The sequence below is a fragment of the Toxotes jaculatrix genome, chromosome 4 (assembly GCF_017976425.1).
Source record: "Toxotes jaculatrix isolate fToxJac2 chromosome 4, fToxJac2.pri, whole genome shotgun sequence".
In the NCBI taxonomy this organism is placed as follows: Eukaryota; Metazoa; Chordata; class Actinopteri; family Toxotidae; genus Toxotes; species Toxotes jaculatrix.
This window is the reverse complement of record NC_054397.1, coordinates 974,918-1,032,500: the sequence shown is the minus strand read 5'-3', so window position 1 is coordinate 1,032,500 and position 57,583 is coordinate 974,918. Positions and strand designations below refer to the sequence as shown.

The 57,583-nt window shown below is 46.6% G+C and overlaps 3 protein-coding genes across 3 annotated transcripts in view; 1 reads left to right on the top strand and 2 right to left on the bottom strand.

Moving 5' to 3' along the window:
* LOC121180199 (heterogeneous nuclear ribonucleoprotein L-like) overlaps positions 1–2,009 on the bottom strand; it is a 15,572-nt gene extending 13,563 nt beyond the window's left edge. The window contains exon 1 of the mRNA XM_041035408.1: positions 1,735–2,009. Within this exon, the coding sequence (XP_040891342.1) occupies positions 1,735–1,926 (192 nt within the window). The 5' untranslated portion in view covers positions 1,927–2,009. The remainder of the gene's footprint in view (positions 1–1,734) is intronic.
* Positions 2,010–7,246: 5,237 nt separating this feature from the next.
* Positions 7,247–12,199, top strand: slc22a7a (solute carrier family 22 member 7a). The gene is made up of 10 exons (XM_041037215.1): positions 7,247–7,603; positions 8,014–8,117; positions 9,474–9,628; positions 9,809–9,977; positions 10,079–10,202; positions 10,941–11,050; positions 11,161–11,375; positions 11,485–11,593; positions 11,677–11,883; positions 12,127–12,199. The coding sequence occupies exons 1-10, from the start codon at positions 7,247–7,249 to the stop codon at positions 12,197–12,199; spliced, it is 1,623 nt and encodes a 540-aa protein (XP_040893149.1).
* Positions 12,200–30,207: 18,008 nt separating this feature from the next.
* On the bottom strand, positions 30,208–52,234 carry LOC121180183 (protein jagged-1b-like). The gene is made up of 26 exons (XM_041035378.1): positions 51,931–52,234; positions 50,000–50,302; positions 44,057–44,114; positions 41,501–41,758; positions 41,213–41,273; positions 40,875–41,005; positions 40,632–40,751; positions 40,372–40,485; positions 40,162–40,275; positions 39,266–39,379; positions 38,891–38,937; positions 37,809–37,982; positions 36,987–37,137; positions 36,662–36,826; positions 36,348–36,461; positions 36,125–36,238; positions 35,415–35,528; positions 35,216–35,332; positions 34,693–34,720; positions 33,698–33,783; positions 33,271–33,384; positions 33,012–33,121; positions 32,658–32,888; positions 32,307–32,438; positions 32,069–32,219; positions 30,208–31,910 (listed from the first exon to the last, which is right to left on the bottom strand). Exons 1-26 carry the CDS (start codon positions 52,006–52,008, stop codon positions 31,378–31,380), a joined length of 3,732 nt encoding a protein of 1,243 aa, XP_040891312.1. The 5' UTR covers positions 52,009–52,234; the 3' UTR covers positions 30,208–31,377.
* Positions 52,235–57,583: the final 5,349 nt, after the last annotated feature.

The following is a 57,583-nucleotide window of genomic DNA, read 5'->3' as shown; positions in this document are numbered from 1 at the left end:
CTGTTTGATGTTTATCTGTCTTCTCGGACACTGATCAGACTGCAGGATTTGGTCTGAACTAACCTGGACACTAACAAGGTTACAGACTCACTCAGGCTCATGGTGTTCCTGCAGAGAGAATACCACAGGCACACTCATCAAGGTAAACAGATGGCCTCGCTTTCCGCTGAGAGCAGGCACTTCCTGTCACTGCCAGAACCTCACAGAGACGCCATATTGCCTCACAGAGCAGAGGATCAGAGCTGGAGACGTGGTAAATAAGCAGACACTCATTGTGTTTTCTGTCGTGGGTATGAAAGATAATAATCCTCCAACAATCTGCAGAAAAACACAAATATCTCCAAATATCTGTGAGCTACACAAGAGTCTGCAGAAAAACCCTGAAACCTCACAGAAACAGAGCCAACCTCGTAAAGGACCTTCCACACTGAGGAAGCCAGAACAAACTCGACCTGGACTCAGCGTACCTCACATAACCTCAACTCAGCCTCCGAAACATCGAATATCCTGAAGTCTCCTCCTTAAACGGATCGTCCTCCTGAGCCTCTGAGTATCAAACTCCACTTCCTGTGGACTCGAAAGGTGTAAAAGCTTATAACAACTGCGAAGAGTTCAGAGGTTCCATTGAAAAAAAAAACGCTTGAAGCACACAGATCACACAGGACAGTGGAGACATGGACAAGTGGACAAGCGTCCTCAGATATCTGATCATTTTGTTCTGCTGGTCGTCGTCCAGTGTCACCTGAGTGAATCAAGACCACGGACGAAACATGAATGACGATAAATGACTTCAGAAAAAAAGCGTTTTGACATAAGAACCTTTGTCACGTCTGAAGGTTTTTCATGTTATTTTTTTTTTTGGCTGTTTAACTTTGGCAAAGCTTTGGTTTGTTCCAGCAGCTGCTGCAGAGGATGGTGATGGAAAATCTACACAGGAAGTGACACGACTTTATTTCCACAGCACTGCCTCTAATCTTAGCTTTTTCTTTACGAATAACTAGACCGAGTTTTCATCTTCAGGCCTCTGAAGATGAAAAGTTTTGAAATAAAAGAAGGAAAACGTGTCCACCTGAAACAGGGTTCAGGAAACACGCCCTGATGCTCCTTTACAAGCTTTCTGCCTTTAACGAACCATGTGGCCATGAAATGTGCTCGAACACATCTGATGGATCACGATCTCCTCAACAAATCCAGGTCGCTGATGAAAACCTCTTCAGCTTCCCAAAGACCCAGTGAAGCTCTTAAAGAGCAGCTAAGGCCTCTTCAGCTTTCGGAGGCTCTAAAACCCCAATGAACGAGCAGGAGAACCTCCTCCATGACCCCAGCCTCCTCCTGCAGAGGCCACAGAGCCTCCTCACGAACCTCTAGAACCCGCAAAGTACCACCAGAGACTCCCTCCCTCCCTGTCAGATCGATCAGGTCCTACAAAAAGTTTTCAGCTGAGCAGAGAAGTTTGACTGTGTCTGATGAAATCCTCGGTTCCCTGATGTCTGAGCTCCATGAACCTGTTTCCTGATCCTAATGTCTCTTCGTTCAGAGACAGTCTGTCCCCGGGTTTGGTTTGTTCACCTGTCCCACAGTTATTTACCTAAACTCAATAACAAGGAAACAAACGGAGAAAAGCTTTTAGCTGGAATAAAATAAATCCGGATTAGTCTCTGCTGACTCAAACGTAACGTCGCTGTCGGTGTTTCAGCCACAGACCGAGCAGGTCTGCCCCACACCGTCACCCACCTTCCCTCCGCTCCTCCGGCTCCTGCTCTCGGTGCCCCCGCTCCCCGCTGCCTCCTCACCGGCGGAGTCCTGCTCCTCCTCCTCCCCGTCCTCCAGCTCCTCTGCGCCGGCCTCCTCCTCAGTTCGGAGCCGCTTGGCTGCCCGGTGGTAACCCCCTCCTCCTCCGCCTCCTCCGTCTGCTCTCGCTTCCATCACAGGTGAATTCACGGGTGAAGATTTTCAGTAAACGGAGGAAGAGACGAGACGCGCGGTGACACCTGCAGAGACTCAGCCTCTCTCTCTCTCTCTCTCTCTCTCTCTCTCTGCAGGCTGTGGTTGGTCGGCTTCAAAGATAGGAACAAACACCGACATCTCACTCTGTCATGAATTTGGTTTTACAGGTTTGGTTTTGACTTTTACAGATTACATACAGAGATTTGTCCATTTGACCTTCACATACACACAAATAAAAATATAAGTTTCTTTCATATATTAATACACATCAATAAACACCGAGAAGAAAAATAACAAATCATGATCTGATCCACGACCCCATCAAACCTCTGACCTCCCTCCTCTGCCTGTGGTTCTCAGCTCCGAGCCCAAAGTCACAAATATATAGTTCCATAAAGTTTTTATCAAACAAACAGGAAGAACAGTTCATTTGTTGGGGACTATTTTCAGCAGCGGATGAATCCACATTTAGTGTTGTAGTGAGTGCTTATAGCAGCAGGACACAGGACTGTGTGTGTGGATCTCTGATGTGTTTTCATGGAGCTCGGTGGCTCAGAGGGATCAGAGACATCAGAGACATCGGAGACATCAGGCTGTGCACTCAGACTAAGACCTGTTGGTTGGAGACGCTCAGAGTTAGTTCAGGCTGCGTATCGCTGCAGCGCTTCAGACTGTTTGTCACGTGTGTGACTGAAGCGTGATCTGAATGAGGACAGTTTCCTCCACAGGAGGTCAGGTTACCACAGCAACAGCACACCTGTCACACTGCATGTGCAGAAGCTGAAGTTGTTGTAGATCGGGGCCCCTCACAGAGCCAGGATCCACACAGGCCACAGTCTGAAACAGCTGCTGTGCAGAGGCTTTCTCTCCTGTTTCAGGACAAGATACAGTTTTAGTGTTTTAATAACCCGTGTGTGCTGCACAGAGCCTTCAACGGTACGTAAAATCAAAGTAAGCTCGAACTGCAGCTGTTAAATACACATAAAGCAGTAAAAAGTACAATATTTCATCTGAGGTGTGGAAGCAGTACACAGCACCAGGAACTGGAAACACTCCAGCAAAGTACCTGTAAATACAGGAAGTACATCGGTGCAGTGTCTGAGTAAATGTTCTTCTTTATTTTCCACCAGTGTTCACCTCAGTGAAAATCAGCTGTTATCAGTCACCTTCACTGATCATCCTGTGGTCAACGCTTCCTTGGTGGTGAGTTCAAGGACACTCTGACATCTGAAACTTCACAGAGAATCACTCTCTCTGTGGGTGCTGTCGTTAGAGATGTGTTCCGTTCATTATTCTGATGAGATGATTGTTGTAGACGCCTCTCACCTGTCAGCAGCGACGTCAGCTCCGAGGTTTGGAACATCCTGTTATTTCATTCCTCATGATAATCATGAGAACACCAGACTTCAGCTCCACCCAGTGGTTCGTTTCATTTACTGCCATTTACTGGTTTTTGTCTGTTTTTGCACAGTGATGATGTTTTTGTTGTTGTTGTTGTCACATCACCTGTGATGTTTGTGCTTCTCTAACTGAAGCTTCAGTGAAAATTAATGAAGATTAAATAAAATTGTTCAAAATAGAAACAATGAAAAAAGAAGGATGGAGAGAGTGCATCTGCAGCGAGAGGCCACCAGGAGGCAGCGCTGTCAACATGTTGCAACAACAACAACACACACACACACACACACACAGGTCACTGAAGTTTACCCTTGTCACAGAATCATTGCTGATGACAACAGACCAGTGTGTGTTTGTATGTGTGTGTGTGTGTGTGTGTGTGTGTGTGTGTGTGTGTGTGCATTGATTTCATCCCAAAACACTTCACACACACCTCAGGATCAGCTCTGGGACACACTGACCTAAAACCAGAAGCAGCTTCAGCAGTGGACATCAGCGCCTCCCTCTGTCTCTGTGGTTGGACACTTCCTGGTCATGGTCAGAGAAAGATGGCGGCCCTGACGGTGTGTTCGAGCAGTCATCCAAACCGTCCTGTCTGAGGGTTCATGTCAGTCACGTGTCTGCTGGAATTCACTGTAACGGTTTCATTTCCGTATTTGATTTAATGCTTGAACGTGACCGTGGACGCAGCTCTGTCACCAGATGGTTTGAACTGTGGTCCAGTGCCCCTCAGCGTCTCGTTATCAGAGCCCAGAGCCATGAATTATAACAAGAAAATGACATATTTCATACATTTTAGTGAAGAAGTCAAGAAATATCACTTCATCAGGCGTAGAAATCTCCCATGACCCCTTCTGTTTATCAGCTGAGCTCTGTGAGGGGTCATGAGATGTGACTTACACTGCTGTTATCTCATCTTTCATCTTCCTCTCCAACTCATTTCTCTTCCTGTTTCGCCTTTTAAGCAGGTGACAGTCATTCCTGAATGTACACAAACGCCGTCATTCAGCTGCTTCCTCAGCCTCTTGGTTAAAACCCTCAGGCATCAGTTCAGTTTACTGCCCTCGAGTCATGTCCACGTCATGTCCACATCATGTCCACGTCATGTCCACGTCATGTCCACTTCTACAACTTCTTCAACAGATTAATATTTTTTCTGCATAAATCTCTTAAACACCTTCAGCCCTGCTCAAAGCGACCAAACATTCAACCATTTGGAGGATTTTAAGCCTTTAAATGGCAGTTTGATTACTCGATGTCACTGATGTTTTTTATGAAAAAAAAAAACACTAAAAATAGTTATTTTCCATATAACAAATGTTGGGTGGCTGGGGTATTATTTTTAAACCAGGCTTGGGTATGTCTTTGATGCATTATTAGTAATTGTGTGGCATCAGATTTTAAATTTACTGCCCTCTTACCGTCTTAAGTCATCAGCAGACAAAAATGTCCCATTGACTCCAATTAAAACCACATTTTAATACAAAATACAGTCGTGCATTCTGTGATTAGCGTCATTTAGCGTTCATTAGCTTTTGTGCTTGTGTTATTGAGCTTAGTGGGCTATTTTAAACTGTTATTTAAAAGGTTAAAATCCTGATAATTATTCAATATTTGATAGTTTTGGTATAAGGACTGATGTTGATCAAAAGATTCAACCCAAAAAAGTTGAAAAAATTATAATCTATACTATTTTTATAGCAGTTTTTTTTAAGTAGACATTTTTGTCTGTACCGTCCCAGGAGGGTAGTAAATTAGTTTCACAGTGTTTTACTGCTCTGTGACAAAATTTTGATTTTGATTAATACAAACTTCTGTTTTTAATGATCACATCACAACACTGGCTGATTTTCCTCCGGTAACCAGAGGAGGACAAGGAGGAGGAGGACGCTCCAGGAGTCCAAAGATCCTGATCCAGTCACAGTCACAGTCACAGCTGGGAATCAGGAACTCTGAGACATCAGCTTCACAAAGAGAAACTCAAACAGCAGAGACGAGGAACCGGAAGTTCTCTAATGTCATACACGAACAGTGGGTTCAGAGTGAATGAATCTGTGAGAAACGGAGCTGTGATGGAGCTCTGCTCACATGACACACACACACGCACGCACACACGCACACGCACACACACACGCACACAGACACACACACACACGCACGCACAGCATCTGCTCGCACATGACCGCGCAGCGTAATGACGCCGACATGGAGCGAAATCAGTTTCAGATCTCATTTGATCTTTATCTGTTTAATTCTGTAATTCATGTGTGTCCGAGCAGAACAACGTTCATCACACAGCAGAGAACGAAAAACCATCTTCACCACCAGGAGGCGAAAAATGGAAAGTCTGTCCTTCAGGTCGCCGCAGGGAACCTGATCATCTCAGTACGAGCACAGTGCACAGTGATCATCCTGTTACGTGATGGACGATCAATAATTCAGCCTCTAACTGTACGAACGTTTTGTCAAAGTGAGAGTGAATCAGTGCAGAGCTGATTCAGAATCAGCCGGATTACTCACCATATCCCAAACATGTCTGTGATGTACTACAGACCCACTGAGCTCTTTATTAGGAACAGCAGCCAGCACTGGTCCAGGGTCAGTGTGGTGACTGGGCCTCAGGTGAGCAGGTGAGCAGGTGGGTGTGACAGAGTCTGCAGCCAGAGGAGAGTTACAGAGGTGTAGGACCCGAGGCGTCAGGTGACTGACACACACACACCTTCAGTCCACGTCTGGAACAAACAGGAAAACAAGGTCAACAACAACAGCACAGACACCAGAACAGAGCAATACGAGCACCTCACCTGGTACACACCTGTCTGTTACACACCTGTCACACACCAACAACACAACTAAAGATGTCTGATCAAATCCAGGAGACAAACATTACACAGACCTGGACAGTGTGAGAAGAAGGACGAGAACGTGGTTGTTTCCTGTTGTTCAGCAGCTCAGTGAGATAAAAATTTATCGATCCCACTCAGGAACATTCACAGCAACAGATTCACACAAACTTAAAAAAACACTGAATACTTTCACATGAGGAACACGTTCTCTGTACAAACAAAGAGTGAACAATAAAGCAGAAGCTGCTGCACAAAATAAATAATAAACAATAAAAATCATTAGTAAGTAATAATAATAATAAAAAATAAATAAATACATGATAAACAGATGAAAACAAACAGTAACAATAAAGTGACAAAAATAGTCACAAAAAGTAAAAAAAAAAAAACTAGTTGCAGAAAATGAAAACACAAAAGGCTTTTTTTACCCAGTCTGTGTTATTTACAAACAAACAAACAAACAAACCCTGTGTGGTTTGTGGACAGTGGAAGTTTCAGTCCAGCAGCTTCCTGGAAAACAGCACATTGTTGATCCTGAGTTCTCGGGAAAACACTCGGCAGGAACCAAAAGTCACACAAAAGCTTCTTTGACTCATCAACGTTCACGAGTCGGACGCTCGCTCGGCTTCTGAGGAGAATCCGGTTTGTTCTGCTGCAGATCAGGTGGAAACGACGGCGCTCAGACACTGTCAGTCACATTTCTCCATCAGCCACATGTGACACACGCCTAGCTGATTCAATACGCCGAGAAATCGTCTGTTCACACACACACACACACACACACACACACACACACACACACACACACACACACACACACATACACACATACACACATACACACACACACACACACACACATACACACACACACACACACACACACACACACACACACACACACACACACACTCACTCTGCAGAGCCCCTCCCTGTCTCGGTGTGAGGGGCTGATTCTTGTTGTCAAACAGAGGCCGAGCAGAGACACGAGCTCAGTCCTCTGTTGGACGCAGGATCTCAGCAGACGAAGGTCGCAGCTCCTCCATCTCGTCACCATGAGGTTTGAGGAGATCCTGGATGAAGTCGGCAGTTTTTCCAGGTTCCAGTTCCTGCTCCTGTTCATCCTGTGCCTCCCCCGTGCCATCCTCGCCCTCCACTTCCTCCTGCACAACTTCATCTCTGCCACCCCTCCTCACCGCTGCGCCCTCAGCGCCCTGGAGGACTGGGGCTCCGACCCCGAGGCGCTGGCCCTCAGGATCCCCCGGCAGGACGACAGCTCCTTCAGCTCCTGCAGAATCTATGACCCCCCGCTGACCTTTGACCCCCTCGGCCAAGAAGAAAACAGGACGGCACCTTGTCCTCATGGCTGGATCTACAACCAATCACAGTTTAGCTCCACGACGGCCACCGAGGTAAGGAGAGGCAAACCGAAAGCTCCGCCAGAATCCCTGATCGCTGTTCGAACTCAGCCGTAGACAAACATCTGTCTCAGTCTGTGGTTTCAGGACAAACAGCTGTCTCAGTCTGTCTCAGTCTGTGGTTTCAGGACAAACAGCTGTCTCAGTCTGTCTCAGTCTGTGGTTTCAGGACAAACAGCTGTCTCAGTCTGTCTCAGTCTGTGGTTTCAGGACAAACAGCTGTTTTCTCTCACCGTGAATTTCTCCGTGAAATTATTACAAAACTGTTTTTCCAGCTGCGCAGTGCTGACACACAGAATCTGTGTGTGTGAACATCAAGGTTCAGAGAGACAGGTGTGTTTCATACACCTGTGCACAGACAGGTGTCACGCAGACTGTGCTAACCCACCTGCCTCTCTCCGCAGTGGGATCTGGTGTGTGACGACAAACGGCTCAATCAGGCCCTCGCCACGTACTTCTTCCTGGGCGTCACGCTCGGAGCCGTTCTGTTCGGGCAGCTTTCTGACAGGTGAGTTCTTCAGGATTCACGATGTCATGATGTCGTCTCGTCCTGTGACAGAGAAACATGCTGCAGATGCGGCTCCTCTCAGACTGTTACAGCAAAACACAAAGACAAACACACAAAGTAATGCAACAATATAACGTGTGGATGGAAGTGGAGCAAACATGGCTAATCAGTGAGTTTTAATGAGGAACCTAGTTCTTATTATTTAACGACTGTCACACCTGAGACCAGGTGCACGTCCACAGTCCCTCCTGTGGTTTGGTTTGTTTCAACATAAATGAACAGGTTGAACTTTTCTCTGTATTAACCCAGACCAGGATCAGGTGCTGTGAGAGTCTGAACAGAACCAGGACCAGTTTCCTGAACTGTCTCTGCAGGTGGATGATGAAAACAAACAGGTTGTCTGTGAACGTTACTGATGCGTTCAGGGTTTCCTCAGTCAAAACGTATCTGCTGCTGATGCAGATAAACGGAATCGAGTTTCCTCTGTTTCCTCTTTAATCACACAACAAGCAAAAGATTTCATGACTTTGTGTTTTTACCTCGAGCTGTGGGAGTTTTTAACAGTCACATTAAAACACACTTCATCTCACATGTGCTTCAGAGCAGCAACCGCACTGAACAACCGGCCTGTTCTCCGCCGATTCGCTCGTTATTCACCGTTTGTTCAGACAAAGTCAGCTGCTGCTCTGCTGATAGAAACATCTGTGTGTGTGCGTGTGTGTGTGCGTGTGTGTGTGTGCGTGCGTGCGTGTGTGTGTGTGTGTCTGTGTGCGTGTGTGTGTGTCTGTGTGCGTGGGAACTACTGCAGACTCTCCACGTGACTCTATATTGAATAAGGCTAAAATGTCAGTTACCTAATGAGCCCATGTCATTGATTACAAACACAGAATACTGTCTCCATACACACACACACACACACACACGCACGCACGCACGCACGCACACACACACACACACACACACACACACACACACACACACACACACACACACCTTAAACCACAGAGCTCAGTCTGACCTGTGTGGGAGGTTCAGGTAAATCAGCTGACGGTGACAGTTTATCAGGTAACGACCTGTGACCTCATGTTTACATCCAAACTGGCATCTTTGTTTGTTTGTTTGTTTAAAATGCTAATGTCATGTTAACATGTACGGGTGATTTTGATCATATCACGTGATCTTCAGCTGCAGATGGAGTTTGCCCAGGTGTCAGATTTCAGGAGCTGTGAGTCGAGTCCGTTCAGAAACTGCTCTGCAGAATGAGAATGGATGAGAATTCATGGAAATCCATGACAACTGAGCAAACTCCATGTGCAGAAGAACGACAGCCACTAAAGTGACGTGTTTGTGTGGCAGGTTTGGTCGTAAGTCCATGCTCCTGGTGGCTTTAATCGCCACCACCATGTTGGGATTCACCTCGGCCTTCTCCACCTCCTACGTCATGTTCGCCGTCTCCAGGGCCCTCTGCGGCGCGGCCCTCAGCGGGCTGTCGATCATCGGCGGGGTCCTCGGTAAGAACGCACGACTTCGGCATAAATCAGGAACCTTTTAAACAGGATTTCAATCAAAACAGGAAATACAGAACATACTCGAGAAACCGAGACAAGAGTCCTAAAATAGGCCATAAATATATAACAACAACTCAAAAAGAACTCCAGGCTGAACAGGCGTTTCACTGTCTTCCTGCTCAGGTATCGAGTGGACAGGTGTAAAGCACCGCACCTTCACTGGTACCATCATGAGTTTGTCTTGGAGTGTGGGGAACATGCTCCTGGCCCTGTTGGCCTACTACATACAAGACTGGAGACACCTGACGCTGGCGGTGACGGCTCCCTGCATCGCCGCCATCATCTCCTGGTGGTAAGGTGGACATGAGGGGGACGTTTCCAGCCTCAGCACTGACAGTAAACTTCTCTGTGTCTCCGTCTTTTTAAAAGTCTGTTTCCTCCGTGTGTGTTTAGGTGGCTGCCTGAGTCGGCCCGCTGGCTGCTGGCCAACGGCAGGGCAGAGGACGCCCAGAAGTATCTGGTTCAGTGCGCTAAGATGAACGGGAAGAACGAGTCCACGTCCAAACTGGACACCGAGGTAAAGCTGTCCGACTGACTGTGGACTTCATAGTCAAACCTCTGCTGTTGCTCGTCTCCCTGAACCCTAACTTCACTTGATGAACTTTACTGATTCTGGACAAACTCTGTAACGTCAACCTCAAGCACATTTTTGACATGTACATGTAGATCTCATGTCATTTCCTGTTTTTTTTTCTGTGTGGCACTGAGCTGATATCAGCCACTTAACGGGCCGAACTTTACGAGACTTTATTTGGATCCAGCCAATCAAAAACAGAGAGGTCAACCTATCACAGGCAGCAGCTACACAACGTAAGAGCCACAGATTCTGAACAACAACCGTGTTCGCTTTCCTGCCTCTCACTGTGACGAACACGGACATGCTAACATCAGGCTTCCGGGCCAGATCGTTGATTAGCTGCTGAGCTGCAGCACCATCACCTGCGTGTAAACATCACCTGGCTCTGGTCTGATGTTGATGTTGTTGTTTACTTCCTCTTCAGTATCACGAGCCACACCCTGTCTGAACATGACAGTTTGCTTCCTTTCCCTCTCATCCCCTGCTGTCAATCAAACACAGACACGCCCCTCCAACCAGCTGAGATTCTCACATTTTCACGAAGTCTTTTGTCCTTTAATGATAAAAACTACAACAGTTCATTAAAAACAGAGACATTAAGTTAGTTTGACGTTTAAATGACTGAAGTGGAATTTAAATGCGTCGTAGTCTCAGTGTTCGACCGTCTCATCGTTTCAGGCTCTGGGGAAGGTGACGGTGTCTGAGGGGGCCGAGAAGAACCACTCCTACCTGGATCTGGTCAAAACACCTCAGCTGAGGAAGATCACCTTCTGCTCCGGACTGTTCTGGTACCGCATCCTGTTTTTGAACACGACCCACGGAGGCCCGCAGCCCCACCGGGCTGCTGTGTGTGTGTGTGTGTGTGTTCATGCTGATTGTGCTGCTGCTGTGCCTCCAGGTTTGCAGTTGCCTTCCTGTACTACGGGATCAGCTTCAGGATCTCAGGTTTCGGAGTCAGTATCTACCTCACACAGTTCATCTATGGCGCCATCGAAGTTCCCGCCAAAATCCTCACCTTCTTCGTCCTGGACTGGATCGGCCGGAGGAACGGCCAGGCGTGGTTTCTGATCACAACAGGAGCCCTGATCGGGATAAACACTGCCGTACCTTTAGGTCACATGACTTTCCCTCCTTGCATGCACGTGCACAGAAGCTGCTGACTCCATGAAGTTTATCTTACATGTGTGGGCCTTCACGCTTCTTCCGTCTGCTTCTCTTTCAGAGTACTCTGTGCTTCGAACGTGTATCGCTGTGGTGGCGAAGGGTTTCTCCGAGGCGGCGTTCACCACAGCGTTTCTCTACTCAGCGGAACTCTACCCAACCGTCCTCAGGTAAAGCCTCACACCTGAATCCAGGAATGTGCTCTGCTCTGTGCGGCTCTCAAACCGCAGCTGCTGCTTCTGTTGTTGGACAGGCAGCGTGGTTTAGGCTACACGTCCTGTGTCTGCCGGATCGGAAGCTCCCTGGCTCCCATGATCATGCTGCTGGAGGACGTCTGGCTTCTTCTGCCGCCGCTGATCTTCGCTGGGACGGGGATCGTCAGCGGCGGCTTGGTCTTCCTGCTCCCGGAGACGCTCAACGTCCGTCTGCCCGAAAACATCTTGGATGTCGAGGAGGGAAGGTACAGCCACTCAGGCACCTCCTGCTGTGAACACACAGTACAACACAGTTACTAACACACTCCTACCAAACACCAACACTAAGATGTGCAGGTTAACGCTGCTGACTTGATTTTGGCGCCTGATTATTGATAAAATGATCATTGATACTGTGCAGTACAGAATCCACACCATCCGACCTGTGAGAGCTGGAGAAACAGCAATGAAAAAGCAGCTGCTTTTCTTTTTTCTCACTTCCTGTTCAGACACAGGCAGAGTGAAGCAGATGCAAAGATTGAGCTGCAGAAAATGGACTCGGCGGGACCTCAGGACACCTGATCGTTTCCTCGGACTGTGGGCAGTGTGCACACCGCTCTGATGGACTGGTGCTTTCTGGTTTTCAGTTCGACCTCAGACGAATGTTAGAATAGAAATGTGTGTCTCGTGAGCTCGGGACAACAGGCCTGACAGAGTTCATTCAAGTTTGGTTTTAAAACCGTCACCTAGCTGCTGCTGATACTCGGCTGTCAATCAACTCACTGTAAGTACTGAGTTTCAGGTGATACACACCTGTGTTACACAATCACCTGACACTTTGTACACCTTGTCCACTTTGTGTCTTCTGATGTCAAATTGAGACTATGCAAATAAAATGTCTTGTGTGTATTTGTTTTCTTTACATTTTGAGGTTTCTGACACCTCTGCTGAAGGAAAAATAAAAACAACAAAATCTAAATCTTTTTACACAGAATTCAGAACAAGGTTTGGAAAAAGACAAAACCATTTTCTTCACATACTTTATTCTATCACTTTATTTTGAAACTTCACCATCTGTGCAGCTGGAGGATGCTGCTGAAACATGTGAGTGGACACAGACAGACAGCAGCCGTCTGTGGAGCTGCACTGCCGCCGTGGAGATGAAGCACCTGAGTACAAACACACACCTGGATATTATCAGTTCAAATGACATCTCTGGCTCTGATTGGCTGGTTGGTGCTGAAGCCTCCGCGTCCTTCATTGGTTCCCTGTGTGGAGCATCTTTCAATGCTGAAGGCAGTGCATTAGGAACTGATGGCCTCTCATCGCTCTCCAATCAGTTCCTGATGCAGTATCATCAACACCAGAAAGCTCAGGAATCACCGGGCCGCCGCCGCTCCACGTCTCCACCCTGAAACATTTACATGATGACAGATTCATGTCCACAACAGGAGCAATACAACAATCACACACACACAATGTGAATATGACACAACTGGAAGTCTCAGTTCGACCTGATACACACACGAGTTACTGAAACTTTAAATCAGTACGAAGTTAATTTTCATGATTAGAAAATATATTACAGAATATATTTTAAAAGTTGTTTAAGAGAAAACAAATATTATAAAAACTCAGTTCAGAAAAATAACAAAAAGAAAAAAAACTGTTACTTTCACTACTGATATTTTTCCACTTACACGTTTAACTTTACGTGAACTCTCGATTTCTGAAACATTAAAATAAAAATGAAAAGATCAGAGAAAGTGTTCAGGGTCTGTTCACAGTCTCTGGTTTCCGTGGCGCCCCCTGGAGGTGGAAAATGATGCTGCGTTCAGGTGAACCTCAGCCGCCGCTGTGAGACGCTCAAACTCACAGTTGCCAGCTGAGATTAAACTGTTTCCCAGCTGTTTGCAGCAAACACATCTGGATTTAACACGTCAGGAGACACGAACAGTTCCCTCCAGCTGCCACCAGGGGCCGCCAGGGGCCACGGTTACCTCCTGCACCTTCATGATACAGCAGTAAGTTATTGATCAGAGATCGATTGGCAGAGCGACTGGATCATCTCTGCAGGTGATTGTGAGGAGACGAGTCACGTCACAGTTGCCGGCAGAGATTAACAAGTCGACCCGAGGATCTGAGAACACGCACACGCACTCACGCGCACACACACACACACACGCACGCACACACACGGGTGTTACCACAGACTGGTTGGCGTCCAGTCGTCGGTCTTGTTGTCTGGTTCCTTACAGTCGGCAGAGGACACTGTGGACTGAGGGACAGGAGGAAGACATCAGAGGACAACTCACTGAGATCAGACTGAAGAACCACACACACACACACGCACACACACACACTCTGGTGCAGGTGACATGTTGGATTTGTTCCGGCCTGCTGTCTCTCAGAGCTCTAACGAGGCGAGACGTGGACGGACAAAGCATCAATTAGAGCTGTGGGGTGTCGGAGCGGAGGACAGTGGACACTGGACGTGGACCCCCTCGGCCGCTCTATTGTCCCGCCGTGGAAAAGAGAAAAATAAAGACAATGTGATTTGATTCTGCTGAGGTGCACTCCAAAAGGCCTCGCAGCGTCAGGGACTTAAAACGCGCTCCCTGTCGTCTTCAAAGCGTCTCTGACCTCTCCGTCCAGCCGGGGGGGGGGGGGGGGGACACGTCCCCGCTCCACATACAGCGTGAACATCAGAGCAGGACTTTCCTGTTTGTCCATAAATAATCATCATTGATCGCTGAACTCTCGGAGTGTAAATAACATGTGAACAGTTAAGAGTCGCACGAATTTAACCTGCGACCGAAACACAAGGAAACAAAATGAGGAAACATGCGACACGTGTGAGCTGCAACAAGCTGACTCAGCAATGGAAGGACTTTTATCAGCTGAGTCACTGTTTGGACGTGGATTTTAAAGATCTTTTGTTCATTAAGTGAGAAAAATGTGAGCTAAACATCAGAAACACTCAGTGATCAGGTTCCTCTCCTCTGTGTTTCCTGGTTGATGCTGCACATGTGAAGGATGTCGAGCAGATATCTTCAGTCGGTCAATCCTCAAATCATCAGTTAGTTTTCAGACTGAAGCACTGAGCTCAAGTTTAGAGTCAATAACAAAACAACCAGCTCTGGAGCAACTTCCATCAGTGGGAGGGAGAAAGAATATTTCCTGTCTGACAGCATCTGTTGGCTCCATGTTCCAGCTCCGGTATACGGACTCTGCCTTTAACCTCGGAGGTGTTGAGCAGATGTTTGTGTCAACATGTGCGACATGAATGAAACATTCTGCTCCTTCTAACATCTGATCCAGCTCTGATTTTATCAGGTGAACATGTGAAGCTGTGTTCAAACACACACACACACAGTCATCCCACTTATTAACATCACATTTCAAAATAAAGGTTTTTCTTACCTCAGTGATGAACGCACACACGGAGGCTGCCAGGCTGAGGAGAGCTGTGAGTTAGTACTGTAGCAGCACACTGACCCTGACACACACACACTCACCCCTCCCTACCATCACCCCCCTCAGACTTCACCCTCCACAGTCTGGGTTGAAGAATTTCCCATGATTTTTATTTTTTTTCACTTCCTGTCTCAGTCACTCTTTAACCCCCATAAAGTTTGAATTTAAACTGCAGGGAATTTATTTTTTTTAATATACTGATTTTATATAATAATAATAAAGTAAAATTATTTATAATTACTTTATTTGATTATATGGAAATATGATTTGGGAGATGATAATTCCTTTTAATGGTACATTAGAGGTTATTATGGTTTGCAGCCGTTTCAGTGTGGTGTTTAAGTGGTTTGAAGAACTGTTCACAGACGTTTATGTCCAATTTATAATGTGATGGAGCCATAGACACAGTAGACAGATTGTCCCTGAGTGGTCCAGTCAAAGACCAGACTTGAACCCCACAGACCATCTGTGGAGACCTGAAGACGACTGTTCACAGACGTGTCCCCTGCAGTCTGACGGTAAACAGCCCAAATCCAGGAGAGCAGCGCTCACAGAGACTGGAAGCTCAGACTGCTGCAACAAAGAACTGAACCAAGGCTCTGAACATTTCTGTTAAACTGAATTTCAGTTTTGGATTTTTACTAAATTTGGAAAAAAAAAAAATCTACTAACACGTTTTCATTTTATCTCAATCAGGAAAACAACACATCAAGTGATTAGACAGATGGATGGATGGATGATGGATGGATGGATGGACATATTTCAGTGTAAAAACCTTTTAAAGTTGGACTGAGAGTCGAAACCTTCAGTCATTGATTAACTTCAGCCTCTCCGCGTCAGCGTGACCTTGATGTTGGCGTGTTTTTATCAGGCAGCCGTCGGCCTTCCCACCTTCAAACGCCTGACGTGTTTTTAGCAGCAGCACCTGACGCCTTCCCACCAACAAAAACACGTGTCACAGTTTATTCATGTGTTAATAACAACACCTGCTGAACACGGCTGTAAGCATGGAAAATATATCTTTATATTGTTTTATGAAAATGAACACGTGTGTATTAAAATACACCTTGAGTTAAGACTTTATTGTCAAAATTCCAAAGTCAAAGCAAAGTGTGAAACAGATGAACCCACCTGTGAGGGATCTGTTCAGGTGTGTGAACAGTTAATATCATTCAGGCTTTGCTCTCTCTCACGCTGCTTCACCTGAAATGGCTGAAACGTGTTGATGAGCTGGTCTTTATATTTTTAGTATCACATATTCTCTACAATACAAATGGACCATGATGACAGCAGAGGACCTCTGAAGACTCTGGAGGATCTGAGACTTCAAATGGTATCTGTAGCACACTGATGTCCCGACGTCCTGATGTCCAAACAATCGAAGCATCCAAGCTGGAGACGGCAGAAAGGCGAGACACGGTGGATCTGATGGTGCAGATGTGGATTTCATGGATCTCTGAAAGTGACCAAGAAGGATTTAGAGAGGATAAACAGGGACGACCTGCTGTAGAGTCTGTCAGACTCCAGCTCTGTAAAACAACACGGTCTCTCAGCAGCTGATAGTCACACTGCACTCATTATTAAATAAATAAAAATGACTTAAACATGTCATAATGATGATGGAGCTCCTAATCATGAAGAGATAGTGATCCTGTAATTATGAGCTAAGCTTACAGTTATCAGTCTGTGGTATTTGAAGACAGAACCATGCCAACCCTCGGCCTGAGACACTGGGAGATATGAATGTCACTGATTAATGGGGATGTTGTTATTATTTGTGTGGTACTTTTGAAGAACCACATTAAACGGTACAGAATCACTGAACCTAGAATGAACAAGCTTTGATTTAACGATCAGCCAAATTAAAAATGTCACACATGATCTCCGTCTGTGTCTCAGTGGTGTTGGAGACAGCGTCCTCCTCTCACACTGAAGATAGAGCTGGTGTGTCCTGAAGGTCGTGTGGAGTTACAGGAGATAAAGGAACAGACAGGACATGACATCATCACTCTGCCTCTTTATTTTATAGTTACCATTTTTATTTTTATAATTATTTTACAATTATCTATCACTCTCCGTTTCCCCATCTTTAGTCTACAGGCTGATCTGAAACGTTTGGTTTGCAGCCTAGAAGGCAAAATTTAGGGCAAAGCCCCCCAGCGTGCGGAGAGTCACGTGACCCGCGTAGGTCCCTGCGCTGATGCCTGACTGTAAAACGTGTCAGAAAATGACCGACGCGTTTTCAGGAACCGTTTTAAACGTTTCACTGAATATTTCCTGTACGACAGATGACGTGTTAACGTGTTAATGTGCGTTCGTATTTTATAACGAACCTTTTCGTCTTCGTATTTCGACCTGAACGTCGCTGATGCATCTGTTCGGGCAGCTCGTCGGTCGCTTCGGTCCGGATCCGGTCGTTATGGTCGGTGCCGGTGAGACAGCTGATCTGTGAAGGTGAGCGCGTGTCTAACATCAGCACAGGTTAGTTTAAGGTTTTCATTTAAAGAATGAAGGTTCATTTCTCCTGCTCAGCTCTGTGAACACAGCGGCTCCGGACAGGCCGCTAACACTCTGCTAGCACCGGGTTGATGCTAACTTCGTTAGCAGGTTAGATAAGAGTCGGCTGGGGTTATTAAACACGATCAAACTCACCAGACGATTAATCGATACTCATTAGTCATTAGACGTGTATCATGGATAACTACGCTAACAGCGCAGTGACTGAATGTGCTGCTCGATTCATCCGCTGTTTGCTTCATTTCATGTCAGAAAATAAAACATGAAACCAAAAGTTTTACAGATGAAGAGAAGCAGATCATTTTCTCATTTTTCACTCAAACGATTAATCAGTTATCAAAACAGTGGCAGAATTACTTTCCTGGTGATCGAGTAACTGATTAATCTCTTTTCAGCCTTTAAATATGCACATGGTATCCTGTAGCCCTGTTAGTGTCCTGCTCTGTGATATCTGCTGTGAGGCTGCAGTTACTGTGTTTTTATACTGTACAGTTGTAGTGTGGTATTACCTGAGTTACAGGTGTAGTTGTTATTCGTTACACAGTTCAGATGACAGTGTGCGACTGTGTCTCTGGACTTGTCCATCACTGTTGACCTTCCTCCTACAACCAGTGGTGGAAACTAAGGACATTTACTCAACCACTGTACTGACGGTACAAGTGTACAGTTAAATGAAAATGCATCAGCTTTATAATGTGACTCCTCTGCATTTATCTGACAGCTGTAGTCAGAAAGCAGGTTAAGATTTTTCTACATGTATGAAAATGTGTGACTCATACAGTCATATCTGTATTCTGTGCAGAGGCAGAGCTGATGTTCACCTTTGTCTTCCCCAGCTCAGCGCCGCTCAGTCATGGGCCTGCGGAAGTTCTGGCTGAACAACAGAGTCTTGATTGTGATGGGCACAAGTCTGGGTCTGATCCACTGGGGCTGGTACAACCTGCAGTCGAGCTCACTGCTGCGCAAACACAAAGAGGAGCACATTCCTGAGCCCGCCATCGTCGCCTACGTTTCAAAGCCAGCTGCTCCTCCTGCTGCCGCCGACAGCAAGTGAACCGCACGCAGGTATGAACCCTGTTTCTCACCTGTCCTCTGTTTAAATACACCCACAGCTGAGTGTCGAGGTCAGCGATGCAGTTCCTCTAACGACCACAGGGTGCTGCTGTACATACGTTTCCTCAAGTTCAGCTCTCAGATTGTTTCTCTTCACAGATGAATATCATGAGAGGACGTTACTAAGGATCTGCTCAACACAAATTACAAACAGGATTTTATTTTTCAATCATTTCTCAGAAACAAACTTACACACCTGGTCTCCTGTGGTCTCGATCCAGGTCTGAGGATCTGAGCCCGGTTTTCGTACTCTCCTCTGACATTACCCAGGATTCTCGTTCAGCATTTGACTGTTGGACAGAACAAGATATTTAAAGCTGTTGCCTCAGACACTGGAACGTTTTCAGTATTTTCTGACATTTTATTGACCGAACTGATTAGAAGAAAATCCCCAGCAGATTATTTGATAATGAAGATTTTTATGTTTCAGCCATTTCTTTGATCAGAATTGTAAAACTGAGGCCAGCCATGCCACACAGTGTATAAAGTGGTACAAACATGAACCAGTGTCCTGTGTAGGTAAGGTTTTGTGTCTTCTTCCCTGCAGAGCGTCAGTATGAAGCAGCACAGCTGGCTCAGGAGGAACTGGATGTGGGCGGCCGGCGGCGCCTTCCTCACCATCCACCTGGCCACCTGGCTGATGCAGAGAGCCATGAAGAGCGCCGCCCGCTCTGAGGCGGCGCTCAGGCAGAAAGCTGATGAGGACAGACTGGACTGATGTTTATTCAGGAGGACTGTTACTGACACAGTGACAGATTATCATTCACAGATAAACGAAGCTGCTCCCCCGTCACTCTGACAAACAATATTCACTTTATGTTCATCACATAACTGCTGTTAAAAAAATTGTCTTTTGTGTTTTTTCTCTTCTGTTCGATTCAGTGGTTGGTTGATGGTTGAATTGTAATTTACAGTAAATAAACCAATATAATGATGAGCAGTATCAGTTAATAATTAACTACATAAAGCCAGTATCACAGTTTTTAACATCAAGATTTTAAATGGGTTTAAAGTTTATTTCTTGTGTTCATCAGCTGACAGGAAATGAAGTGGGACCTGAGCTGTTCTCATCAACTCAGGTCTGAAAAATCAAATGCACATAAATGGTTAAATAAAACAGAACTGTGTTGATGAAGATGTGAAATTCACTCACCTCATGAACCAAACCCAAACCAACAATGTGTTGTAATAATGATAATACTCACCTGTAGCTCTCAGCTCCAAGACCATTGGCTCCTACTGAAGACATGAATTCTGATTATCACACAGTAATTTTCCAAAACAGCTCAACACTATAGTTTTAACAGGAGGTAGTAGTTCATGTGTCTGGGACTATTTTCAGCAGCGGACTGACCCACCTTTGTGTGTACACCTGTAGTGCAGTGGTTCCCAACCTGTTTTGACTTGTGAGACTGAAGTCTGAAGTGACTGGAGTCAGTTTATATTATCATACAATTATTTTCTTCTTAGTTTCTAAAACTCAAACATTCTGATTAAAAAACACATGATGTAACTTCGTGCTGTATGAAATGTATTTTTGGAAATTGTAATACATGAAAGTACATTTTCGGAATGAACCGAATCCTTAAAGTACTGGAAAACTTTCTGTGTTGTCACTCGACGTGTCTGTTTTTTTTATTGGCAGCTTTAAACAACACAGAAGGAAAAAAGTGTCAGAACAGGTGAAGGTGTGGAAAAAACCCACACGACCCCCTTTAAATACCACCTTTCTTCACTGTGAGTTCAAGCTGTCCAGGTTTGTTAGAAATCCTCATCACGCTGGTTTGAATCCTCTGGAAACTGTTGACAGACTCAGCTGAGGTGGAAACTGTACAACTGAGCTTTAGCTCCTGAGTGACCTGAGAGGGTGAGAGAGGAACAGAAAACATTTTCATCTCTAAATACTCAGAAATCCAGCTTTGTTCTCTACAGATCAGGCCACAGGGAGGGAGGCTGGTCCTCTGCTGAACATCCAGCTCCGATCTGTGGACAACAGAATCACACATCCTGAAAACTAGAATCCAGTTTGTACCTGCTGAGACCTGCACCCTGATGAAGTCCCCTCGAGTTAGAAACTTCCATTGAGGGTCTGGATTCTCTGATGGATGCTGAAGCCCAGAGTCTGAACCTCGTCCTCAGATGAAACCACACACACAAACACTCCTCATACAGTTACTCAGCCAAAATGTCTTCATTTATTAACGGGAGGATTGGCTCAATAAAGCAGGGTGAGGGCAGGCGGACAGAGACAGCTGATTCTCTCAGACAGATTTTATAGACGAAGCAGGTTTCAGATGAGTCATAAATCATTAAACATTGGAACATGACTGTGTGTGAAACATGCAGAGCTAAAAAGCAGATGTCATCCATCAGAAAGCTGCTCTGGCAAATCAGATTCATGCAAGCTCACATTCCTGAAGGATCATTTTTTATGTCTGCTGTTTACCTCACGACTGTTGTGATGAAGGATAAAATAATAACTTCTGTGATACCTGAACTCCACAGACTGAACACTCCGTCTCATGGTGTCATTAACCTCTGTGCAGTGTTTTAGAATCTGATAAACCTTCAGACCAGTGGCAGCTCCTGACAAATCTCTGGGGGGGGGGGGGCAATTGTTGTGATGATACCTTTCCTGTTCAACCACTAGCTAGATGGCAGCATCAGACATGAATTGTACAAAGTGTACAATATATTTATACAGCTACATCAAGTTCATAGTTAATTCCTTGAGTACAATTACTTTGGTTCTACGATGAAACACTTCCTCTGTGTCCATCAGCAGATTCACTGTCATCACTTCTCCCTGCTTTACAACTAATCACAACAATCCCACTGTCTTCATCTGACAACGTTTTATTTTAGGTGCAGAAACTGTTTCAATAAATGAAATCAATGTTGGCATAACCTACTATTTACTCTATACACAGTCATCATCACAGTAACCATGGCAACACACTTGAGAGAATGACGCCATATTGAAAATCGGATCAAATTACACTAAAACCAAATCACCACAGCGCATATTCAGTTTATACAGTGATATTCAGCTGGCGATGTGCAATCAATACAACTATATAGAATTCAACATTTACAGAGATCAATAACAGGCCGTTTCTAAGTGCTGCTCAAACACCGCGTCCAGCGACGCCACTAAACCGACCAGTCCACGAACAATCCCGAAGTTTCTGGACCCCTCGGTTTCATCGTTGCCTCCGAGGCTAACTCAAACACGCCACGGAATCTGACACAGTCAACATGGCGGCCTAGAAAATGGCGGGTCTTACTCACCACATCGTCGCAACGACGCACAGCTATCATGTAGCTCCCATCCAACTGTGTGGCGATGCTAACTCTTCCAAAAGACCAAAGTTTCAGGCAGCTGTCCGTATGTTTCATGTTCTCTCCTTCTCAGAGAGATGGTGCGTGTCGGTGTCTGTGTTTCCATCCGGGTGAATCAGAGGGCAGGGCTAGCAAAACAGCGCGTTAGCTACTTAGCATCATGCTAGCTACGCTTTCCGCTCACACCAGCTCCGTGAAAATCCGCGGCTGTAGGTTTTCCTGCTTGATATTTAAATTTGGTCTCGGTGGTCCTAATTCTTTGATAGCCAGTTTATCTTGACTGCTCCGACGACAGAATGCTAATTCCCGCAATGACACGGTGGAGTTGCTCCGTTGAGTCGCAAAGCTAGCCATGTTGATCTTGAACGTGAACGCGAAGAGTATGTGCGCGCACTGCGCTGTGCGTTATCGTCAGAGGAGCACGTGACTTCATCAGTGCGTATGACGAAAGCACGTTGGGGCACGCCCTCCTGGAGCTCATAGTCTTTTTCAGTCTATGATAGAAATGCATTGCAGGGTCTACAGTTTGAAAAAACAAACTTAACATGTAAGTCTATGAGAGCGCCTGGGCTGCTGATTGGACAATGAAGTGGGGCAATTTAAACTAGAGTATTTTGGAGGCACAGCACAGACTCTCTCTCTCTCTCTCTCTCTCTCTCTCTCTCTCTCTCTCTCTCTCTCTCTCTCTGTGCGTGTGTGTGTCTGTGTGTGTGTGTGTGTGTGTGTGTGTGTGTGTGTGTGTGTGTGTGTGTGTGTGTGTGTGCGCGCCCTGGCTGTTCGTGGCTGCAGCTCAGCTCATGAGGCGCTGCAGTGCTCTGATCTTCCTGTGGAGGGAGCTGTGTGCCGTGTTTCCATCTGCTTGATTTAGAGCCACACAGAAAACAGTCCTGCTGTTCTGGGAACAGTTACATCCATGTGAAAACCTCCACACTAACGACTTTATTCATGTGACCGCAGGAATTTTTGGAAACTCGAGAGTGACAGGTCCTAAGAAAGTAACTACGTTCTTCTCTACATATATAATCTGCATGTTCACTACTGGTACAGCTCCAAGAAGAGTCAGAGGGAAGTGAGGACCATGAGTGTCTGTGGTATCTGTTTAGACCAAAATATTCCTGTTTTTCATTTATTTTCCAAATCAATAACTTAACAAAGTTCCATAATTACACCTCAGATTGTGTTGGGTGTTTTTTGCTGAATCAGTCTCCAGCTATTTGTCCTCATTTACGGTCGCCTATAGAAACAATTACAGTCATTGATCATCCTCGAGGCTGCAGACATGTTTGCAGCGTGTGTGTTTTGCATGTTTCCCATTTTCCTCATGTTACTTTGGACCAATGAGTCAGTGTGATGTGATTAAACACACAGGCTCAGCAGCACATACTGACCCAGCGAGGTCAGAGAGGAACAGCAGGACAGAACTGTTCAGTATTATTGTAGATGCAGCAGCTCTGACTCTGTGCTGAGTTTTGTGTAGAAGGTAGGAACCTATGGCCACACACCATCAGTGCAACTGTAGCTGTGAAGAAACAAAACATTTGCAGGGCTGATTCTGCTTCATGTTGTAGAGACAAACGACCCACGTGGCAAACACAGTCTCAGCTCTCTAACCTCACAATCTACACAGCAGCTGTGCTACACACACGCATCGACAAACGTCTCCTCTGATTATCAGATTCATACATGAAAAAAAAAAAACCTGCAGCTTTAAAAGATAAAAACATCAACGCGCTGACTTCACACTTTAAAGTTAACATCAGATTTATGGGAAAAAAAACACTGAACGTAAACAGAACAAAGAAAATATGTTCCATCTGTGACTGAGGAACGCTGGAAAAGATCACATGTATCCCCAACATGAAAGCCTCCGCCATGTCCATGTATTGTATTGTGTATTTGATGGGATGCACAACAACATCACAGCGCTACAGATGCTACAGGTCACATGGACATGAGGGAGTATGTATTCCTGTCGTTTGGGTGAACTGACCCTTTAACGTTCAGAGCTCAGCGTCTCCTCCAGAACCTCTGGGTGTTTTCAGCCCATCAGAAACATCCAGCTCACATTTCACAGAAACTCCCTGATGAGTGTTTTCAGAGCTGTTATTGGCCGTTCCCCCGGCTGCTCGGCCTCTGGTATGTCAGCTCTGAACGTGTTGGATTTAGATAAAGAACATGTGCTGGTTTCCACTAACATCAATCACTCTGCAGCGCTGATATCCCTGTCTGCTCCAGGCCCGCAGGTCACAGGTCAGGGACATTAAGATACTGCTAATCACTCCAAGTCGGCACTGAGAGCCGTACATGGATTCGTGTTCTGGCTCAGTGTTTGGACGGATCGTCCTGTCAATGCAAAGGTTCAGTCGGTTTTCTCCGTTCGGGCGTCCTGAGCGAGAGGATCCCTCATCGCTGCGCTCTCATTCAGAATCACTGAGAGCATCAGTCAAACCTCAGACAGGCAAAACTTAAGTGAATGTAGTTTTACAATAATTTAAATGTGCGATGTGAAGGCGTCGCTCAGAGACAGACTCTGTCCTCTCAGCTCTGCAGAGATTCATAACGTCTTTCAGCTCATGGTTTCGTTTTTTTCTGTCTTACTTCCCTCTCACTGCTTTTTTCATTTCCAGCAGCAGCAGCTGTTTTCATCCAGTGAGCTCTTATAAGTCCACAGTTCATTGCCTGAGACAGCAGACAGACTCGGTGCAGCATTCAGCAGCTGGAGAGCCAGATGTTTCCCTCAGGAGCTGGTGGAGACCAAACACTGAGCTGAAAGAGCGAGAGCACTGGACCGAGAGTCCTCAGGTGGACTCAGAGACCACTCAGCCAAAGGAAGGAGAGGAAGGAAGAGACAAAGCCCATTTCTGTCAGGTCAAGTCAGTTTTATTCACAAAGCCAAACAGAGCTCTCGTCCATCATGTAGGCTGCAGCCGCCCCCTAAAAAAACCTTTTATAATCGTTTTTCTTCTTGTGGTTTTTATTGCTCTGATTTCTTCATTTTTTGGTTGTTTTTCCTCGGCTGTATCTGAATTCTTCTCACTTTCATTGGGTTTGTTCGAACAGTTTTGACTTTTATGACTTTTATCGGCTGTGGTTGAATGCTTTCTCTGCGTTTTATTTGGTTTTTCTTGAGCTCTGGCCCAATCCTTTTTCTTCCCTGCAGAATAACTGAGCCCCGGTTTGCTCACAGTCTTTTGTTTTTTAGGTTTGAGGTGGAGGACGAAGGGAAGTGAACAGCCACAGCTCCCGGGACGTTTCCCAGGATGAAGGATCGCTGGGCTAACTCTCCTCTGAGCGTTCAGGGTAAGAGCTTCTATTTCTGATTTCATTTCTAAACACTAAGGTCAACAGCAGAACTGGATTTGAGCATTGAGGGTTTTACCGTCTGAAGCTGACACTGGCTTTTCTTCTTCTATGGTTTACTTTTATCACCCCAAAAATTACCTTCTCTCACCACATCAAGCGAAACAAAAAGTCATTGAAACCAGACTAATTAAACTCCCCTCACAAAGTTAGAGGACGCTCAGATGAGAGACGGGAAGACGGTGCAGGAATAGATTTTAATGGATGTGTGGACATTTTAGGGAAGAGGAGGGCTGAGAAACTAGAAAGGACAGAGGTGAAACAGTCTGTGTTTGACCACGGCAGTGACTCTGAGACTTTTCCTGTCACGTCCCTCTGCACAGCACAGGTGCACAACTCTGCAGAGCAAAGCCACCGTACAACAGAGAGATAGAGTCATTAATAATTCGTTCAAATTTCCAAAATATTTCTCAGTGAACTTTTGTCCATACGTTCTGGGGAGAAAGATGTGAAAGGCCTGATGACGTGTTGAGAAACTGGTCCCACGTCACTGAGAGAGCGAACACACTGAAGATCACAGCACGTTTGCCTGGTTCTCTAATTTGATATTAATCGGCTGAAGTCTGGTTCGGTCTCTGAGGGGGGAGGAGGGAGAGGAGGGTGCGTTTGTTTTAGTCAGCAGGACACACAGCTGAATAATGAGCAGTTACTGTGCTGTTGTCCAGATTTCTGTCGCTGATACAAACTCGATTTGTGGAAAATCCTGACAGAGCGTGATGTGCATTAATGGATTTTGAAAGTAGAGAGCGGGTCTAAAGTGTCTGAGGGCGTAGAAGTTGTTTGTGGACATCAGTTTTTCCTGAAGTTAATGTTTATTTGAAGCATTTTGTTGATCAGATTCTGTACAGATCATGTAGATGATGGACAGATGGAACAGACTGACCTTTCGTCCTTTTGGTGTCGAGGCATCTCTCTAACCAGCAGACCACCCTGCTAACTGCCCGACCTCGTGTTTAGCTTGTAACGCTAACTTCCACGTCCTGACTTTGATCCTGACTTTGCAGTAACCGTTTCACTTCCCTTTTTTAGCCACAAGTAATTTCATAAAACCTCAGCTCGTTCCGCCAAAACGCTGCTAATGCAGTCAGTGTCAAACTCATTTACGTTTCTGCTCGGAGGATGTTGGTATACTGCGCATACCACGGCTTGGCGGCCCCGCAGCGCGCTCACCCACGTGGCTTTCTTCCAGGTTTAGGATCCCTGAGGCTGATGAGAAACACCACAGATGTTTACCCCAAAACCAAAGCAGAGAAAATGCATCCTAAGCAGTAGTTTTCCTGTCAGCGCTACCTACGTCTGGGAACAGGGAAACAGCCTGAACCAGCAGAACCAGAGGATTTGCATCTTTGTTAAAAACAACAGACCACCCAAAGTGGACCGAGATGATTCAAGACATGAGAGAAGGAACCAGTTGGTTTAGCAACGCCACCAGATCCACTGGCAGTTTAACAATGAGTCATTTCAGCGGCTGAAGTTTAAATTGTGTTGTTCTTCATCATGTGGCTTTGGAGATGCACACGCTTCAAAAGTCAGCCATTATGTTATGAGTCAGACTGGAAACAAACTCTCAGGTCGACATACAGCAGCATGTGGTAGTGATTACACTCCTCAAACACTATCACAACACACACACACAGTTATACACACATGCTGAGAGGAGAATTTATGGTATGTGTGACAGTCTCTGCTGTGGGTTTGGAGTTTGGAGGGAATAAATGAGGCTTCAGGTCAGCTGGCACCGATACTGCTGGCTTCAACGGACTCTCCAGTTCAGATTATTAGGAATTTTAATCATCCTCAAAGGACAAACTGTGTCTCTGTGGTAGAAACATGGCTGCACGTCACAGTAAGAATAACTTAAATGCATCAGCACAGAGGCTTCAGTGCTCGTCACAGCCACAGTGTGACAGAAAACCCACCTGACCCACATCTGCTACCACACTGCTCACCTGAAGACTGCTCACCTGAAGACTGCTCACCTGAAGACTGCTGAGGCAACCTTTCACAAGCTCCGCCTCCAGCCACCCAGCATCCACCTGTGTGTGTTTATGGTAGAACACAACAAACATTCATGTTATAATGTGACATCCTGGGACATGGGTGGACAGTAATGTGATGTGACAGGACATATGACATTAAGGTATACGTTGTGTTTAACTGTTTTGAGATTCAGTCCCAGCCCTCGTGACAGGGCACGCTGTGATGTGGCGGGACACGGTGCAGCGTCTCAGTCTGTCCACTTCTCTACATGGTGAAGGAACAGAAACCAAATGACTTCCTGGAGCAGACCACTGTGGACGGCTTCACTCAGAGAACCAGCTTCTCTGTGCAGACGCTTTTCTCTCTGTTTGTTGATTTGATTGTGGGAAATTGAGTCAAGATGTTGGACCTTTAGAAAACACAGTGGACAGAAACAGAGCTAAAAGAAGGAGAGAGAGACAGTAAAGCTCCTCAGGAAACATGATGGGATCCTGTTGGGATGAATCACTGTTTCATTTACTCCTCTGCAGCCTGAGGGAGCTGACGTCAGTCCCTTTCTCCTCACTGTCTCCAGACTCCTGCAGTTCCCACAACTGTCTCTGCATAGCTGAGTCATACTGACCCCCCCTCCCCCCCACCAAAACACACACACACACACACACACACACACACACACACACACACACACACACACACACACACACACACACACACTTCAACCACACCCCTTTCAGAGCAATTTGTGCAAACACTGAGTTCTTAAATTACAAAAACCATAACAACCAGAGTGGAGCTGAACTTTGATGGATTCTCTCGGGGCTGAAACCCAACAGCTCCACATCTGTTCACATTATTAGTGCAGTTGGTCACAGCGGGCATTGAACCTCCAACCCCCTGCCAGCGTTAGTGCCTTGCTCCACAGAGGCTTGTAGCACCAGCTCTGCTCCACATCAGACTTCCAGACTTTAACGTCTGAGTTCAAATAAAAGCTGCTCCGGAGTCTGTCCTCTCTGGGTTGGACATAAAGGCAGACTCAGGTTTCGCAGATGGATTAGTGGACCATTGAGGGGCCGGGCCGACGTCGGTGATGCTTATGATCACGTTAGCTTTGCTTTGCCAACAGCCTTTGAAACAGTGAGAGCAAAACAGGTTCAGATTTCATGACTTGAACCATTAAAAACACCATAAAAAATAAAAAGCGGAGGGACACTGGACTGTGTGACTGTGACTGTTTGGAGGCTGAACACCGTCCTGGTCTCCGTGAAATCTGCTGTGCGTGTCCAGCGTCTGCAGAGGATGGACGCTGGTGATTTCGGTGACCCCTGACCTCTCTGTTACCACTGCTGAGGCTCTGAGTACAGTTAAACTCTGTATGTTGTTTGTCTGTTGAGCTCATTCATGATTTGGGTGCAATGAAAAGGGCTGGGTTCTGACAGCCGGTTCCATTTTGGACCCGGTTGAAGGTTCAGTTTATTCAGACGATTCCCTGATCGACCACATGCTCCATCTGTCCCATAAAACCCTGCTCTCACCCACAGAGAGCGACTCGCTTTGCTTATCAGCCTCTGTTTGAAAATCCCAGAGTTTGTATAACTGCAGAAAAATGCACATAAACGCTGCTTTCCCCTCCGGATCGACCGGATCGACCACAGTGGAGCAGCCTGTGTGGACGAGCAGGGCTGTGGCTCCGCTCTGTTTGTTTGTTTAGATGAAAGTCTGGGTGCTGGGGCCGGGATTCCTGCAGGAAAATCATTTATTCTAACTGTCTCCTGTTGTTTATGTGTGTGTTTATGTGTTTACGTGTGGCTGTGCTGTGTCTTTGTAAATGCAGAGGACAGTGTGTGACAGAGATGAAGCGCAGAGGACGGATCTCTGTTCGCCGCCTCCCGTAAACGCCCTCGTCAGGCGAGATGTCAGAGGACTCAGGCAAACTTAGGCATGAGGCTGCTTTCTGTTCTGGCTCGTCCGTCCGTCTGTCTGTCCGTCCGTCCGTCTGTCTGTCTGTCTGTCCCACCCCTGATCATACTGAGCGCTGCTTCTCTCTCTCTGACAGTCACCTCCAGCTAACACGAGAAATGGTGGCTGTTTGCTAACAAAGCAGAGTGAGGCCACTCACAGACCCACATTTGAAACCAGGTCCTGGATCAGTTAAATGTCAGTGAGAACCAGAGACTCTTTCCTAACCTCACTAATACAAGGAGCAGGATGTGAGGCTTCTTTGTTTTTGGTGAATCGTTGGAAGTCACAGTTCATATTTGCTGGATAATGTTGTCTGATTGCTCTGCTGTCGCCTGAGATCAGCTCTTTCTTCCAGATGCTTCCTGTTGCAAAGTTGAGGGAAGCAGCTGTGTGCTACTTTTTATTGGACGTGGGAAACTTGAACCGAGATATAACTTTGGCAAACGCACAGGTCCGTTTTTTTCCATGGTTTCTGAAATATCTTCTCCAAAGCTCAGAGCTCACAGTCCAGACTGATCGGTGATGATCATGATCCCAGTGACCAGGTTAACTTCTCCTCCGTGTTCCTTAAACCTCAGACTAACCAAACTAACCTGCAGCTTCTGTTTCCAGGTTAGCTAGTTAGCAGCTGTCATTCATATTTTTGGTTTCTGTCGTCCTAGTTTGTCTTGTTCATTAACTCAATCCACAGAACATCTTCTGAACGCTGAGTATTTACGGCCGGTAAAGACAGACGTGATTTAGGTTCTTGGGTCAGACCTGAGGGTTCGAGCCCCTTTAGACTAACAAATCTTCAGGAAGTAGAACTTTCTCCAAAAACAACAGTCCATTGTTTCCAGTAACAAACACAAAGACTTTTATTTCTCAAGGTCCAAAAAACACTAAAGTGAAACGTACGAGAAAAACAATTATTATTATTTTTTTTATTCCTCCATCATAAACTAAAGGGGCTGACGACTGCAATCAAACATGGTTTCACAGCCTTATTTTATCCTCCAATCAACAATGGGCAACATGTCACATGACAGCTCTACAGTTTTTCCTGCTGAAATCTCTCTTCAAGTACTTACGCAGGTTTGATCCCTCAGATTATTACAAACACATGGAAACAGGATGCAAACCTGTTCAACTATTTCTTTACACTGTACAAAAAAATACAAATTATTACAAAAACCTTTCGTCCCTTGAAGAATTTCTTTTCAGTAGCAAAAACAAAACGTCTGCCACCATGTTGGTTTGTATAAAAAGACCCTGCAGCAGCAAAATGTCTCTAACCGCACAGCACTGCCCCCCTCCCTTTCCGTTTCCGTGTAAAGAACGTAGAACCGAGAACCCTGGAAAACACACCAACAACAAAACGGCATCAAACAACTGACGAAGTATAAAACATTAAACTGAGGCACAAAAATGCCCAAATCCAAAAGGCTAAAAATAAACTATTCTTTCAAGAACACTTTTGGCGTTGACGAAAAATATATCGAAAACAATTTCCATCAAGAAGTCGGAAGCTTACAAAGCTGTCAAACCTTCAACTCTAAAGTCATAAATTAAAAAAGCAAATCTTAAGGCTCTTGAGGATTAAGTTAATAAATCAAATTTACACAATGATTAATTAAAAATTATTTACACATCTATACAGAAACATTCTACACGGACGATTCTTCATATCGGCAGCGACGGCTGACGCTGAAAGAACAAAATAAATATTTTTTTTCCAAATTCATCAGGTGCTGTGGTGCAAACGGGTCAGCAGCACATTCAAACGAAAAAACGAAGGCGACCGTGCACGTGCGGCGTTCGCGAATGCTTCTGCACGTCCAAATTCTATCGTTCACAAAGAGATCCAGCCAACCACAGCGGAGCGTTCAGACCAGTGTCAATCAAAACATAAATTAAACAGCAAAAATCCAAAGCCACCAATCCACTGAAATTCAGTTCTGTACAAAAAAAAAAATGTCGCCAGTGGCTCGTCAAAGTTTCTGAGCTCCATTCAGCCCCTTTGAGCCCGTTGGCTATACAACATACTCCATCCTGTTCACGCTCTGCGACTGCAGCTGCCTGTTGTCCTGTTTGCTAGTCCAGTGTGGGGGTTTGCTTGTTGTGTGGTGGGAGGGGTGTTCCTCCCAGTCTACCAGCGAGTACGCTGGCGGGGCCCTGGGGAACCTCGCCTTCTGCAGCATCTTGTCCACCTCGTCCTCATCTGATTGGCTCCTAGAGTCCGATTTCCTGATCTTGGCGTTGACAGAGTTCTTGTCCTCGTAGAGGTGGTGGTGGTGGTGGAGGAGGTGGTGCTGCTGTTGGTGGATCGGTGGGTTTTTCTCGATGGGGTTCTTGATGTGGTTGAGCTGCTCGCGGGCAGCATTGACGGCGTTGTGGAGGGCGTTGTTGTCCTCCGCCACGGGCGCCAGAGACGACGAGGCCTGGGTGCTGACCCCCGCGTGGGTGCTCTGCTTCCTCCGCCTCTTCAAACACCACAGCAACATCGAGGCAACCGCCAACACCCAGACGACGATCACCACGGAAACCAGCAGGGGCACCAGGTAGTCTGATGGAGAGAGGAGCAGAGGCCAGTGAACAACTCGAGAAGAAAAAGCTGGTGAGTGGAGCTCGAGTTCAGACTGTTTTGTCAAACTACAATTTCCAAAGTAAAGAATGTAAAGCACTGACGCTCCTTCCATTTTGAGAAAGCCAGCGGCGACTCACCGCTGGGATTGTGGCTCTGTCGTCTCTGGATGCGAACCTCGGCGATGGCGCTGATGATGGTGCTGTTGGTGCCCCTCTTGCTGACCAGATCCATGATCCTGTCTGTGATGTCCTTGACGAAAGTCGTACCCCCCCTCTGGTCCTGCGTCGACTGAAATATTCAGCAGAAAAACACTGTTACGGCCTTTTTCTGTGAAAATCTCTTCAGCTTCTCATGTTCACACCAGGCTTGACTTACGATGGCTACGTGGATCTCGTTGTTGGTGCTGAGCGACGGCTCACAGGTCATGGAGACGGGCGAATCTGAGGACAGGTTCGTGACCACATAGAGGGTCCTGAGCTCACGACAAACTTGCTCCACTGTGACACCCTGTGACACCAGAGGAGAAACATCAGCAGCTGCGACAGCACGAAGGCAGGAATATTCTGTGAGATGGTGACGGATACCGTGAAATGTCCCAGAGTTTACGGCGCGTTTCACCAACTGGACAAATATTTGTGCTTTTTGCTCAGTGAGCAAAATAAAAGTTGGACAAAGAAAGTTTTAGAAAATCGGGAGGCGGAAGCAGACGCAGGAAATCAGACTGACCTTCGCCATGACGTCCTTGTTGAAGGTGAAGGTGACGTTGGAACAGCTGCTCTCTGGGTGACACCTGGCTCTGGGCGGGGTCCAGTGGGCGGGGCTGCGACACTCGCCCTGGCTGGTGCAGGGCTTGACGAAGCAGCGCTCGTCCCGCACAGCGACGCAGGCCTGACCGGCCGGACACTCTGGGCCGTGCGTCTTACTGTGGAGGCTGCAGGGTTTTGGTCCACACCAAAGCTGAAAGGTGAAGGCAAAGGTTAGATCGTCTGTAAAACTGGGGAGTGAATATGATGATATGTGTAAACCGAATAAACATGAATGTATCTGCACACATGAATCCAGATGAAGCGTCAGTCCTACCTTTGTGCAGGTGACTCTCCCGTTGTCACACCGGCAGCTGTTGCAGTCTTCGTCCCACCTGCTTCCATCCGGAGCCACCAGCCCTCCGACCACACAGGGCCTCCCCGACACTGCAGCACAGAGGCAGCACTCAGCTGATTCATCAACACTACTGGCAAAACTGCACAGGTATATTCATTACAGGAACACGTGACCCTGCAGGTGAAGAGAGGAAACGGATGCCAGTGTCTGCGGTCTGACCGTAGACAGGAGGGCTCACCTTCTTGGCAGAGGGCGCCCGTTCTTCCCGGTGGACAGATGCAGCGGTAACCGTTGATTTCGTCCACGCAGGTCGAGCCGAAGGCGCAGGGCGACGACTGGCACTCGTTGATGTCTGAAAGAGACGGGTCATCCGTTGTTTTCAGTTGTGTTCACAGATCGTCCACTGTAAATGAATCTGTCCCTCTTCAGTAACAAAGAGAAGGTGGAGGCTGAGAACCCGTCCGGCCTGTTTTCACACTGAAACTCAGCCTCTCCAAAATAAACCATCAGCAGAACAGAAGATCTTACGAAGCCGAGAGCCGGTGAGAAAAGTCAGACGAGAGAAAAAGACTGAGGACGGGGGGTGAGACAAGATTAACACAGTGCAGCAGAGGAGTGGAGGGATAGATGGAGGGAAGGTTGAAGGGTCAGAGGTCAGCACTCACTGATCCTGCAGTCTGGGCCGGCGAACCCCGGAGCACATTCACATCGATACCAGTTTTCTCCGTCGACGCAGGTCCCGCTGTTATAACTGCAGGAGGACAGAGGTGATTACTCATATCTGCAGTCTACAACAACAAGACTTTCACTGCTGGAAAAACAACAGAATTTTATCCCCAAGAGCAAAAAAATGGTTTGAATTCACAATAATTTCCCACCGAAAAAATGAATCAAAAAGCCTGAGCTCGCTGAGCTGGAAGCCTCGGGCTGAACCCTAATCTTAATTACAGACGGAAAAACATTTTTGTTTTCCTCATCAGTGTTTTTAAGATATGAGCAGTTTCTGACTCTGTGGTTTGGAGGGAAGAGTGGGAGCTGAGCAGATAAAAAGTGAAACTGGCAGAAACGTTGTTGTTTTGTTCCAGAGTTGATTTGGTGAAAGGACAAACGAGGAGGAGGAGGAGGCCAAAGAGGAGAATTTAACGTGAGATATGAAGTTTTATCACCGAAAATCATCACGGGTCCAAATGTTTTGACTTGAACTGAAGGATGACATGTTCCTGCAGGGAATTCTGACACTTCTGCTTCAAACAAACCAAATGATCAAAAATACTGTATTTCATTCAGTTAAAAGGAGGAAGGAGGGTTAGAGTTAGAGTTCCCTCACAGGGGTTTCTGAGCTGTTCAGCCTCTTAAATCTGATAAGTGTGACTGAACATTGTGTTTCAGTATTTCTAGTGTTTATGTACACCGGTCACATCTAACATTATGACCACCTGCTTAATATTGTGCTGGTCCCTTTCTGCTGCAGCCCTGATCTGTCGAGGCATGGACTCCACTAAACCCCTGAAGGTGAAGGTGTGCTGTGGCATCGGGCACCAAGGTGTTCGCAGCAGATCCTGTAAGTCCTGTAAGTGGCGAGGTGGGGCCTTGTGTGTGTGTGTGTGTGTGTGTGTGTGTGTGCATCCAGAGCACAGATGTACACTTCAGTTTAACTCACCACGGATGAGGACTGCAGTCGTTGGCATCTGGAAAATAAAGACACAGGACGCTGTTATTCTACGCTCACGCTCTGGTTCATGGTCACCAGAAGCTGAAACTGACTTTTACTGGAGCCCAGGTCACATTTTCAGAGAGACCCTGTAAAACTCATGGTTCATGAGATTATGACCAGTTTTCACTATCGATTCATTTGTCTGTTGTTTTTCTGATGAGTTCATCGATACTTTGGTCAATAAGCTGAGAGAAAGCTGTGAGATCTCCCACACACTGGCGTCTTGACGTGTTTTGTTTTGTCCTAAACTCAGAGACGTTCAGTTCACTCTATATTCACATGTAACAAACTGAAATCAGAAACTTTTGTCTTAAAAAACTAAAAACAGCTGCAGATTATTTGTCAGTCGATTCATCGAATCATTTCTGTTGCTCTACATGAAACTTTTCACCTCGACAGATTGTCCTGAATCAGCTCTGGTGCCTGTTTTCTGAAAGCTGTGGTAGATAAGTGCGGTGCAGCGACTCACTGTGGCTGCAGGTGGCGCCCTCCCAGCCCTCCTTGCAGACGCAGCTGAAGGAGTCTCCGTCCACCACGCAGGTTCCTCCGTTCTCGCAGGGACTCGGCAGACAGCTGCTGTTCTTTGCTGGAAAGACAAATACGACCGTGAGAAACACAGAAAACACGGAAACACTGGAAAAGAAAAACACCGGCGGCGTCAGACCGACCGATGTTGCAGGTGGCTCCCTCCCAGCCGGCGGCGCACAGACACGTGAAGGCGTCTCCCTCATCGTAGCAGGTTCCTCCATTGTTACAGGTGGACTCGTCACACTGACTGTCTCCTGGAAGTAAAAACAGCCTTCAGCGCCTCACCGCAATACAACAAATCCAACACGTGAAACACCTGGGAGACAGATTTACAGAGTCTGACCTGGAATCAGACTTAAGCCATGTCTCTGTGGACGTTTTGCACAAGTTAAATGTTTGAGAACTTTGATGCGACTTTAGTTTATGAAGCTCTTTTCTCTCAGAAAAACCTGTAGACCGGTTCAGTGTTGGTTCTGCTCCAGAACAGAGCAGATGGTGGAACTCTGTCCAGCCTGACGTCTGCTCCAGCTCTCACTTCTTTTCAATCAGACTTCACCGCTTCATGCTGCTTTTCATTAAGTGTCAGTTTGGGACAGTGCCTTCATGTCCTGCACTGTGATTATTATTCTCCAGTTTGATCTGATTTATTGTGCTGCAGCTTATTTTTATCATTATCTTGTGTTTCTTTTGTTTTAAAGCTTTTTATGTCTCATGCAAAGAACTTTGGATTTTCCTTGTTGTTGAAAGGTGAGCCTCATCGCTCAGACTCAAGAATCAGAAAGTTCTGCAGTAACTTCAGACACGTGAAAAAACCAAAGGGACAAAGGGACAGTGTGTGCACGGGACGTACGTGAGTGGCAGGTCTTTCCCTTCCAGCCGTTGGTACATTCACAGTAGAAATCGTTGACCAGATCTCGGCAGACGCCTCGGTTCTTACAGGGAGCAGAGCTGCAGTCATCGATGTCTGCACCACAACAAGACACAACATCATCAGCACCACGTCCAACATGTCCACTCAGCACCGTTTCTGCTGCCGCTGCTGAGGACGAAGAGTGAGGAGGAGGAGGACTCACTGTTTTGGCAGGCGGGGCCGTCCCAGCCCTCAGCACAGATACACTCATACTGACTGACTTTATCAATGCAGGTTCCACCGTTCAGACAGGGGGCGCTCTCACAGTCATTTATGTCTGAGACACAGAAACAAAAGGAAAAAGAGTAAATTTAGTTTCTGTTCCGTCCTTAAATTAAAGCAAAGTCCAGGATGAAAAAACAGAATGAAGACGAGAAACAAGAAGAAAACAAACAACAAGATCATCTGAATCAGCACAAAATAAAAAAGCAGGAAGACGCATAATGACAATCATTTAAAGCCTAAGCGTGTCCTCACTCTCGTGGCAGTAGGTCCCGGTGAATCCGTCCTCACACTCGCAGCTGAACTGCCCGCCCGCCTGGCTGCGACACCGCCCGTGAGGACCGCACACATTGGACGAAATCAGACGCACCCCACCCGGTGTGCTGTTGGACGCCACCGCCACCGTGCAGCTGTCAATCACTGGGGGAGCGGAGGAGGAGCAGACAAAGGAGGATTAATCTTTTTTTTAATCAATCATTTATTAGTGGAAGCATTTACATTAAACTGTTGTCAGATTTCAGTGTTTAGCATGTTGTGAACAAAGTGTCTGAGCAGTAATGTATGATGACGGAATGCGAACCTTTGCAGGGCGTGGTGCGGCAGTGGTCCTTCAGCCGTGAGCAGTTCCTGCCGTCGTAGTCTTCGGGACATTTACAGACGTAGTCGGCGGCAAGGTTGAAACACTGGCCGCCATTTTGACACGGACCGTGGAGGCAGTAATCGATATCCAACTGTGGACAGAGACAAAGAAGAGAAGACAGAACAATTCAGCTTCTGCTGTGAAAAATGATACTCGTCATTTTACCGTCTCTATAACACCCGTACAATACACGTCTCCACGGTAACCACCCACAGATCGCCAACACACCTTTGAGAGGATGTCAGACTCCGGGGTGCACAGCAATGCTGATACCGATCAATCAAAAGCTAATCCATGATTGTGATAACTATCTTTAAACTAACTGGGTTTAATCTTTCAGCTGAAGTTTGAGCTGTTCAGAGAATAAAGCAGCAACGAGGACGAGGTGTAAAGTTACAGCAGGAGGAGTGAAAGTATAATGTGACTGTTCAACATTTAAACTGTGCTTTTTTCCAGATTCTCTGTTTCCTCTCTGTGTGAATCTGGAATTCAACAAACAGAGAACGAGCAGGTGGAATGAAACTGAAACTTGGATTTAATGACAGTTTTAAACAGACTTGAATCAAGTTTTACCAATGCAGCTTTTAGCTTACAGTTTCAGTGTGAATGTTAATGTGTTGGTCCCTGGACTGATCTCAGACCAGGTGATGCTGGAGGTGAAAACACTGTGTGTGTGTCCAAACAAGGTCAGAGGTCAGTGTGTGGAAAAGTACAGTTCTGGTTTGTGTCGAGCAGTTAACAGGTCGCTTAGCAACAGCTCACCTGACAGCGACTTCCAGAGAAACCAGGTGGACACAGGCAGTGGAAGCCGTTAACTTCGTCATGGCAACGGCCGCCGTTGAGGCACGGCCCGCCGGCGCACTCGTCCACGTCCTTCTCACAGTGTTCGCCGCCAAACCCCGGAGCGCACACACATTTATAACTGTTCACCAGGTCCTGAAGGACAGAGACGGACCAAGTGATTAAAAAGGACAACAGTGTCAGCTGACCTGCGTCCACATCACGTCTCAGACTGATTACAGGCGATTAGTGATCGTCGTTAACTTTATTTTTGTGTTTTGTGACACCTCATAATCTGCTGCTCTGGTTTTTATTCACAGCTAACGTAGCTAACAGACTATGTTAGCTTACATAGCTAACATGGCTAACAGGCTAAAACATGCAACACTACAGGAAACAAAAGAAAAACGCAGGAAGCATTAGATCAGTAAGATGTGTCACAGTCTGAGCAGATTAACGAACAATAATGTAAAGTCTCATCATCACTGAGCTACAGCGAGTTGTAGCATCCACACTGACTGTGTGAGGGTTTGTTCAGCATCTCTCTGTGATGTGTTTAAAGTAGCTTTTGTCTCTGAGACTGAAGGACAGTTTGTTTTCTGCCAGTGAAGCAGAAACATTCAGGAAGTTTTAAATCCAGATATTTAATCATGGTTTGAATGTGAGACGTGGCTGGAGTCTTGTTTTGTGACTCTGACCCATAAATGCTGTAAACCAAAGTGAGCAGCGAGCGGTGAAAACGTGAGCTCTGCGTGTTCACTGATGCCGCTGCTCATGTCATGTAATCTGGCTCGCATCAGTAAACCAGAAACCATTGTGAGAAGGAGAATGGCAGAAAAAATAGCAATCTGTGTCTGAAAAGAACGAGGACAGACGGTTTATCTTCTGCTGGGAAATGAGAAAGTTTGGAGAAATCTGATCTGCTGTTGTCATGGACACATGACGCACACAGTGATGTCTCTGTCCAACACGCACGGCTCAGCGTTTGCTGTTTATAGCTCTGCTGAAGAAGAAGAAGTGTGTGTGTGTGTGTGTGCTCCACAGAGAAATCAAAGAGCCCTCACCTTGCAGGTAGCTCCGTTCTGACACTGGCCGCGACAGTCATTGATATCTGCAGAGACAAATCACAACAGGCTTCAGTCAGAGCAGAAACATGAACAGATCAGTCAGTTGGTGCTCGTTGGGAAGGACCCGGTGACGTAGCTGAGAATTATCGTCTGTCCACACTAACAGGGTCTGTCCTGCTGCTGAGATTCATGGATTTCAAAACTTCGTTTCTAATGTGTTTTTTGTTTTAGACCAAAAACAAAAAGTCCCCAAACTCTGATCAAAACAAAAACCTTTTGTAAACGTTTCATATTCAAATAAAGATAATTGTTTTGCTGCCTCGTCCCGTCTCCTCCACGTTACACATCGAGTCATTGGAGCGTCTCACTCACTGGTGTCACAGTTCTGTCCCGTCCAACCGGGGAGGCACTCGCAGAAGTATCCTCCAATCAGATTTCTGCAGGAGTTGGCGTTGACACAGGGGTTGTCGTCGCACTCGTTGGCATCTGAAACAGAATAAACGGATCAGAGAGAAATCCCAGCGTCCTGCAGACAGCAGGGGTCCACAGAGCGCTGTCTGCTGGTCCTGATTCACACCCCTCCATGGTGATGGTTGCAGCCGGTCTCGCTTTAAATGATGCTTCATTAGCTTTTACCATTCAAACAGTCAATGAACAACCAAGGATGCAGATGTCAAAGGTCAGGCGTCACAGCAGGCTGACAACGGATGGAACAAATATCAGTCCTGAAATGTAAACACTGCTAATGGGTTAATTTGCCCTCAGCTGCTATTCTGAGTCTGGCTTTCAGTCAGGAACAACAGAAGTAACATCTGAAAGCAGTGGATGTGTCCAAAATCATTCAGCAGTGGAAAACAGGCACCAAAACGAATGTTGGCAGCCCAAACTAACCAGCCACAGTTAAAGGTTGAGGACCATGTGGTTGGTAGTTTGTGGTCGGCGGCGGATTAGCGCTGCGGTGAGGCGATCCCGGAAGCTAAGCCTCCAAACCACAACCATTCCTCCAGGGATCATCCAGGAGATTAGGAACAAAACCTCAGGACTCCCAGCAGGAAGGAAGCGGAGGACGGAGCTCTGACCCGCCGGACCGAAAACGCCTGAGGAAGAGGTTTATGTACAAACGTCGACTGTGGCTTCGTCCGATGAGATGGATCCATTTGTGCATGAAACGGATGTGAAATCTCCACAATGGAAGAAATGAATCATAAATAAAGAGCAGTTTCCCAGTTTTGTAAAAATCTGGTTGTGTGGACTGAAGGAGCACTGACCGATGAGGCAGGTCTTTCCGGTCCACTGAGGAGGACAGATGCACCTGAAACCATTAACCAGGTCCTGACAGGTTCCTCCGTGGCTGCAGGGGTTCACCAGACATTCGTCCACGTCTGAGACAGACAGAAAAACAAGTCCACCAGCTGATGAAGCCGCACTGGAAATTCAGAAAGGACCAAATAAAAGTTGGAGGGTGGAAAAGGTCTTACTGATGGAGCAGGAGGGTCCGGTCCATCCGGGGACACAGCGACACTCAAAACCCTGACTGGTTTCCACACAGCTGCCTGCATTCAGACAGGGGTTGGACAGACAGGCGTGGTCCGCTGTGGAGACACACAGGTGTTTTAAAAACAGTCGGAACTCTGTCCGGATGAGGATATTTTTCTACATTACAATATCACAGCAGGGTTGAAATCTCTTCGTGGTGCCTTGCTGGAGGGCACTGAGTCGCCCCCCCTGCTCCTCTCACCTCTCTGACAGTTGACTCCAGAGAAGCCGTCAGGACAGGAGCAGTGGTATTTGTCTGGTCCCGTGTTGCTGCAGGTTCCTCCATTCAAACATGGCTGCCGCGTCCCGCACGTGTTCAGATCTGGAAGACGAAAACACGCGTCAGCATTTCACCTCCAGAGAGACTGAGACTGTCAGGACGAGCTCACAGGGTCAGTCTGAGGTAGGTCCTCAAACTGAAAGGTGTGTGTGTGTGTGTGTGTACCTTTGTCACACAGCTGTCCTCCATAGTTGGTGTCACAGAGACACTGCCAGGGCTCCACACAGCTGCCGTGAACACAGCCGGGATGAGGGATACACTGATCACAGTACTCTCCCTGCCAGCCATACAGACACCTAACACACACACACAGAAACACACACACACACACAGAAACACACACACACACACACACACACACACACACACACGCACACACACACACACACACACATATATATCTGTTTTATTTGTGTCTCAAACTTCAGATTAAAGTTTGAAGTCAGTCTGAACTTTCTTTAGTTTAAACAGAAATTTGCGAGCAAACAGATGTTGGTTCTCACCTGCACTCCCCGGGGACTTTACAGGATCCGTGTTCTGTGCTGCAGCCCTGTCTGCAGATCGCTGCAGAGACACAGGGACAGAAACCATCAGCAAACATGACTGCTGTGAATGTCTTTGTCTCTGTGACGTCCCTGCTCTCAGCTGCATTACCACACTACAATAAACTGACTTCGACAACAGTGAAAGAGAGAAAACTTTGGCTGTGATGGTTCATCTCAGAGAGACACCAGCGGCTGCCACAAAGGGAAAAACACCAGGACAAGAAAACTGTCCCTGTGAGATCTCACCGGTGTTGCAGTCTGGACCTGACCAGCCCTCCAGGCACGTCTTGTTGCCGTTGTGGTCGCACTCGTAGTGGCCGAAGAAGTCGTCTCGCGGTCGGCAGAACTTGTTGCAGCCGAAGCCGTAGTAGTGCTCGTCGCAGCTGAGGCGGACCTGGAAGTGGAACTGAGCCACAGGGCCGTTGTGCTTCAGGCTCTGCCACTGCCGGCTGGGGTTGATCATCCCCGAGTGGACGGCCTTCTCGATCACCGCCCCGCCGATGCCTGTTGAGTTGAAGTGATGTTTAGTTTAGTTTAATAACAGTTAAAAATGCCAATAAACATTTCAAAACAAAGAAAAGCAGCAAATCCTCAAAATACAGAAGCTAAAATGTCAGACACCGATCACCCGTCTGAGGATCAGCTAATTACCGGACAGACTGAGAGTCTTTAACCTCTCGGTCCGTCCAGCTGCTGACACAGACGGATCCTCTGCTGGTCTGTGTGAGGACAGCAGCAGCTGCAGCTGCAGACGGAGGCAGCTGGAATATTCCAGAATCTGAAAATGCTGAGCTGCTCTGTGGCATTTCACCGGCGGGGTGGAAAGTGTGGTCGGGCCCAGGTGACGGCGTCTGTTTAACCGACAAACGAAAGAGCTGAAAACGCGCTCAGCACGCATCCAGAAACCTCCGAGCAGGTAGCAGCGACGGCCTGGAAGCAAACTGTGACACTTCACATCAGGACGGAGAATAAAAAAGGTGCGAAAAATGGCACCGAGGTAACAGATCTGAAAAATAGTTAACCCCAAAAAACGGCTGGATCGGCTCCATCCAGGATGTTTGAGCAAATATTCAAACCTGGCACTTCATCGATGAAAAACTGCCGAGGCTGTGGAGCCGACACCTGCCTGAGAGCTGCAACTCCGCAAGACCGAACCTGCACCGTCTCTGAAGAGGAAATCTGACTTTCCATCTTTGTTACTGGAGCATGAACATTCAACGCGAACATTCAAGAGCTGCTGCACATTTGAACATTCATGCCCTGTGGTTCAGCTGTAGGTGCTTTTACACCTGTACACCCTATTGACCAAGCTGTGCTGGTCAGGTGATCAGGAGCCGGAGCATCAACAAACATCTGCCGGAAACACTGAGACTGAACCACGTAAAAACCAAAACCAGGAGCTAAAATAGGCTAAAAAGCTCTGCAGCACTTTGTGGATTTTTCATTTGATCCATTATTAAAATAAAAATGTGTAGTGCAGCTTTAGTGAGCAATAATGAAGCTTAAATGGGTTGTACATAATCCTGGTCGTCATGATGAGCAAACACATCGTGCTGCGTTGCGTTACGTGAGCTGAGCCGCAGCCGCAGAACGATGAAGGAGTCCCTCACGGCCACGTGCCGGGCTCACTTAGCTTGTTGATGCTAAACTGCAGGTTCAATATTTGTTCTGTCCTCATTTGGCTCATCAGCAGCTCCAGCTTCGACGTTTCTGAACAAACCCTCCGAACCTCACACACAGACTCAGCTGTGTGGTTTCACTGGCAGAAAACACATGTGCGGTTCCATGTTTGGACTAAAACTCAGATGAACTACGTTCCCTGTTGCTCCCGCCCCTCGCTGCTCTCACTGCCTGCACAGAAACCCACCTTGGCTGAGGTCAACCGACTTCACACCGGGCCTATAATGGTTCCCTGTGGGACGCCAAATACAGCACCGAGCCAACACTCTCGCTCCGACCGCCTCGCTGACCGCCGGGTGATAAACAGAAGCTCAAACAAACGTTGCCAGCTCCACTCTCTCCACACACACTCTTTACAACCCGTTTTCTGAATGGGTCTCCTCCAGGACATGTGAACGCCTCCACAGGCTGCTGTAGGAGGGATGCTTTATTTTAATCGCTGCGAGAAGCAAGAAGGGGAACTCTGGGAGGAATTCTGTGCAGTCTGATCAAACATGTACTGACGATTTGCAACTAACGTGTACACACATACACACTCTAATTTTGACATTTTGAAGTTCAGTTAAATTAGTCTTCGTGTAATAATTTCAATTTCAAAATGTCCCGTGACATTTATGGCACAGATCTGATTCCCTAAGTCTGGGCTGGATGTTGTGATTCCTGGTTTTGTGTAATGTCGAGCTCCATATTTGTTGTCTTTTCAACACTGTGATCAAAATCTTGTTAATTAAGTAGAAAAGAAAAAACAAACAAAAAAGGAAACTTTTTTTTAAAATCCTGTTTCAAAACGCAGCTTTGAGACGAATTTTCCCAGAAATGATTCCACAAACATGTTTGTCTGGTTCCTACCAGCAGAGGAATGAATGATTTCATGACAGTTTAATTCCATGTTAGCGTTCCCAGCTAAACATATTAAAAAACCTTCATGGTCCCAGATTTTAGCTTCACCAGAGATTTCTCATTAGTTTTAATGCGCACGGCTGCGTTTAATCTGACAGACGACGTTAATCTCAATCCCAAAACTGAATCTGATCAGCTCATCAGGAGCTCCGTCACACAGAGCTCACAGGTCAAAGGTCGTAAACACAGCAGAATGATGAAGACGATGAAGATGATACTCACTGCTCGAGGACGAGTCGTTGTTGAAGTCCAAGGCTTCCACGATCAGCGTGTACGACCTCTGCACACAGACGGAGACAGAAGGAAAATCAATCAGCGGAAACTTCATCACGTCAAAGACTTTTTAGTTTCAGCTTCTAAAATGTGACGATGTGCTGCTTTTTTATTAAACCACATACCAGCACTGAACACATCAGACAAGGGAAACTGGATTTCTTCATTATTCAACAGCAAATACAAATATGCTGAAATAAAACTACACAATGTAAAACACACAACAACACAATTATATAAGTATTAATTATTTAAGTAATAACTTAAATAAACAGACGCAACATTGACGACGTATCTCTTCTTCTTCAGTGCAGCTCTGCATGTTTTTTTGTGTTTGTACGAGTTTGTGTGTGTATGTGTGTGTGTGTATGTGTGTGTCTGTATGTGTGTGTGTGTATGTGTGTGTGTGTATGTGTGTGTGTGTGTGTGTGTGTGTGTGTGTGGGTTTTAAAGTCCCCAAATCCCATTATTTCAGCTCCACTTTGAAACTCTTTGTCTCTCTTAAGGCCACTGTCGCTCTCACCGCTATCGAATAACAGTCAGACCAGAGCCTGTGTGTGTGTGTGTGTGTGTGTGTGTGTGTGTGTGTGAGTGTGTGTGTGTGTGTGTTATTGTGGTTTGAGGCTTGGAGGTCTCTCCCTCTCTCTATAGTGACACACTCTCTCCAACATTCACACCATCCAAACTCAGAGCTCGACATTAACCAGACTCCAAAAGCAAAGAGCAGGGAATCACAAAGACTGAAGAGTGTGTGTGTGTGTGTGTGTGTGTCTGTGTGTGTGTGTGTGTGTGTGTGTGTGTGTGTGTGTGTGTGTGTGTGTGTGTGTCTGTGTGTGTACTCGCGAAAGTGAGGACATTTTTGGAAAGTGAGGACAAAGTGAAGGCTGCTTGAGGGTTTAGATGTGGTTTCAGGAACAATGCTGGACTTCAGTGGGTCTCAGGTGGACTCAGACGGTTCCTCATAAATGTACAAGCACAAATGTGAGTGTAGGAATATCTCAAAACCAAAACACAACTGGATTTGTGGGTCGCAGACTCTACAGATTTCTGCAGAAATGTCCACAGCTTCTTCAAAATGCATCTGTTAAAGGACCAATCCACTGTTTTTGGGAAACAGAAAATCCAAGTCAGGACCAGCACAGTCACAAGTCAAGTCCCCAGAAAAGATCGACGTCAGGTTCACGTCCTAAACCTTTGTTTCAGCTGCTGAACGAGTAGATTACTGGTGTGTGTGAGGGTCTGCGCTGCACATCGATTCTGTCGGCTCGAAAAAGGAACCAGATGAATGACTTGAGTCTGATTTGAGTTCGAATCACGTAACCTGAGTGTGAAACTCTGAAAACGTTCACCGAGCTCAGTGCATCTGTTAATCAGTTACCAGGAATCGGTGCAGGTCTCCTGTTATTATCCCACTGACACCGACCACCATCCCAACCGCCAAAGAGCCCACCAAGCCAGAGTAGCATCACCATAAACCTGGTGACATGACTTGATGGTTTCCTGGTTTGTTGTGGCATCGATGTCGGATTCGACCCTTTGATGTAGGAGAAGTTTGGTTTAAATGTGCCTGAACGTCGACCTCGGTGGTCTTACATCATCCTGTCCACATTTATCGAACCCTGCTGATGTTGGAGTAGATCCACAGCAGCTAGATAAACTCTCTCCTACCAGCACTCAGCCCTGCAGGAAACCACAGCCCGTCCATGTAGTTTACAGATTAGTGGTGAGCTCGGGCTGTGATGTCTGGTTATCGAGCGCTCAGCGCCGCTGACAGGATTATTGGATCGCAATGAGCCGTAACAGGCATCACACAGGAGACGAATTCAATGCCTTAGATGTTTCCTGTGTTCTTATATTGTACTGAGGAGGGAAACGTGGTGGGGCTTTACATTCACAGAAAACAGGAGCTGAAACGCACACACCCAGCTGTGACTCAGCTTCACCACAGACAGGTGTACGGTCGGTCCAGCAGCGTTTGGTCAGATCCTCAGTGAGAAATGAAGTTCTAAAAAACTCCAGCTCCACCACGCAGCTCTGATCTGTGATCAGCTGCTGTTGGACGAGAAGCCAGAAATTCTCCAGCTTTTCTCTTCTGTCCAGCTGCATCTCCAACCTGAGGATGATGCAGAACTCAGAGCTGACCTCCAGTCAGCTGATCCTATCTACCATCGCTGACGCCGTCATTTTAACCAGAGAAAGCAACGAACACAAAGCTGCTGACGTTTCCTGCAGGTTTCCAACATCAGTCTGTAATAAAAATAATGAGGTTCTACACAGAAAATCTCAGCACACATTAACTTTTACTGACATGGATCAGAACAAGGATTCAATAAGAGCCAGAATCTAAAAGCAGAATCGGGATCAGATCTCAACCTGAGGCCTTCAGCTCTGTAAACGCCTCGTGATCACGGGTCAGCTGCTCCACAGAGCGCGTCATGTCTCCAGCGTACCACAGAGCGGTTTACCCCAACGCCACATAACTGTCACTAATGCAGAACCAAGCTGACGTGCTGAAGCTGTGACTGAAAACCTTCTGAGCAGCTCTTGCAACATCCTTGCGTCACCTCTCTGGCTGAAACTCGATCTGGGCGTCGGGCTGATTCCTCCCGACCCTGGAGGGAAAACAAACATGTTGCCCACCAAACGCAGTGGGTGGCACCCCGAAACATTTAGCAGCTAATTCGATTTTAGGATGAGAGCGGGAGTGAGAACCTGACAGCTGGTCACCTGCCAACAGGTTCCACTCACTTCCTGCCAAAACATCTACCAGCATTCATCTGCAGACCGTTGGTGATTTCCCATCACTCCCCGTCCCTTTGATTGTTTGACTGAGGAGGTGGAACTGCTTTCTCTGGCTGCGGGCTCGGTGTGGGAAAATAGTTTGTCAGCAGGCAGAGCCAGGCGACATGTGGAGGCAGGTCCGAGCAGAGAGGAGGGAGGCGGAGAGCTGCGAAGTCACTCTCGCTGCTGCCGAGAGAAGAAAAACTTCCTCTGTTTATGTTCTGTTTGTTGGTCTGTGTGACGCCGCGTCCAGGCTGACGGAGGCGTGATGAGAGTGAGATGCAGTTCAGGCATCGCTGGCTCTGAACGCCAGAATCAGGGACATCCAGGACGCACGGACGAGATCCACAGCAAAACAAGATTCACTGAAGAACTGAAGCTGCGTCTGGACCACGTTAGCCCACAATGATGGGACGACTGGGACAGAAGTAATGAGACGCTCAGTTTGACGGATCACTGGGAAAAACCTTGTGAGAGCTCGTCCGATGTTTGCAGCGTCACTGGGACATTGGTCCTCAGAAATGTCCATGTTTGGTCGGCCAGTCGAGGCCCATCTGGACTCGAGCCTGGCACATGAGTAAAAAACAACATCCCAGCAGGCCTTTCTGCTCCCTCTGACCCCATAATGCATCGTGAACATGGTCTGAGTCTCAGGATCTCTCGGCCTGAGTCACAGACGGTTGTTAGATTTGGACGTTGCTGGCCTCCGTACACAGAAGCTGACGAGCAAAGCACTGAGCAAATAACAGCGGCAGTCACCATTTTTGGTAATGAAACATGTTTTCTATCATCGACGTCAGGCAGCAACATCGGACACGACACTGATGGAGGAAGCCGCCGGGTACAGTCACCCAGACACGTGGAACGTCATCAGGCTGCTGAGGAACTGTCGAGATGCTGCTCGTTCCAGAACTCACTGGTTCTGCTTCTCGACTTTTCCCTAAAGTTCCACAACAGTTTAGCATTTACCACCATCCTGTAATTACCAGCATCCCGTGGCCTCAGAGCGCCCAGCTCAGCAAAAGCAAATACCAAAATAACCAAAATAACCTTTAACACCAAACAGCCCATAGTTAGTTTAGCGAAAACTCGTCACTTCAGCTGCAAGCTGTGTGTGTGTGTGTGTGTGTGTGTGTGCGTGTGTGTGTGTGTGTGTGTGTGTGTGCGTGCGTGCGTGCGTGCGTGCGTGCGTGTGTGTGTGTGTGTGTGTGTTATTCCAACACAAACCACTGATGCTTCATTTTTAAAAGCAGGATTTAAGAGCAGGTTTACTGAGTCATCTGCTGAAGCCCCAAACAACAAACAAACAAACAATAAAACAGCTTCTGTTGCTTTGTGTCACTCATTCACTCATTCACCCTGTCACCCTCCGACCTCGTTAACCTGCCACAATGAGTTTCTAAAGCCACAGATGTGAATTGAAAACGTAAACTCTGGGCAGTGCAGAACGTTTTATCGCTGTGATGGAAAATAAAATCCACCATATAGTTCATTCATTTGCTGATGCCTGTGTATGTGTATGGAAGTACAAACATCCCCATGTGTTTGCAGGACGGTGACTTGTCCTGTAACATCTGCATGACTCCTGATGTCTGTGGAGACAAAGGGCAAAGAGCTGAAGTCGACCAGATGAAGGTTGAACGTCAGTGATCAGCGATCATCGTTGGTGCGTTCTCAGCGGCGACAGGAAGCCGACAGCGTTCCTGCAGCGTTCATCAACTTCAACCTCAGACTCATTTCAACATGTCAGACTCTCAGAAAAAGAAAGACAACAGGAGGGAAAGGATTAAAAAAAACAAGTTTACCAAACGAGACGTAAAAACAACTGGAACAAAGAAAAAGGGTGGATGAACCAACGGTGGAGAATCAGTCCTGCAGGTTTGGCACAACTTTACACATCCTGAGCCGCCAGGACAGCTCCAATAAACACAGCTGACGCACACAGAGAGGCAGTTTGGGCTGGTCCTGCCCGTTCAGACCAAAGAGACAACAGAGACAACAGAAACCTCAGCCTGCCCAACGATCTAACATGCCAGTTACCAGGGTCGACAGCAGGAATGTCCTGCCCTTTATCCCCCGACACGCTGAAAGGTCAGGGGAGAAAACTACAGCAACAATGCAGGAAAGAAAGAAAGAAGAAGAAATGCCGAGCGTCCTCGGCCCGAGCTGTTTGTCCTCGTTCGTAGATCCAGGCAGGAAACCAGAGCAGCCGCTGACGAGCACATGAAACCTCCACCAATCTGCTGAGCACCACAGAGATCTGGACTCCAACCAGATCGGCCCTGAGGCCGATCAGAGAAACCAGAGTCGGCTTCAGCTCAGAGTCCGGACTGAGCCACCGCTCGCTCACAACGGGAAAATAAACAAAGGCTCTCTGAGGAGCTTGTGATTCTCCAGCAGATTTATGACTCAGTCAGTCACAACTATGAGTGCCTGATAATTATTACTTACAATATGACTCAGTTCTCATAATGATAACTTACAATGTCATAAATATGAGATTAAAAGGCAGAATAATGAAATAAAATAATCATTTTATAGATTATTCATGTTGCTCGTATCAGTAAAAATGTCACAATGTGCTTTACATGAAAATGAATAAACACACGACTCAAATTAAACTAGTGTGAGTTTATCCCGTCACATCGGAACCACATCAGCCCCCATCTGTTATCTGTGTTACTGAGTGTGAACTGAAACACATTTTCACACAGTCGGTCTGTCACCACGTTAAACACGCCAGTTACACACGGAGAGAAGTGTGTGTGTGTGTGTGTGTGTGTGTGTGTGTGTGTGTGTGTGTGTGTGTGTGTGCAGCAGCCTCTGCTGGACCCTCCTCCATCCTGTGCTTCCTCTGCCTGTAATATTCCTACACCCTGAACTTTAAACTGCCTCATTTCAGACGACAGTGTGGAACAGTGCATCAGTGAAACAGCTGAGCACATCAGCCCTCTGAGAACAACAGGCCGAAACCAAGAAGGTGCTTCACCGTCTTCACACTGGATCCAAACATTTAGTCCAGGATCTGGTTTTAGACACAACACGCATCGAAAACTTTCATCCAGGAAAACCCTCTGAATCCAAACACCATCGATGAATTACAGAACTCACCGGCCACGCGAAGCTGAACGGCAGCAGGATCCTGGCGTTGTCGCTCTTGCTGCTGCGTACAGAAAAGCTATTCCCACCGAGCACGGGCGTGGAGGCGGTGCCGAAGCTGCAGGGCCCGGCCGAGGACACCTTCAGCTGGTACTCCTTCAGGCACACCCGGAAGTAGGTGTCGCACTCGTCCGCCGTGCACCGCTGATGCGTCGCGTCCTGGGGTCCGTCGCAGCAGGCGCCGGTCTGCAGATGCCCGTTCACATTCTGCATCGACAAAATCTGAAGCTCAAAGTGTCCCGAAGCCGAAGACACCTGAGGAGGATGGACAGGTGAGTCAACAACAGGGAGGGGAACAAAGGAAAGCAACAAGGGTCACAAACAACAGGACTCTGCAAATCAGGACTCAGCTGTAGAGGACTCAGCTGTGGAGGACTCAGCTGTAGAGGACTCAGCTGTAGAGGACTCAGCCGTAGAGGACTCAGCTGAAGAGGACTCAGCCGTAGAGGACTCAGCTGTAGAGGACTCAGCCGTAGAGGACTCAGCCGAAGAGGACTCAGCTGTAGAGGACTCAGCCGTAGAGGACTCAGCTGTAGAGGCCCTCAGGGGCCCACTTGGTTCTAATAGCCAAGATCTGACCCAGATTCTGATTATTTTCCAGATCCCATGTTTTCTCTGCAGGTCTCAGGTCTTTCAGTCTGATGGGTCTCACGGTCCTCAGGACCAGGTCTGCCTGTGCTGAGGTCTCTGTTGGAGACCTCAGCACAGGTTCAGGGTAGCTTCTCGGTCGTGTGTGAAACACTGGACCTGTGAGGACCTCTGCACTGCAGATGTGGTCGAAATTAAGACACATTTTACCTTGAAGTGTGAAAAAAAACCTTTTTTTTTTCAATTAAAATAAATGAATAAAGGAAAAAGCATCACTGATGATGGAACTTTTAAGATTCCAAACTTTTCTCTCTCCTAAATTCCTCCTGAAGTAGATTTCGGAGGACACCTGAGTGATTTATGACTGAGCTCCCACAGAGAACGACCAAAGCTGAACCTGCAGAGAACGACATGTTCTGACGTTTAGTCCCTGGAACAGGTCAAGCTCAAAAAAAGCTGGATCCTACATTTCTGATAAAAGCCGACGTCTTCCAGACTCCACAGAGGCGTTTTGTTCCCGGGGATTCTCTCTGTCTCCTCCTTCAGAGACTCAGAGGACATGAAACGTCGTGTTCTGGACACGTTTAGTGTTCGACTTCAGGATCGAAGTCGCTCACAGCTCACACAGAAAACTGTGACCGTGCTGAACACAAGCACTGTCAGTGAAAGTCCAACTGTTTGTGGCCGGTTCAGTGCATGAGCTCAAAAGCTGACCACAGTCACATGGAATTTATGTCCCTGTGGAACAAGAGTCCCATTAAAACGGACTTATTTATGCACAGAGCTCCGAATATAAAGGGAAGGTCTTTTAAATCTGCCAGTTAAAGTCTGAGTTTAAAGTTAAAACACCTGAAACCAGAGCAGACTCACAGTCACTGAATATGTAAACACTTCATGTTAATTAAACACTAAATGCCAAACTTTGTCAAACTTGTAAATCCAAAGTAAATTCAGCAGCCTGGTTTATCAGATGGATGCTGGCTCCGTGTGAGGACAGACTCAGGAACCTTTGAGACATCTGAGGATTTAATTAAACTCACTTCATCATAAAATGAATGTGAACAGTCAGACAAAGTAATAAAGTTCAAAACTAAAACTTTCAGCTCACTTTTACGACATGACACAACTACTTCTGGCAACTGTGAGAGAAGCCAAAGAACCTGCTGATTTATGAAGATGTGTGTTGTCAGATCAACAGAATTTCATCCAGAACATGTGTCACACGCTTCGGTCTCAGCTGCTGCTGCTTCAAACCAACTGAAAACCAGCCAACAATCAGCGGGAGTCTGGTGTACCTGGATGCGGGCAGAGAGCAGGAGAAGCTGCAGGCTGAAGGCAGCGCGGAGGAGGACGGAGCTCCGTGTGAGGGTCATGCCGGCGGCGGGCAGCTGCCAGGCGGCTCTGAGGGCTCAGTGATGGTCGGTGCGACCCTCCGCTCCGGGTTTACAGCCCTCCGGATGGGACATGCACGGGCGGAGACGGAGCTGCAGCTTTTCTCCCCAGAACAAATCTCCACCGCGTCCTGACAGTGAAGAGCCGTCCTGCCTCCTTCCTGCACGGAAAACCTTTTGTCTGCTATTGTCCCGAATTTCTTTTATTACCGCCCCCACGCACTCCGCAGCCCGACTGACTGCAGCTGGAGCCCGGACAGCACTTTGAGCGGCCCCGGAGGAGGCTGGGTAATGTCCTCCGGCGGGGGAGGGGCCCCGGCCACAAACCCCGCCCACTGGTTAATATTAATGAGCCGCGGTTTATTTACAGGATCTAACAGTGAGTTCACAGGCAGGTGGAGAAGTGCCTTCACACATGGAGGCCAACAACCCCCAAAACCGACACGAGAGGAGTTTAACGCCGCGGTGATAATTACACGAAGAGAAGAAGAAGAAGAAGTCCTGCTGGAGTTTACTGTTTAAATCTGAAGGTTTCTGTCAGCGGCCATGCTGTCATGCTGCTGCTACGGTGGCCCGGGAAGGTCAAACTCAGAAACACTTCACCCAAACGAAAAGATGACTGATTGATTGATTGATTCCAAAATGTTTTTGTTTTTTTTTTGTTTAGTTTATCAGTTTATTATTTATTTATTTTCTGTGTTTCAGTGTCATGGTAACCTATTTATCAACACTTTATGGTCAAAAGTATGTGGACACCCCTGAAATGATGAAATCATTTATTATTCAAAATAAAAGCTCTCTAGGCATCCAGGGATTCCAGCACTTCAAATAACCACCTGATGATGTCACATCACCACTACCTTCATCATCATCATCATCATCATCATCATTTAGATCAGTACAGTCCTTTTTATTCATTTAAAAACATGAAATCTTTATTTGCTGTGTTTTTATTTTTCATGTTTCTCTTTCTGAGCTTCAGCCTTCTGGTTTCAGTTTCAGCCTCTGCAGCAGTTTCTGTATTAATCCATCAGTTATTTGGCAGAATTCAGATTCAGATGTTAAAAACCAAAATTAAAAGATTACACAAAAACATAATTATCAGCAAACGTCACAACTGTCACAGTGTTTCTGTTCAGATCGTGTTCAAATAATGAAAGAGATAAAGAAATACACACAGAACATTTTTATTTTCAAATATTTTGTTGTCTATTGGATTCTTCTTCTATTTATCGTCTGAAGTAAATGGAGCAAAAAGGGGGAGATCATTAAACGTGTGGAGGAAGACAGAACGACATGAAATACACAGACACAGATGTGAAATGTCATTTAAAAGCAGCATCAAAAAAACACAGTATAACAGAAAACATGAGATCATGACAAAAGATTAAATCCAGAGAGAAATATCTGAATGTGCCAAACGTGGTGGAGTGGAGGAATGAATGGAGGCAGAGAGGGGTCGATGGGAGGAGGGGGAGAGGGGGGTGAGGGGGAGGGGGAGGTGTTTGAGGTGGTTGATGTTTCTTCATGAAATAGAGCCTGAGCGACAGAACAAAGGTGGCCTCCTCTTTATTCTCAAATTAGAGCAGCTGGGCTCTTTTCCCTCGAGGATCCCCATGAATAGATTATTGCACTGCTGTCACTGAAAGAGAGACAAACCCGCCCCCCTCCTCCCACCCTACCCTCCTCACCCCAACCACCAGCCCTGCCCCCACCTCCCCTCTGCTGCTATGTGGATCAGACAGAACCACCCCCCCACCCTCACACCCAAAAAATACAAGGATCTGATCTGTACCAGGTGTAAGGTCCCGATGACATAAAATAAAATATTATATCACAGTCACAGTGACGCTGTGTTTTCTCCATCTTTACAGTCGACAAACTGAAAGGTGAAATTGCACAGTCATATTGCATTAAAACATTTTCCCTCTTCTGTGAAACAGTGACAGACACACAAAACTTCACATGCTGAAAAATCAGTAAATCATCCTGAAAGACACGAAATGATCTGAAGCGCAGCGACAACCATCAACACATTGTAAAATATCACAGACAGGTGAAAGTTCTCTGGCGTCCTGATCACAGGTCAAAGGTTAAAAACTTTATTCAAATAAGCGCAAAATGCTCCTGGAAGAGATTTGACAAAAACTGCTAAAAGAAAAAGTGAAAGAGTTGAACAGGAAGTTTAGTCTTCACCTGCTGTGGGGAAACGTCTGTGGAGGTGAGGTTCCATGTCCCGGACCGTGGATCCTTCACCTGTTAAGATTCTTTTAAGGTGAGCAGAAGGCGATGTCGCCTGATTCCTGCTCGTCTTTGTCATAACTGGACCGTTGGTACTTGCTTCATAAAAAGAAGTTGAGAAGCGTCTCCACTTATCTGTGGCAGAACCAACAGGGTTTTGTGGGTCTGGACCTGGAAAGATTGTGGCTGAGAATTAGCGAGCAGCAGAGCGAGCAGCAGAGCGAGCATCACTCAGGCCTGTGTTTTCTCCCAGAGTCTGACAGGTGTAGAAAACTGCTTACAGGTGTGTGAGTGTTTGATACTCAACAGATTTTGTGTGGACTTTTTTTGTTTTAAGGAGATTGATTGGGACACATCAGACTCTGATGCGTCAGCCACCAGTTGCTCTCCCAGTTATCTTCTACTCCTTCTCTCCCAGTGCTGGTTACTCAGTGAACATCCCTCGTGCCATTCAGGTCTAATGTCTCTGTGTGAACACACTCACACCCAAAATGTCCAAAACTGTGAATCACAAACATGATTCAGGTCAGCGCTCCTCTGTCTAACACGCCTTTCACACGGGAACTTTTTACTTGACGTGTTTGTTAAGTTGTGAGTCACAGATGGAAACAGCTGATTTCATATCAGGGTACTTTACTTCCCCTTTGAATCAAGGATCATTTCAGTTTCATGTAACGTATGTCTCATGTTCATAGTTCTGTCCATCGCTGATGATATCGTCTCATCGTCTGCGCCCTCGCGCTCACATCGATGCTCAAGAAGGGCTGCAGTTTTAATACATTAGCTCCCTGGACTGGCTCATCCCAGCTACCGTACTTCTTCTTCTGCCAGCGTGACATGTCAGGTGACATGTCAGGTGACACGGTTCTTAACCAACAACAACCAACGACCAATAACTTGTTTTACTAACGAGTAATGTCAGGTTTCATCTTCTCCTGTGGGATGTTTTCTGACACTCCCAATATAAAATCAGTAACTTTTCTCAGTGACTCACTGGAACATGGATGCTTGCTTCATACTGAACGTGTGTTGTGACCTTTGACCCTGCCGCTCTTTCTGCTTGTTTGTAATCCAGGAAGTTAATGAACTAAGGATCTCCCAGCTGCCTCCTTCCCAGTGTGTGTCTCTGGACAAGCCAGTGGTCGTAGAATAAAAGTAAACCCACGTTAGGAGGACAGCAGCTTGTCCTGTGAATGAATAACTAGCTCTGCTCTGTGAGGACGGCTCCTCGTTCTGTGGGAAAACTTCCCACGTTTTCTGTCTTCCCCTGTCTCTGACCTCGAGATCCACGGTGTGGGGAGGAACCGAGTGTTTCGAAACAAACACGGCTGAAACCTCCAAAGAACCGCAGAGGTTCATCAGCAGCCAGCGGCTTTGCCCCGCTGCTTCCTCAAAATAACTGGTCCAGTTTAAGCGCAGCAGTGATAAAAACTTCTCCTCTCCTGCAGAAGCATCTCTTCCTCTGCCTTCTGTTTGCTGACAGATGCCTGACTGTCCTCAGTTTGTTTGAGGGAAATGTAATTAGATGAAGCTGTTCTTTGCTTTGTGAAATGAAGCAGCTCTGCAAATAACAGCAGCAGCAGCAGCCCTCACGTGATTTCCTGATGCTGATGTGACGTGAGTTAAAAACCCGCCCTGAGCTTTAAAATAAGAGTTTTCTGCCCGGTTCAGGGAGACTGACTGGATTCACAGCAGAGGGAACATTTCTGTTATCAGAGGCTGTAAACGAATAAAAGAGAAGTAAAATAAACATGGAGAGCTTCTGTGCTCGGCCCCACCCAACTAAAAAGAAAGTTTCCAGAAAATGAACTTTCTAAACAAAGTTGGAGTTTATGTGATTGTTTATACATCACGTTACTGACTGTGCATCACATGCAGCGGGACATGTCTGATGGTAGTGACTGTGTAAGACTGAGAAGTGAGAAGAGTTTGGGACATCAGCGTTGACGTCACTCGGCTCCGCTCCACTGCTCGTGCTTCAGCTGTACGTTACTGTACATGAACAGAATAACCTGAGCCCAAAGCTCCAACAGACTTTTTCCAAAACAAACTCAACAACGTGTTTTGTGATTTAATTTGGATTCATGGAAATGAATCGACAGGACTTCATCCATACACCTTTCCTCTGAAATACCTGGTTATGGTGCAGTTACCATCTTTTCCTTCGGCCTGTTCTAATGTTTGTATTCAGTGGAATTTTTTTCATTTGGTTTCATGATGTTTGGGCTTTGTTCTCAGGTATCAAAAAACATCTAAATTACAGCACGAAAATCACAGTAACTGTAGTGACAGGGTCAAAGGACAACAGCTATTTGTTCTGAAGTTTGTTTTCTGAGTGGAAACTCGCTGCGGGCCTGAAGACAGACGGTTGGTTGTTTTTGGACTTTTTAAAATTGCAGCTGTGGTTTGTGTAGGTTGGTGTTGTTTCTTCGTATTGTCTCAGTCCTGCACATCAGCTCCCATTAATCATCCTACGGTGGCCTGCAGGGGACAGTACTCAGAGTCACGTGAACAGTGTGAGGAGGGAGGTTTTCTCTTCGTTAGCTGTTTTAACTTTTCTTCAGTTCTACATGACATAACAGTTAGTGATGCATTTTGCACAAACAAAAACAAATCTTGATGTGCAAACCTACAACGACATGTTGTGTAAACTGACATTCAGAGTGTGTTCCCTCCTCAGCACCAGTTTCAGATCAGCTGATGTTGTCTCTCGCCGTTTGATGCAGTCACATCAGGAATTTTCTCAGCGTGCAGCCAGGAAAACTTGGCGAAGCTCCATCATCAGTTGTGGTTCATTTTCACTCCTTCTGCTGCGTCTGTGCTGCTGAGCAGCATCTGGGCTGAAGGGAACACAGCTCGGAGCCGTGGCTGGACATGTATCTGTGTCAGCACACAGCAGGACCACGAGTCACAGAGACGCTTCTTCTTTTCTCTTCATCTCTTTATTGACCTGCTGATCAGCTGCTGTTTTCTCTTCGGGTTTGTTTGTGAAACAATGTGCAGATTTTTTTCTTTATGCTCCATTTCTATTTCAGTTTCAATTTAAAACAAAGACCCTTTGAGTTTGTCTTATTTTGGTCTTGTCTCCAATCGTTGCCATCACTTTTGGCTGGACCACAGCAGCAGGACCTGCCCTGTAAACTCCAGTTTCCCCATTGGCTGTTGTTCTTTCACAATGGTGTGGGTTTCTGTTATGTCAGAGGGGGCGTTCACCAACAGCAGCGCTGTCGCTTTATTTACAGACTTTACAGACACTTCAGTGACTTTAGATTTTGAAAAAGCTTCTGGTGACAGATGCAGCAGCGTTCGGACAAAC

Coding starts and splice junctions, on each gene's coding strand:
- slc22a7a (XM_041037215.1), top strand. CDS start 7,247: ATGAGGTTTGAGGAGATCCTGGATGAAGTCGGCAGTTTTTCCAGGTTC. Junction 10,203..10,940: donor CGTCCAAACTGGACACCGAG/GTAAAGCTGTCC, acceptor TCATCGTTTCAG/GCTCTGGGGAAGGTGACGGT. Junction 11,376..11,484: donor AAACACTGCCGTACCTTTAG/GTCACATGACTT, acceptor CTTCTCTTTCAG/AGTACTCTGTGCTTCGAACG.
- LOC121180183 (XM_041035378.1), bottom strand. CDS start 52,008: ATGACCCTCACACGGAGCTCCGTCCTCCTCCGCGCTGCCTTCAGCCTG. Junction 36,462..36,661: donor CGGGACCTACTGCCACGAGA/GTGAGGACACGC, acceptor TCTGTGTCTCAG/ACATAAATGACTGTGAGAGC. Junction 35,333..35,414: donor GGGAGCCACCTGCAACATCG/GTCGGTCTGACG, acceptor TTGTCTTTCCAG/CAAAGAACAGCAGCTGTCTG.